We start from the raw sequence: 72,089 nt of genomic DNA, 5'->3' as shown, positions 1-72,089 counted from the left end.
GCAAAGGGGTCAGCAGTGTGGGTTGTGGCTTCCACTGGCCCAGTGGGCTGCATGGATACCATGTCAGTCCTAACAATTGAATATCTGTCTAATCACATATATATCAAAGTAGTCTACTGTGCTGGTGGTGGTGGTGGGATATGTATATCCAGGCCGAGTAATTTGTGTCCAGATCACACTAGTGGATGGCGTTCCATATACAGTACCTTGGTATGAACCCCCAGAGTGAGGTTGTGCATTGGACCTGTCTCAGTGTGCTGACCGATGGGGCATGCTACTATGTTGTATGGAATGTGGCAGGTATTGTTGCACAGGTGGTGGCTGAGCACTGATATCTGGCCATGTACTTGTGTACCACCAAGAGACACACACATGCTACATATGGGAGTAGTAGTATATCACTACAGTTGAGTATCATGTATAGTATGTGTGCCATATATTGCTGACATAGTCTGCTGATATCCTGTTTGTGTTCTCTTCCAGGGACATGGCGCGTCAGCGAAATCCTGCCTACTCTGCAGCAGAAGATGAGGAGATACACCAGAGCCTGGTGCAGGATTATGACATACTGTTTTCCCGCACCAGCCAGAATCAGCAGGAGAGGGCTGCACTGTGGCAAGACCTTGTCCGTAGGGTAAATGACACTGGCACGCATGATAGGACATATGAGCAGGTACGACATCACTGCAGTGATTTAATCAGAAATGTCCGTCAGCGTGTGTCGGATATCCACAGGCAACAGGTCACCACAGGAGGTGGGGTGGCCACACATCCCCCCCTCACCAGACTGGAGGGGCTACTCCTAAGTGTTGTGGCTCCAGCCCCGGAACATCAACAGCAACACACCTGCATCATGATGTTGGATGGATCCACACAGCAACACGACATGGAGCATGCAGGTAATATGCCATATGTACACTTGACTCTTCAGTACACTGTTAGTTTATGCATGTGTAAGGTGTGTCCGTGGTATATAGCTGTCAACATAGTATGTAATTGTGCAGGTGTGATATTGCCAATATCAGCAGCTGACATGTGAAAGGCAACTGGTGTACTACTGCACTGTATCATATGCAGTATCAATGGCACAGTTGTACCCACTGACATTAATCTCCTCATTTCTGCAGGTCCCTCCAGTGTTACAGCAAGGCAGCCCATCCATGCTGGTGAGTGTGTTTTAACAATCCCTATAATAGTCCTGATAGTGCTAGTAATACTAGTGTAACTCAGTAGTGCTCTGTGTGTATACTGCTGGGTGTGCATGTGTGCATGTGTGCCTGTGTCCACGTGTGCATGTGTGCATGTGTGCCTGTGTCCATGTGTGCATGTGTGCATGTGTGCATGTGTGCCTGTGTCCACGTGTGCATGTGTGCATGTGTACACATGTCCATGTGTGCACGTGTCCACATTTGCATGTGTGCATGTGTGCCTGTGCCCACATGTGCATGTGTCCACGTGTGCATGTGTGCATGTGTGCATGTGTGCCTGTGTCCATGTGTGCACGTGTGCATGTGTGCATGTGTGCATGTGTGCATGCGTCCACGTGTGCATGTGTGCATGTGTGCATCACTGGTAACATTGTGTAGACATTGTAAACTGTGTTTCCTGTCTTCCTCCCACAGGTTCTGGTGTTGCTCTGGTGTCCTGCAGCAGGGAACCTGAATCTGGTGCACAGGTACTGATAATGATGATATCTGTGTAATGGCACAGGAAGGTGTGTCAGGGTCTGTCATTGGTCAGCCAATTGACAGTACACAGCTGTCATCCCCATCATTGTGCACAATCATCCTGCCAGTACATCCTATGTCACCATTGTCCCTAGGTGATGGACAGGATACAGTGGGCATTGACCAGGGTAATGTGGTATCTGTGGCACATGCTTCCCCACACAGCAGCCATGGGCAGGGTCCTGTGATTGTACCACACAGACAGTTGCCCATGGATTCTCGTGGGAGCATCCGTGGGCGTACTGCCTCTGGCAGACGTGCCCAAAGAGGTCTGTCAACCTCAGCTATGTTTCAGGCTGTCATGCAGGCACAGTCGCGTATGGAAAGGTACACCAGACAGGATCTGAGGGAGCTGAGAGCATATCGCACAGCCATGACTGACAGTATGCGTGACATCGCGGATGCTATCCGTAATTTCACCGATGTCATAGACAGACATTGTGGGGACATATTACAGCAGTTCCACAACCACATGTCCATGAGCCAGGGCAATGGTGGACGGTTGCGGCATCAATGTGGCCATATGCCAGCAACAGCAGCAGCTGGCAGTTGGCGCAGATGACAACAGGCCCACGGATGCCCCCATAGTGCCAGCAGCAGCCCCAGCAATGCTGGGTCTGTGCTGTCATCGGAACGCCCCAGGAGACCACATGCACGTGGCTCTGGACAGTCCTAACAGGGACCTGTGTCCAGTCAACACACTCCCACTTCTGATGACAGTACCCAGTCTGGCTTAGTACCAGATACGGTCCGTAGCACCCATGCCAGGCACAGGTACCGTGTCCGTGCCCACAGACACTGATCTGTATGACCTGCCATGTGCAATCTGTGGCTGTCCACAAACTCCAGTATATGGCAGCCGTGAGGTGGAACTGTGTGCATGCATACACACATGCGAAATGTTAACACCTAGGGCTACCACATACATGCACACACTGCACCAACAGTGCCCCACCCTGTACTGCTGTCCCTCACCAACACACATACACACACATGTCAATTGGTGGTATCAGTGGCAGACTCAAGCATACCTAATTCACACCCTGTGCATATGATGAAATTGTGCCACCTCCTGCAATCTCCAACATCAGTGCAGGAACAGGTAAACACGTTGCTGATGCACAGGGTGACTACATAGAAGTGTATTACTAGTATCATGTTGGTAACAGTACAGTGTGCTGATATGACTCTGTGTATATCCCAGCATGCCTGATGCAGTAACTGTATGACTGTCCTGAATTGTTATCTACACCCATAGTAAGTACCATAGTGTAACAGCTGCACATTATTTCATACCAGTGGTAAGGATGTCAACAGATAGCCACATACATAGGTAGCACAGGGGAGAAGCTAATGCAAGTAGTGATACGCAATGATGGACATGTACAGTAATGGTGGCAAGTTGCCCACAACGACTATGAAATGTGGATGTTTGCGCATGTTGATATGTGTGCAGTACCAATGTAATACAAATCACAATTAACTAGGACATAATATCAGTTCTACCATGGACATCTGAGCTGTGCATTCCTGGGTATATGTTGATAGTGCCTACATATTTGCACTGTTACCTACTGTAAGTGTTACCCCTTCTTTGTTGTACAATGGACTACTTCCAGCCCTGCTTACTGTAGCTTTGTTTGCATGCATGTTCGCTTGGGGTTCCCTGGAACACTGCTTCCACCTGCAATGCAGAGTTACAGTGCTTCTGTGGACTCCTAGTGACATCTGCATAGAGTACTATACGTATGTCAAGTTTCCACATGACAGAACATCACTGTCTGTCCTGTTCACATGTACGTTGCCTGTGACACATTGCACATGACTTACATGGCATTTACCCATGTGTGCAGTCATATATGCCAGTGCTATGAAATCAGTAGCAGTACTCCCACACATACACACCTTCAGTATGTTGTTCCCCATTGGCCCTATGTGTTGGTAATCACCATGGCAATCACACTACTATGGTAGCATGTGCAAAGGTAACCTGTGAATCACCTCTATGGTCCAGTTGTAGTTTATGTGAGTCATGTGGTAATGTCACAGCTGCCACATGTATGCAGTCAACCCTCTCCCCTGGCCAGGAACGTACAATACATGTGTGGGATGCCACCACATAGCCAATCTGGGGACTGAGCACTCTGAACCCAGTAATACCATACCCTGTCAGGTGGCATGACATACTACAGTGACTACAATACCTGTCTGACATAGACCCACACTGACAGCAATCTGAACACACTGGGGCATACTTGGAGACTCAGAATAGCATCGTGCCTGAGCATCACACACCTTTGCAGCTGGCACACAGGCATACGTTACATTGGAACAGAGCACATGCCAATACATGGCACACACATCCCGTGTGCCACACACTCACAGCCTGTAGGGCTACACAACACATCTGCTACTGATGTGTCAGGTACCTCTCTTGGCCGCTGCAGTGGGGTCCCACTCAACAGGCTGTACATGGTGAAGGTCACAGTGATATGCCTGTGGGGCACTATGGTCCACCACAAAACACATGCATACAGATCAGTCAGAGGCATGGATACATATGACTCAGTCATTGACCATGCCCCTATGGATGACCTGAGACATACCTCCCTGGACTACATGATAGGGAACATAGAAGGGATCTCTCAGCATGTGGCACGGGCCAGTATGAGCATGATCTTGGTTGCCATCATACCCTCACCTGGTATGCTACCACAATATGTAGGAAGGGTGTTCTATGTCTACATTCTGCTCAATCTCCAATGTCATTCATAGGGTATTCAATGGCTGTCAACGTGTGCTTACATGCTAGGGAAGCCACAATGAATTGCGAGGGGCAGCTTGCACGTGACACCCATGGGCCATTGTATATTGGCGAAGACCCTTGATACACACATAGTGCCTTTTGCTGCAGGACATGGATTACATAGCCCCCTCTGTGGGTATCACACAGGATAGGACACTAACAGTGATGCTACACAACACCAGCAGTGTACACCGCAAGATGCATGCACTGGACACTGTCCTCAGCATGGTGAACTGCAATATCTGTGCAGTACCAGATTCCTGATTCACGGCTCACAGGTGCAACCCATCACTGCCAGGTTATACCTCATACCATGCCTTTCATCCCCTACACATGTAACACACATAGACAGGGGGGTGGTATCCCAAGGCACCACAGATACACACACCTCCAGGTTGTTGGCACAGCACAAAGCATCAGGGCCTATCCATGAGCAGCTAACAGTGTGTTGGACTGCCTTCTGGTTCATAGCCTGGCACACACAACCCTCCCATCCACAGAAAAACCCACCTATCCTCCCTAACAACACTGGCAATATGACAGTCTCAAGAAATGTCTTTATATGGCTGGACTGCATCCAGCCAAACATTGTGCGTGAGCATTGCTGTAGCTACAACACACTAGCTGAAAGGTTCCCAGCATGTGGCCACTGAATTGCAGTGGAATAACATGTTACCACTCCCACAACAGGTGGGAACATGCAGCACCTGTTCATCGACTACATGTAGACTATATGGTGCAGACCAGATGTGTATCCCCTGCTGTAGGTATTATACCATATACAACCCACACTGTATAGACACATACCGCGTGCGGCCCCTGCACAGTAAGACACAGTCATATTGTTATGCATTGCGAATACCATTTATCCACTTGAGGCACGTGTCAGATATGGTAACTACTGAAGGTCACAGGTATATATGTGTATGTGTCACACACATACATCATGTGTGCATTGCCATTGCTGGTTTAGGCAATGGCATGCATTGTTATGGACAACAACCCACACATGGTCATATTGTGTGACACAACCACACGTGGCAGTTGTGGGTTTCCAAAACATACCTATCTGTGCTCTGACAGTGGTAATAGACCCAGTAGTGGATCGCACTATTGGCATTACTGGCCAAGTAGCCCTGTTTGGCTGTACTGATAGTGTGGTGACATCCCCTGTGTTTACTGGGGGAATATGCAGCATCTGGTGTATTGTAGTATTTGCCAAAAGGATCTGTTTTCTCACACTTGCAATTACACACACCCCACTTTTCTCACACTTGCAATTACACACACCCCACTACCCCCCCCCACACACACTTGCCATTGGCAGGATTCGTACCCCTACCTATGTCACGACATGTGAGAGAGATGCATTAGCGAAGTGCACTATTCGGATTACTAGGAGGTTCTTCTTCTCCGGCTGTACTTATAGGGTGCTGACATCATCAGTGTTTGGAAAGGGTAATGTGCATCATGTATGGTGATCTCCTGATTGCCAAAAAGCACATGTCTTTCATACAGAATTGCACACACACAAACTCTCCACATCCAAACACACACACTTGCCATTTGCAGGTTTTAAACCCCTATCTAACTATGTTATGACAGTTGAGAGAGACGCATTAGCAAAGTGCATTATTCGGATTACTGGGAGGTGTCTCTTCTCCAGCTGTACTTATAGGGTGCTGACATCATCAGTGTTTGGAAAGGGTAATGTGCATTATGTAGTGTCATCTCCTGATTGCCAAAAAGCACATGTCTTTCATACAGAATTGCACACACACAAACTCCCCTTATCCAAACACACACACTTACCATTTTCAGGTTTCAAACCCCTATCTAACTATGTTATGACACTTGAGAAAGACGCATTAGCAGAGTGCGCTATTCGGATTACTGGAAGATTTCCCTTCTCCTGCTGTACTTATAGGGTGCTGACATCATCAGTGCTTAGCTAAGGGAATGTGCATCCTGTAGAGTGTTTTCCCAGTTGCCAAAAGGGACATTTCCCTCACACAGACTTGCACACACACTAACCCCCATCCACAAACACTGGGAAGTTGCAGGATTCAAACCCCTATCTAACTATGTTATGACACTTGTGGCAGATGGTTTAGCGGAGGTTGCTATTCACATTACTGGGAGGTTTCCCTTCTCCTGCGGTACTTATAGGGTGCTGACATCATCAGTGCTTAGATAGGGGAATGTGCATCCTGTAGAGTGTTTTTCCAATTGCCAAACGGGACATATCCCTCACAGAGACTTTTACACACACTAATACCCTTCCACACACACTGGGCAGTTGCAGGATTCAAACCCCTGCCTAACTATGTTATGACACTCATGACAGACACATTAGCAGAGCACACTATTCGCATTACTGGGAGGTTTCCCTTCTCCTGCTGTACTTATAGGGTGCTGACATCATCAGTGCTTAGAAAGGGGAATGTGCATCCTGTAGAGTGTTTTCCCAGTTGCCAAAAGGGACACTTCCCTCACACAGACTTGCACACACATCAACCCCACTCACCCACACACACACACACACACACACACACACACACACACACACACACACACACACACACACACTGAGCATTTGCATGGTTCAAACTCCTGCCTAACTATATTATAGCACTTGAGGGAGACGCATTAGCAGAGCGCGCTATCCGAATTACTGGGCATCTGTTCTGCACCTACAGTATTTATAGGGTGCTGACATCTTTATTTCTACAGAGGTATGTACATCTAGTGCTACCTGTCAGGTGGGGGATAGCATATATATGCATTTGCAGCCACCTACTTCAGGGTCAGATATGCACATCACACTGTCAGGTTATGTTCTATACCATGCTTCGTGACAACAGGACCTGTAACACACAACACAACCAGTCCAGAACACCACTCCCACATCCAGGACACACACTTTGCTTCCCTGGGAACAGTGCCAGGATATGCAGGTGTTCACATACACCATTCCAGTTGTTAACATCAGGTACAGGCATATTGTGTGTGGGAACTACTCAGGCCTCTACAACTTTACCCTACAGCCACTACAATTTGTGGGTCCATGTGCTATGGCAGAACCACTCACCACAGCCACATGGGGGAATACATATTGCACCTGTCCATCTGCAACATGGGTACTCACTGTTCCACACCAGAGGTAGACCACCATTGTTGATATCTGACCATACCCACCTTTCCCTGGACATCCATATCCCATCCCCTCCCCCAGGCAAGGTTGTCACTGCAAACAAACTGTATTTAGCACAAGCAGACTCTACACTTGTGAAGACTGGGGTGGACGACTTCAAAGGACCCATGCTGGGGGACTATACTGGCCACTCTGCATAATCCTTAACAATTGCATTCAATGAGCATGTGTAAGGTTTGCATTGATCATGCTATCCCACATATACCCATGACTGCTCCACAACAGGACACCTGTCAGGTGTACACCAGCCATATATGAGATGTCCAACAGACAGAGTGAGCTAATACATTGCAGAGCTGTAGCCCACAGAGGGAGGACATCTGTGAACAGTACCGGCACGACACTTCAATCCCACATAATCATCACAACACAGTGTTGACAGTGGAATTGTCCAGACAATGCAGATATGGCTCCCCTCTGTCTGTTATTGACGCCCACTTACTGTTAGAGGTCCTCAGCAACCCTCTTCCAGCACACACCAACAACATGGATGTGGCTTAGCACATTCAAACCCTGGGATCTCCACTGTGCCCCTGCTTGACAGAGGGACAGCTCACTAGCCTCACACATTGCCATATGTGACCTACTTTACAGGGGCAGAGTAGCCTACTGTACTGGGGATGCAGATGCCAAGCACACTCTGGCTAAGCTGTCATTCCCTAGGGAAAACAGCCTGGTATTGACCTCTACACCCATATGTTTTATTGTCAGATGCACAATATTTGTTGCTGTTAGACTGTTTGCAGGTCTTTATTGCCATAGCATTCCCTGTTCCTATGAACAACTTGTGTATCTGTGGCAGATGTTTGAATAGGAGGGCAATCCACTATATCACTTATGTCTCTGTAGTCATTTACTGTGTGCACTGGGCAGATTACTGTGTTGTGGTTGGTTCCTGGAATGACACGTATAAATACCAGATATGTGTGGCCAACTGCTAAACGGAGATATGGCCTAAGTGTGTGAGCATGCCCAGTTCAGCCTTTCCATGGCATGTTGTCTGACATATGCCTCATTTATTAAAGTGTGCGAGCATACCCAGTGTGAGCTTTCCATATGTTGAACTGTGCAGTCCACCACATATTTGGGTGTGTGTGAACTTCAACAATATCTCACATTTATGGTTGTGTGTTGAGTGTCATGTTGTGTACTTACTGGCCAACTGCTTCATGTCTGCCACAACAGGGATTATACTGTGCCTGCAGGGATTGCATGGGATACTTTGCATTCAGTTATCAACATCCTTTCATAATGCCCTAACACTGTAGTACCGTATAGTGTACGGTTCAGTACTTTCACTGTGGTGGACAGCATCCTGGGCTTTAGTCCTATCACTGCTTGACATCTTCATAGTGAGCACAACAGACTGTGTAGGGGCCAGTTGTGCACATATGACCATGTTGCATTATGTTCAGATATAGACTACCTACACCAGGCTTGTCCAACATTGGTAGTGTATTCCACAACATAGGTGGACATTGGCAAACACTACTGATGTTCCTTAGGCCATTTCTGATGCTAGTCACAGAGTGTGTTTGTCCTTCGACGCACATTGTAACTGGAGTTTGCCATGAGATATGTCATGGTTAGTATACTGTGCCTCTGTCTACCTCTGACATAACAGTGATACCCAGGGTTAACCTACCATCTACATTCCACTCATCAGGATTTCTCTTGAAGGGTATCGATAGGTGACTCTCTGGCTAACCTGTACTGGGAGTTTACTCAAGAGTGGGGGTGGCTTCTGTGTTATGGATCATTCAGTACAGCTTGTCCTATGTATGTCAGTGCTGGGGTTCAGGTCTCTCATGTGCATAGCTCACTGCCATTCAGATTGTACAAGGTGCAGCATGTTCATTGATTCCAGCTTGGACATGGCTTCATACATCAGGCACAGCTTGCCTCTGGGTGGGCAGTATGGCAGTGTGTGGAGCTGCAGTTTGTTTAATCAGGCAACACATGGCATCTGTTCATGCTCTTTGCTACTCCTGGTGGGGTACTGTTGTGGACTTTACAGTTGATGGAGGTGTCTGCTGAGGTATATACCACAGGGGCTATTGTAGTCAATTGTGACGCTGATGAAGGATGACTGCAGAGCCACAGTGACCTCTCCTTATCTAGATCTGACAACCTTCATGATTGGGTGGATATATGGTATGTTTCTGCGAACACTACAGCCAAATGTTTGTCCAATGCAGGATATCTATTACATTGTGCCCCCAGGTCTCTCATTTCATGTTAGGTACGTAATGGGTTAACACCTGTGTGGTAATTGGTGGGCACTTACTGTATATCCACGGTGGTTGTCTATACACATTTCTGCAATTAGCTTGCTGACATGGCTGTGGCTCCAGTTGTCTGTTTCTATGTGGCCCTTTTGTGGGTTGCTTGTGTCAACTGGGGGTCAGATATGGTGGGCAGTTTGTACTCCTATGCATACATGTTCAGTCACAGTCCTTCCATGTTGGCCTGTACCTATGGGACATATATACGGAACGGGGGAGGTCCCAGGACCAAGCCTTGTGGGATGCCACTCATATCTGCTTTGTAGTCTGACATGGATGCAGCATGTCTGACCATGTCAGTTCTGTCCTTGGTCTGGTTTGCAACCCCTCTACTGACATAGGGGTTTATATTTAAGCTGGTGAACATATCCATACTGAACTCGTAGGGTATTGTCTGGAAGCATTTGCATGGTCCATCTACGCTGTGTGGACCACATTGCTCTCATCAATGACCTTAATGACTGTTTCAAATGGGTCAAACATGTTTAGGGGCAGGATCTGCACTTACAACAGCCACACTGGGTAGGGTCCGGTGTCAGTAGGTCCACGATAGCTTTATGTCTGCAGTACATACTGATCCTTTCCATAGCTGTGCAGACCAAGCTTGTCAGGATCCTGGGGTGGTAGTTTGCAGTATCCATTCAGGCAACACCTTTGTTGTGAAGGACCACTGTTGTTGTACACTGCTCTTTGGGTACATATCCTGTGGTAAGGCTGACATTGGGCAGTAGTGTGATTTGGCATTCCATTATTCTTGGAGTCCATGTGGCCTCAGCCCAGGACACCACACATACCTTTGCTGCTGTGTGTTTTGCTTTGTAGATGATGGCAGTTACCTCAGCATCTGCAATGTCAGGGGGCCAGCAGTCTGCTGGGATAGATATTTTGCATTATGGGGGGGGGGGTTTGCACTGCACCTGTCAGGTTGTATGTTGGCAATATGTGTGTGTGTTTGGTATGTTGTTTGTAATATCTGTGTGATTCGGAGCATATCTGTGAATTCCCAACATGGCTCCTACCATCAGTTGAGTAAGCCTTGTGATTATCCTTAGTGTCCTGTACAATTTGTATCTTCATAGGTTCATAGGTTCATACTAGGCTATCCACCCTAGGGCATAAGTAAGCCTAGCCAGAGTGTGTGTGTCTTTCACCGCCCCTTGCTATGTGACTATTATGGCCATTTATGATTTTCTTTACTGTGCCTCTGTCTGGACGTGATACAGTGAAGACCCCCAGTGTACATCTACGATCATCCATCCATTTGGCAATATTCCTGTTGAGGGGTGTCAGTGAGGGGCTCTGCCTAACATGGATTGGGATCCTGTTCCAGGGTGTGGGGAGCCTCTGGGTTATGTATCTGTCCCTCCAGCACATCCTATTTCATTATGTGTTGAGGCTGACATCTGTCACTCTCACAGCTCCAATAGCTTTGATTTCCTGGGGTGGAGCATGTCCATTACTCCTGTGTTGGACATGGCCTTGTACAACAGACATACAATGCCCCTGTGTAGGCAGTCTGTGACTGCATTCAGCTGGGGTGTCTACAGCCAGGCAGCATATGACATACATTTGACACCCTTTATCCTCTTGGTGAGGTACCTTTGAGGCCTTCCTAACCGCTGCAGGTGTCAGGTATGGTACATCCCATATGAGTCATTGTACTAGATTATGGGTCTGATAAGGGAACAGTACAGGGGCACAGTGACCTCTGTTGATGTAGATGTGAATCCTTTCATGATATGGTGTCCAATATAGACAGTCTTCCTAGCCACATTGGCATTGTGAGTGTCACATGACAGGTTACTGTCGACTTGTGTCCCTAGGTCCCTGATTACTCCTTGCACACATAAAGGTTTACCACCTATGTGATAATTTGTGAGTACTTTGTTTGGTATTTGGTGGGACATTCATACTGTCCAGTGTCTTCAGGATGTCTGGGTGGAGTTCCTGTGTGTGAGAGCATGGACTGTCGCATGCTACAGACTGGGGCCATAACGCATGATATGTGGTGTAACCTGGTAGTGCTGGTGTGCTGTCAGTAGGCTTGCAGCAGGCTTCTGTCACTGCACAGACATCGATGTTCTCCATACTGGGAAGTGCCTCAGGAGCATGCATATTGCAGTTAACACATCTTCATTGGTCAGCATTACCCTTATATTTCTTACCACTTATGTTTTCTAGGGTGGTGGGTTAGTCTTTTTGGCCTTGCCTACGTACTGCTCTATGGAGGTGGCAAAGGCCTTATCCAGTATCTAGACGCCCAGGGGTAACAGGTGCAAGCCATCCCTGGAACAGCAGTCATGGCTTGTCATGCATGACATCTCAAGCAGACAGACATTAGACCCTCTTGGACTGACAGCTGTAATTGTGCCACCTGTTAAAGCTGATCATTCTGTGTTTGTACTGTGGCATCATTCTTGGTGAGGGTTGGATGCTGCAAACGGCCATTGTCATACCGGCCTGGAGTACATACTCAGAGAGCTCATCCATGTCTCTTTTCATGTAATCCAGGGAGGTACATCTCAGGTCATTCACACCAGCATGGACAATGAGTGCATCATATTTCTGCTTGCTTTGGGGTGACCTGCGTACTTGTGTTATGTGGCATATTGTGGCAGCCTGCAGGCAGCTTACTGTACCCTTTCCCTTGTTCAGTCTGGTGAGTGGGACAGCAGTGTGTCTGCCTATACAGACACCTATTACAACTGTATCAGGCATGTTGTTTCTCCTTCTGGCCTGTGACTGTTTGGCACACCAGCTTTGTGTACTATGTGTTGCATGTGCTATGTTTGGAGGTTGTGGTTGCTTGGGGTCTGCTTTGGAGGCCTCTGTTGGTGTGGTGTGTTTGTAATTAGGGCCTCCGGGAATGTTTTTCTGTGTTTATGTGTTTGGTTTACAGTTGTGATAGGTCTATGTGGGACTGGGTTTGTGGTGTATGTGGTTACCTTCTCTTCCTGACTAGTTTTGACAGTACTGAGTTGGGGGAGCTCAGCCTCCGGTTTGGATAAATGGTTGCATCTCTCACATATATTTGTATTTATTGGGGGGAGTTGAGGGTTGTCTGTGTACTTGGGGCAGGTGACACATTGCCTCTGGATTCACAGACTCTACTTGTTATGGCTGGCCTTAGTGTATTGTATGTGTGGACATATTTTATTGCCATACTACTGATAAGTGATTACTTCCCTTTTTATGCTTGCTCTATCATGTAGTAGCTTCCTCATTCTCTTGCATGGTTTGGTAATGGCTGGAGTCCAGCATGCCAGATGCCTGCGTGTATGGCATTGTGTCTTGTTGTTATTTGTGATTGCATAATCCAAGCACTCCTGGCTGTGTTCATGGAATGCCTGTATAACATGTTCTACTGTGTGTCCCATATTCTGCACCTGCACAGGGTCTTTCGTGGATTCCACATCGGTTTGAAGGGATGCAACTTATGCTTTACACATGTTTTTCACTGTGGTTTTCTGAACAGGGACTGTGATCAGGATGTGTATATCCGGTGTGATTACTCTATGATCTGGTCTTACCAGTGAAGGATAAACTTTTCATCTTGCCATCCAGTACGCATGTTGCTGATTATCACATCCAGTATGCTTACCCCTCTTGTGGGAGTGGTACGTTGTTCCTGGGCATTTTGGTTTATGGAGTCTGGGAACTTTTCTCCTACTGTGTTGGTGCTAGTATAATGCTCCCAGTGTATGTCTGGGTATTTTTAGTCAACCAATATAATGTGGTTTGGGGGGCTTGATATATTCATGTATTCCAACATAGGCCAGGTGCAGTTCCTGGTGTTAGGACAGTAGTCTGCAGCAGGCTATATACTGGGAGGCGGTTTTAGCCATTGGTATTTGACCATGGCTAATCCATGCTGCTTCTTGTTGTGCTACTAACATGGGGGTGTGGTTATCCTTAACAATTAATGCTAGTCACCCTCCTTTTGTAGCTTGTTCCATGTTTTGAGGCTGTACAGCACAGTATGAGGTGTAACCTGGTAGTGTTAGGGTGCTGATGTGAGCCTTGACCCAGTTTTCTATTACAGGACTGATATCAACATTCTCCATACTGTGTGAGTTTACACTGCACGCATCTTGCTGTTTAGACTTCTGGCATTGGGTAGCATTGCATCTAGGTTCCTATCCCTTGTGGTACTTATGAAGGTGGGTTTGTGTTTTGAGACTTACCTATTCAGGGCATGCTGTGGGTACTGACAGCCTTTGCCAGTATCCATTGGGCCTGGACTGATAGGTGCACGCCACCCCTAGCAGGTGGTGCATCATGTCATGCTCAGCATGTCTTCCCAGGCTGAAACACATTGGCTCCCCTTTGACTAACTGCATTACTTCAGCCAGTTATTGCAACTGATCATCCCATCATCATTTTGTGGCTTCATGCTTGGTGAGGGTGGATGTTAGTCAGGGTCCTCAAGTGTGCATATAGTATATGGTGTTACATTACTTAACACATGGCATTCATGCCTCAGGTGGTGCTAGCAGGTCTGCCTCTGTTGGATGCACATATTACACTCCCTGTACATGTTTGTGAGCAGGTCATGTCATTTTAGGCATCCCTGTTATTATTTGAGTGAGTCAGAGAGGGGTATCATTCCCAGGGTTCCTACTGAGCCAGTGTATGTGCTATGCGTTGCCTCTCTGCCAAGGCCAGGGCATACTGGGCATGCCTCGTTCTGCCTACTGGGGCAGGCTCAGGTTGTTCCTCCTCTGAGTCACGCTCTGCCTGTGATGGCCTTGGCAATGGTGGGGGGCTGTTTGGCCCAGCCCTATGCTGGTCCTGCTGCAGCTGTTTTTGCAAGATCATATTATGTAGCATAGCACATACCATGACAACTTGGGTACATGTAGTTGGTGAGTACTGCAAGGCTCCACCAGATGTGTCCAGACACCGGAACCGTGACTTGAGCAGCCCAAACACACGCTTTATTACATTATGTGTTTGTGCGTGTGCCTCATTATGGCGTTCCTGTTCAGGTGTGTGTGCATTTCTGATGGGTGTCATCAGCCACGGCTCCAGTGCATAACCTGCATCCCCCACTAGGTGTCCGTGTGGGATGTCCCCAATGGCAAATGTCTGGTACAGCTGTGTCAAATGCCAGAAGTGGGAATCATGGTAGCTCCCAGTGCAGCCAGCACACACACATTCATTATTATGCCCTGGGCATCACACACGACCTGGCAGTTGATGGAGGGGAAGCCCTTGCAGTTAATGTAGGCCCTACCCCGCTCACCGGCTGGTCCTTTGATGCATATGTGCGTGCAGTCTATTGCACCCACTACCTCAGGGTATTCCGCTATTTGCTGGAAGAGACGCATATTGTTGAGGAAATATACATGATCACCGACATGTGCTGACATGGCATCCAGGAGCTGGTGCAGTACCCTGGAGGCTGATGCCTGTGATATCCCCATCATATCACCAGTTGGTCTCTGGAAGGTACCTGTTGCTAGTATTCTTAGGCCAACACATACCTTGGTTTCCACTGGGATGCGTTCCCCTCTGTTGGTTCTGTGTGTGAGGCATGGCCTGCACAGCTCGACTATTTGCTGCAGGAGCTCTCTGTCCACTCTATAGCACTCTACTATCTCCAGCTCATGTAACCCGTGGTAGGTGACCCTGGGCCTGTACACTCTTCTCCATCTCCTCACTGTGGGTTGTGTGGCACCATCTGCATTGTCACCACCCTCAGCAAGTCACCTATGTCTCATTATGACAGCTATGGCAGCCCCTAACATTTCTGCTCTGAGTTCAGCTTTTTCAGTTTTCACTTCTAATAGCTTACTCCTGTCTTGCAGTGTCTCTTGAGAGAAACATCCTGCACTGCTGTTTGCAGAGTTTTAAGTGCTGGGCTGGGCTACTATTCTGCCTGTGTAATTGCCTGCTTCTAATTGTTTTCACCTGCTAGCTCCAGCAGTATTCCCTGCTAGCTTCCTACTAATTCTGTTGCTTCCTTTTTCCTTTCTGTTTCCTCAGGGGGGAGCAGCGTGCATACCAGCAGAAACATGCTCACAGTGGCTTACACGCGCGCACACATGCTTACACAGTCCAGGATCTGCCTATTCGGGTTACAATGCACGCACACCAGCGCAAACAGTGTTACAAATCTACCAACATGCTCCCACATGCTCAGTCTGCCTTACACACCTGCTCACTGCCCTACTCGCGCTTCATGGCGCGCACACATGCGCATGCACACCCAGCAAGAAAATTTGGTGTAAGTAACAGTGTACACCTTCAATTTCTTGACTTTCCCATGCTTATCTTGTGGCACTCCTCTTTCCATGATCTGTGTCTGTCATCTGTCATGTTACACTGACCTCCAATGAACTGCATTTCTTTCTACCATTCCCCCCTGTGATGTCACCTATCTCCTACTCTATTCCTCCCCCTTATGTATCTCATACACTACTCAGACTGTGCTCATTTGCTATGTGACTGTGGGATTCAGTATCCTAACCCTCATTTACATCAGATTGCCTACTAATGCTTAGTTACATGTCTTAGACTCAGCTTCCCCCCTTAGCAACCACTACACGGTGGCCATGTTGTTTTTGGTCTGCTGGTCCCTGCATTGTCATTCCATGTATTGCATAAAACCCACATTTTTGGGTTTATAACCTTCATTTTTATGTTTTATACAGCGCAGCCTGTTTGCGCGGGGCTGTGCTGCGTTTAAACATCAGCGATCGCCGAAAAAAAAATTATATTTTTTTTATATCTGCATCGGGGTACCTTGCCAATGGCCACATATTTGGCCATTGGCATGCTGCCTGACACATATGCACCCTTTATTTGGAGCTGACATGGCTCCATTGTGATTTTTGCAGAAACTTACTCAGTTGTCAACTGAGTACATTTCTGCAGCTAAAACGCCTCTTACACGGGCTGCTTTCTGTTTCATGGATCGCTACTCTACCTCATTTGCATGCCTTTTGGCTGCAAGTGAGGTATTTAGCATATCCACGCCCAGTCCATGTAAGAGACGTTTTAGCTGGTCTCTTACACAGAGTTTTGGGCTGTTCCTGGATCGCGAGGCTTGCATGGAGTGTTACACGTCTCTTACACTCCGTGCAAGCCTTCATGAATCCTGCCCAGTATCTTTGAAGGAAAATTTTATATATTTCCATGATAATGCCATCTATACCTGGAGCTTTAAATTTTTTATCCTTTTTTAGTGTATCTGTAATTTCTTTGTAGGATATGGGTGTTTGCAGATCTAGTTTTAATTTTTCTGCTATTTTTTTTATATTAGAACATTTTTCATCTAGATTTAATTGATCAATATGTATAATTTCTTTTCGGAAATGTTCCATATAGTGATTACTATAGGCATCAAGAATGTCACCTGTATCCAAGACATTTTTTCCTTTCTTTTCATGGAAGATACTTTTAATGTTATTAGCTTTTGATTGCATTTTGATTATTGTGGATAAATTATGTAGATATTTTGGAGATGTAGCCAATGTATTAATTTGTAGTTTTTTCTAAAGCTAAACTAGTGTTATGTGTTAGAATTTCATTGTATTTATTGTTTAATACTTCTACTTTCTTTTTCATCTCCAAATTATTTTGATTTTTTTCACCTTTTACTGACAAAAGTTTGGATTGTACATCTAATAATTCAGAATCCTATGCTCTGATTTTTTTATACCAGGTTAGAGATTTACCATATATGCAAGCTTTTAATGAGTCCTATATCATTATTTTATCTCTGTGGTATAATATCTAAGTAAGCCTGTAATTCAGATAATTACCATGGTATGAACTCTTTAATTTTAGTTATATATGCTGGAATTCTGGAGTTAAAGATTAATGGTTTGTACCCATTTTATAGTTTTAGTATCAATGAATTGTGGTCTGAAAAGGGGCAGGGAGTGATTGAGAAATTAATGATTTTAGAGTGTAAGTCATGGGCAGCAAATATTTTATCTATTCTAGTTTGGGTACCAAATATGTGATCTTGATGGGAAAACAACAAATATTTATCTTCTTTAAATTTGAAAGTATCTACAAGACAAAATGATTCTACCCAATTGTTTAAAGCTTTTGATCAGTGGTCTTTTATTTGTAGTTTCAGAAATATCAAATATAAAGTTAAAATCTCCTCCTAATATTACATTGCCTTTATAATTACTGGAAATGAAATCCAAGTGTTTTTAACAGTTCCTGTTCCAATGCCTGGGAACCAGTATAGATTGGCTAGGGTCCATATTCTATTATTATATTTAACTATTACTAATGCCATAAAGCCTTCTTTATCTTCATACTTATAAATGATTTCTGGGTTAATCGCATTTGTTTTCCATACAATTGTTACCCCCTTTGCCTTTGTCTTATAAGTGGATTCTGCCAATATCATATATCCCTTAGGATTCCATTTCTAATTGTCATTTGTTATGAAATTAGTTTCTTGAAGGAAGACCATTTGTGCTTTGTTAAATTTTAAATATTTCAGATTTGATCGCTTGCTAGGATTGTTTAAGCCATTGGCATTTAAAGATAATAAAGTTAAATCCATCTTTAGGTTATTTAGACTATGTATTTTTTGTTTTATTGTGACTATTAAACATTTTCCTCTGATAACTATAAAGTATATGTTTCAGCTTTTAAAGGTAATTATCAGTTTTATACTTTGAGTGTTTACCACTAAAGTAATGTTTTAGTCAGGCATACTAAAAATGTTTTTTATGAAATAAATTTAAATGAATAAATGTTAACAAAACTAAGATCCACATTAGCCATGGAATGAAAATCATTCCTAATCTGATGGATAAACCTAAGTCCATCAGATTATCACACATACCTTAACAATCCAGAACATCTGAGCTCCATAAATAGAATTATCATATGGAGAATATTTGTAATAGGAATAAGCAATATTTCTATTATTTTGAACAGATATAGTACTATTGTAGATTAGACAGAATTCTAATAAAATATAAATGTCTGCTTATTGTATAAGCAGTTAATATTTACATGAAAGATAGAGGACAAGCAATTCAATCATAGTAAAGTAGGATGTATCATTTCAAAAACCTCAGTAAAAGATTATAGCACACAGTTATTTAACATATTCACCCTTATTGATGAAGTCTTTCAAAACGTATTACTTAATATAAACAGATGGTAACAACAGTTATACCTAATGTTTATAATACAATGTATTTTACTGGATATATCAGAAGTTATATTTCATTGTTTGCCAGTATTTAAACACTTTGCTTGTTGCTAACTTAAAGCATCAAGTCTGTTTTATGTAAACACTGATGAAAGTTAGTGCATTTTAATTATCAGTGCATCCCTCTTCCCATTTCCTACACATAAGGATTTTCATATTTGTCAATTCATATAATAAAATCAGTGGCGGCTGGTGACTTCAAATCAAAGGGGGGCTGCAGGAGACAGCTGAATGGGAGGGGTCAATGGGAAGGGGTGTGGCCAACTAGAAAGGGGAGGAACTATGCTCAAAACCACAAGAACTAACCAAATATACTGCCCTGGGCACCAAACCGTCATTATGAGAGTTCAATCAAGACAAAATGAAATGTGGAAGAATAAAAATATTTCAATACATTGGCTGCATGACAGCTTACATAATATCTAGATGGTAACAAAAAGGTTGTGAGGCATGGAAAAATTACTTTTTAAATACATTAATGGAATGCCAGTCAAAATCAAGTATAAGAAAAACAAGCAGCACTCAATTCAAACCACTTCTTGCACTGCAGTTCTAATTATAAATTATATTCTGCTTTATTAAAGTACCAAGTAACATGCTAAAAGTAGAAATCTCTGATGCCCCCACTTGTAACAATGTTTCTTACCCAAAAAAGACCTACTGCCTGACAACTATCTACTTGTTTCATGCGGAAAACATGATTAAAGTAAAAAATGAAAAGCAAACAAGAAATAAGCTCAAGATACATTGCTTAAAAGGATTACTGTACAGGTTATGGACCACATGATTGGCATTCTGTTTAGTTTATGGGTAAAGCCTGCAGAGATGACTGGAAGTCTCCAAGTGTAATGAGCTTCTTAAAATAATGTAATCCTGTCCTTTATTACAAATACTGTCATATGCATTTCAATACCCAAGGCTTATACATTATCTAGTTAAGTATTCTCTACATGGCAACAACAGAAAGGCTTTCAATGTTGGCAATTCTTTAACAGTATGCTTATTAAAGCTTACTTGCATCTTACGATCTCAGCCAAGCTTACCTGATGGTCATTAAAGTATTGCTACTTAAACGCAGAGCAACAGGCACTTTGAGTAATAAGCATAAATCAATACTACATAAAATATGACAGAAACCAGACCATTCTGCGAAAATCAAGGACAGATGAAAAGCCACTCTAGTACTTGTGTCTACCTTGGATGGGGGGGATACTCTGCACATTTACACTGCATAACTACTCCTTGCCTTGCTTCGACACATCCAGAGTCCCTACATGGGAGAGTGGGGTGCAACAAATATGTCACAATTTGAAATGTCTCTGGCTGACTGTGATGGCCCTGACACATTTGTCATACCTCTCAATCTCAGAGCAAGAAATCTGGACAAAGCCATACATAGAAGTGGGACAAAGTCACAAAAATAAGGACATTTTTTTTAAATAGAGCTCTTATAAACTTAGAAAGATAATAGAATAGGTCTTGCATTAGTATGAATTTTCTGGATGGTATGAAATCTGAAACTCAAATGTCTGTCATTATTTTCTAACTTCAAGTCTTTAATGATCTGTCACTAATTTGCCACAAAAAAACCACAATTCTATCAAAAATGGACCAAAAATATGATGTAAAAATATAAAATAGCCACACAATACAGCTGGGAACCTATCAGAGAAGGGACCCTTTAATATTAGTACTGCTAACTTGAGCAGCTGACAAAATAAAAGAATCTACATGCATTTCTGAAATAAAAGTAATCTATAACTCTGATTATTACAGTTATTTCTTAATTGTAAACCATCCATGTTTACTTCCAAAATTGCTATTTTGTGGAGGGATTATTAGGGGGGAAGAGCAACATTCTGAGCCTAAATCGGGGACAGTTGAGAGGTTTGGCTATGCCTAATTCAATAAAGCAATTTATTTGCATGCACCTCTCAACCTGTTAATGCAATAAATCTGGACAAGGTCAAATATATTGGGGGAACATATAAACAGTACTAAAAATTGCTCTTGTATAAACTGAGACAGTTGATAGAAAAACAGGTCTTATTCAGCACGCGTTTTCTGAAGGTTATGAAGTCTGAAACTCACTGTGTCATTATTTAGTGACTTAATTCCTAAATGATTTGCCAGAAAACCACAAATTTTATGAGGAACAAACCAAAAATAAGAAGCAAAAATCTATTCATTCTTTGAAAATCTGGACAGTTGGGAGGTATAGTTCAGCTGGGGCTGTCTTTAAGTTTGCCGCCCTTCCCCCTCACAAAATCATGGTCGAATGGAGCCTCCACCCTCAGCCATTCCAATGATCCATTACTTGACTATTTCACTCCATTTACCACAAACACTAATGTGCATACTGATTTATTTCTATGATGATTTGGACTTCATTTGAAAGTTTTATTTTGCATTTTACAGCACAAATACTACGACATATGGTAAACAAACTTAGCATTAAAACTTCTCTGCCCTTGAAACTCACATTCATTGAAACAGCATTGAAACCCACATTCAAAGAAAATACATTTTGCCAGTGGCAGATAAAGATTAATTCTGGGTTGTTTTCAAATCATAGGCTCCTTGCATATGAAACATACATGTGCTCTTTGATACACCTTCCTATTGCTTTGAACATTTTCCAGTAAACAATGAAACAAAACGCATGCACCAATAATGACAAAACTTCCCAGTTCAGAACATTTCCATCATAAAAGTCTACTCAAACTTTTGCAGTCCACCATTATCAGTAAATATGCACAATTCTACAGTCCACCATTATCAGTAAATATGCACAATTCTACAGTCCACCATTATCAGTAAATATGCACAATCTCTGAAGTAAAAAAAGTCATTAAATCATTCCACATTAAATAAATCTATAACTAATGAAGAGGTTGCTGCTAGCAAACACCTTTATATTTCATGGTTTCATCGAAAAATAAAGCGTCTGATGCCCTTGAGGAATAAATTGCCTATATTACATTAAAAATGATAAGCTAGTAATATTGCAATAGGAAATGGATGGCAAACTGATAACAGGCTTGTAGTTAGTATCTTAACTTTCAGTGCAGCAGCATTCACCCCTTGAGGGAGTAGAACCAACAACCTTCTGCATCAAAAGCAAGTACACAACCTGTTGTGCTATTAACAATGTAAGTTGACTTAGCATAAGCAGCACTAAACTTCTCTTCCCCCTGCAGCTCTCAGCTCCTTGTAAAATCTACTCAATACTCAACTGCATCTCAACTTTGCAGCACAAGAAATCTGGAAAAAGCCAAATTTATTGAGGGGATCAAAAGGCCAAAAAACAGGGACACATTAAACATTGCTTGTATAATCTTGGAAAGTTGCTAGAATAAAATGCTGTGTTACCACCATACATTTTACTGCCAAGGTCCCTGTCTCACTCCAAATCGGCTGCTTTGTGAAAGAGAGGAAGACTGAAACTTAAATGGCTATCATTTAATGAATTCAGTTCTCACCATAGCCGTCAACCTCTTAGCACAAAACACCTGGACAAACCCAGTAATGAAGGAATACAGCCCTCAAACATATTCAGTGAATTCAGTTCTTGCCATAGCTGTCAACCTTAGCACAAAAACTGGACAAAGCCAATAATGGGGTAATGCAGTCCCAAAAATAAGGACAAATTTCAAATATTCATCTTAGGAAATTGCTAGAATAAAAGATTGTGTAAAAGATGTGTTACTATGCATTTTCTGAAGAATATGAAGTCTGAAATTCAATGTCAGTTTTACTTCTGATTAACAAAAACAATTTTCAGCAGAGGCCCAGGGAGAAATACTGCAGACACATGTCTATGTAAAATGGCAGGACATCAGAGCAAATCCACACAAACACAGGGATGAGATGCAGACTCCACACAGAGGGAACCCCAGCCAAGAATCAAACCAGAAAATCTATCGCTGCAAGGCAATAATGCTACCACTGCACCATCAAATATACAAGGAATTAAACATTCAGAAACCTGAAGTCTGAAATTCAAATGCCTGTCAATTTTATTTAACATTTGTTAATCAGGACAATCTGACTTGGAACAAAAAACAATTTTCAGCAGAGGCCCAGGAAGAAATAATGCAGACATGTCTTTGTAACATGGGAGGACACAAAAGCAAACTCACACAAACACAGGGAGAAGATGCAGACCCCACACAGAAGGAACCCCAGCCAAGAATCAAACCTGAAAACCTGCAGCTGTCAGGCAACAATGTTACCACTGCACCATCAAATATCAAGCATTGCAATATTTAGAAACCACATATATTATGAGGAACGGATCAGATCACATATGAGGCAAAAGTCCGCAATTTTTTTACAAATGGAGGTGGGTAGGGAATTCAGGTCCTTAACACCTGCATACAAGGTACAGGGTTCAAGCCTGAGTATCTCTACCCACCACCATTTGCTCTCTCTAGCCACCAGTACCATATGTATGACAAGAAGCTGCAGTATCAATATAAGTAAAACCAGAGGCAACAGATATTTAGAAGAATGGATTGTAATTTCAGTGCTTCAGGAGCACAGACTAGAATACAGCAGTGCATATCTTAAAAACATATGCATTACATGATATGAAAGCAGAGTTCTACAGATCTTCTATAATCTCTGAGTCTGTTTTCAAAATTACATCCGACAAAGATGACTTGTGAAAGACTTGATATAAAATGAAAGATTATAGGGATTTTGTCAAATGATAAGTCCTAAAGGAAGTTATAAATATATTTTTAATCATTAAAAAGCTATTATAATAACTGACGAGTAATAAGTGAATAATCTATAACACTTCTGGAAACTGATCTATATCTCCATTTCAGACATTTTTTGGAAACACCTTCCCCCTTTCCAGGTCTTAATGACTATAACGCAACATAAAATTAGCATTACTTCCATGATTAAGTCTTTAAACTTATATAGAATGTTCTTTAAACTGACCCTTGGAAACCTATTACTGTAAGCCATAAAACCTCCTAACACTATACAGTTTGGATTAGGCACACAACCAAACATGTGGAAAAGCAAAACCTTGGACATTTGCTATTGATAGGCTTCCTGCTAGAATTCCTAAAGATCGATGAATAAAATATCAACATACAGTTTAGACAGCAGAATAACTAAATTCTTGACAAGGCAAAAAAATTGATCTTTGCTACTGACTGTGTTCTCTAGCAGTTCCTAAATATTCCTGTTCACATCATCTTCCATCCAATAAACATACTTATCAAAGGTCTAGCAGGGAAAATCAGGTGCCAACATGTAGAAAGTAAGCCCTAATTGTCCTACTATACAGAGGAGTCTGATCTGTTACACAGATGAATTACAGGCCATTCTGCTCCCTCCTATCTCAAAAGTACCTCAGAAATGCACACTGAAACAACTCTTAGAATATCTTGTCAGCTGTCAGCTAATATCAAATGCACAACATAGACTTAAGCCACATCATACTACTATAACTGCAGTCCTTGACCTAGGCAATTTTCTGGCTCATCAAGGTGAAACATCTTACAATGAATGCGACCACTTCGTTTATGGACTGTTTGTCTTATCACACCCAGGCTGATGGAAGGAGACTGTATCCTGTAAGTACTGAAGTACTTAAGGACTCCATGCTAGGGAATATTCTTGTCATAATTTTTTGTAAATGAAATGGATGCCCTTTTTGAGAGCACACACGAGTAGAATATGCAGATGACTACAAAACATTTGTACCAGATTACTCACTGGAATCAGATAATATTACACTTCAACCTCTTTTCATACCCAAAAGAACTAGCTCTGTGTCATGGGTGTGGATGTCAATGCACTGTAACTAATGTTATTTCTCCTGAGGACACACGGTCTGATCCTGTCTTGAGATAAACACAAGCAATATGTGGTTCAAACTATGACCCATATCTTGTAAAACTAATATCATTAAATTTCACTTAAGTATTATCGACAAGCCACCTTTTGCTAAACTCCTTAACTGATACAAGTTAAAGTTTGATGAACAACAGTGAAACATAAAACTGGGCAAACTTCTTAGACTTTGGGGTGTTCCTCACAGACAAAGCAAGAAATGTCAAGTTAATCTTTTCTCTGTACTCTGTATGTCTTCTAATTGGAATCTCTTCTTCTTTTCAACAGAAAATGGAAAAGGCATACTCCAGAATCTCTAGGTTTTCTGCAGGCCATAGTACAGTCTCACACAGTCTCTCTCTCTCTCTCTCTCTTTCTCTCTCTCACACACACACACACACACACACACACACACACACACACACACACACACACACACACACACACACCTAGCCCATCCTACTGTAACTTTCCAGGCAGAGACACACTTACCTGTAGTAGATCTTGTAGCAAAACCACCATAAACTCCAAATCCGTGCAACCACCATACAATCCAAAGCTACAAAACCCATGCAAATCCACACCAGACCCTGCCCTTTGCAAGATTCTACCCTGACACCCCCGTCATGAGATCTTCTCCCGACGAGACTGCAGCAAACTCCAGATTGCTGATGTTGCAGTCCGGCCCCGATGCATTTTCCCAGCGAGTTCCAGGACAGTCTATGCAGTTTAAAACTGCATAGACTTCTGGGAGCTCAGTTCTTCATGTTTCCCAGTCAGGACTGCTGCTGAGACAATCTGCGCATGCTCCAGACTGTCTCAGCAGCAGTCCGGACTAGTGCGCATTTGGGAAAGTCCGCGATTTTTTTGTATTTTTTTATCTTTTCATTTTCTTTTTATTTCTTTACTTTTTTTTATTTCTTTCTTTTACAAGTTGAGGGGGCTGCAGTCCGGCAGTCCAATCCAAGTATTATGTATGGTCAAGATGGGTTACAAAACCACAATTCAAGTTAAAGCAATTATATGACTTGTTATGCACATTTACTTATATGAGAAAATCATCATGCTTCCCCTTGACGTTCAATATAGTGTATGTCATTTATGATAAGTTAAAACAGTAGTGTTATTATACACAAGCCCATGTTATTAAACTGAGTATCTATTGTCAATTTAATACTATTTGTTCAAAATATGATTGTTACATTCTGTGGCATTTTAAGTTCAGGCTTCTATTGTTTCTCTTGAACAACTTTGTCAGTTTGATGTCATGTATAAAGCATTAATTACCTTGGTATCCGCTTAAGTATTATATATGGTCAAGATGGGTTACAAAAACTACAATTCAAGTTAAAGCAATTACATGACTTGTTATGCATATTTACTTATATAAGAAAATCATCATGCTTCCCCTTGATGTTCAACGTAGTGTATGTCATTTATGACAAGTTAAGACAGTAGTGTTATTATACACAAGCCCATGTTATTAAATCCTGTATTTAATATCTAAATTCATCAAACTGCTTCATCTTATATGACGATTATATATTTTGTATCTAGATTTACTAAAATCATACATTACATAACTATTGTGTGTGTGTGTTTTGGCTGTTATTTGAGAGACCACAAGCTGTAATGTTTATTCTTATTATTAGCTCCTTCCAAGCATGTTTATACAGTCCATAGACTTTAAATTATGAGACCTTTCTAGTTTCTTATTTGTTATAAGTATATTTCCATCTTTACATACACACATATCAGTACTTCAAGCATGGGCAACAATGCCCATCCAGTCTTACCAGAATACCATTCATTAGTTAATGTGGTATTTTTCCAGGCTGTTCTTAAAATATCCAAACCAATATTTGTCCTATTCCATTTTACCAGCCTGTTCCATGCAGTGTTCCTCTGCCAGTGAACCACTCAACACACCTTCCATTCCCACAGATATTTCCACAAAGGAAATCTTATGACTCTCTAGCACTTCCCAGCAGCCCAAACACCCCTAGAATTAGCTATCCCCATATGCCCAAAACGTCTGAGCAAGCTCACCTCCCACACCACTGCAAAGGGTACTGTACAAGACCAAGTGCTCTTAGTCTTTCACAATAACTCAGACTTCCACTCTTATGTAAGTCCTTAATGTGTTCGGACTAAAATAAATTTTAAATATAAAATTGCACTTATTATTTTTATTTATTTATTTATTTTATCAAGAATCAACATAATGAGATAAACAAAGTGCTGAGAGACCATCAATATGTGTACATGTGGTTTAAAATAGCAATTTTACTATATATATATATTTTTTTTTTTTAAAAAAAACAAAAACTTCATTGCTGAGAATAATCTTGGAGGCTCCTCAGAGCCTTTTAAGCATTATCGTCACTCTGTCTCAGATACCATAGCAATCTGGGAGCATCTGTTTCTGTTAGTGTGTCTGTGTACTGCATACCAGCCATCCATCTTAAAAGATAGTTCCTGTAAGGTAGATGTCATCAATTGCAGTTCTTTTTTCAAAGCAGGATCTAGATGAGATGAGAAATGCCTATGCCATTTAGTTTTTTTTTTATTTGTTTTTTTTTACATTATTCAAGGTTTTACTTAATCGATCAATAAAGTTTGACCTTTATTTATTTGATTAAGTAAACTTTCGATAACATGATATAGACGCATGTACCATATCAGTTGATACGTTGAGAGATATAGTTGAAAGATGCTATTATTTTGGGACAGCTATCTTGGAATCAGTTTTTTTTCTTCTTTCTAGCATCAGTCCAAGGATTTGTTTATTTTATTCTTTTAAGAGTAGGGGCCATCCATTCCATTTCTTCTTAGATAGACACTATGTTGTTATTTTTAATGACTATAGTAGCTCCTTCTAAGTCATTAAAGGTTCTCATCTCATTGGCAAAAGGTATTTTTATATTGTCTAGAAAGGCAAACTGTGCTTTAATGTTGTTTTGTTTTAACAGTTTTATTATTGACTTTTTTCCTTTGTTCTAGTATTCTGGAAGAATAATCATTGTCAAACCTTATCAGGCTTTGGTTGTATTTTAATTGTGATTTTCTCCAAGCAGATTTTAATATTAGTTCCTTATCCAGAAATGAAAGACATTTTATAACTATGGATCTAGGTGGAGTATTTGTTGAGTTAGAAGCAGGTTTCCTCAGTGTTCTATGCACCCTTTTAATTCCAAATGAAAGTCCCTCTTTCAAGTCTAAAAATTCAGGAATCTGGGTTGTTAAGAATAAATAATGTCTTCTCCTTCAGTGTTTTCAGGCAGACCAAAGATCCTTATGTTGTTTTTCCTTTTCCTGTTTTCTAAGTCATCTATTTTGTTAAGCAGCCATGTATTCTGTTTAAGCAGAAATTCTTTTTGGAATTCTTCCTCTTTGAGTCTCCCTTCAATGTCATTTAGAGAAGTCTCTATATTTGTTAAATTTGTATGTTGTTGCTGTAATAGTTTCTTAAGACTATCAGTCTATTTTTGAGAATTTAATTTGAGGTTTTCTAAGTCATTTTTAAAACCATCCATCTTCAAAGATAGTTCCTGTAAGGTAGATGTCATCAATTGCAGTTCTTTTTTCAAAGCAGAATCTGGATGAGAATTCCTTGAGTTGTTCATATTCAGTGACACAATATATCTCCAAGTTACTTGACAGGAAAATGTTTGTATATCTGCACCAAAAATTGATATTTATGTAGTTTAGTAGTTTATTTATAGATTTCTGATGTTTTAAACTTGGAAATAATAAAATGTTCCTATATTATTATACTAGTTTATGGAGCTCTCAAAATTCACTGCTCTCAGTTGGCCATCTAGACTCCACCCTCACTGGTTTAAGTTTCTGACAGAATAAATGCTTTACTACTAACAGTCTCAGAATAATCAAAGAATGCATAGACTGCACACAAACATGTAATTTATTTTTATTTATTTAACATTTGTTTACTGGGGAAGTCCAACTTGGCCAGATGCCGATTTTCAGTGGAGGCCCGGGGAGAAAAGCTCCACATTAAAAAAAAACATGACATCGCATAGTAAAACATTATAAAGAGTGTTGCAGGTCAGAAAAGAATTATCACATCACATAGTAAAACATTACAAAAAATGTTGCAGAAGAAATTATACATAACATAAATTAAGCATTCTATACAAGGGAATGACAATTTGCTAATGTTTGTAAATAACATTTATGAAACTTACAATGAATTAGTGCAAAGTTATATGTGCATCAGGGGTATAAGAGGGGGGAGATAAGAATGAGTGAGGGAATAGATGGGGAGGTAACAAGTAAGGTAATGCAAGCTTACAATTAAATGAGTCAAAACTTATATGAATATAAGAGATATAAGTAGAAACTGGAATGAGTGTGCGAAAAGATGGTTAGGTGACAAGAAAGTTCAGCCAGACGAGGAACAAAAGCATAACCAGTTGTCATTTAGATGGGTCTTTAGTAGGTGTTTGAACTGTGCTGGGTTGGTTGTGTTTAGTAAGTTCTGAGGGATAGAGGTCCATGTTTTGGAGATGTTATTAGAGTATAGCGAATCTCTGAAGCTGTTATTGGATTTTGTAATTTTTAATAGCTTTTTGGATGATATCTATATATGAAGGCATAGGAAAATGTATTACATATAGTTTTAAAGGCATGCATTTACAGTCCAGATTTGTTGATCATGATACAGGCCATCTTGTTAAGTTATCTTTTTCAAGTGACATGTTTCACATAATAGTGGGGATTTTCTTAATATAATGTTGACTGCTTTAAAATGTACAAGGTAAAGACAGAGTTACTTATTTGTACTTGTTTAATCTTAATTAGGTGGGTGGGCTGTTCAATGGACCTTTTTGACCCATGACCCAAGCCAAGTGTGCAAAAAAATTCACAGTCTATCTTCAACAAAGCAAGGCATTAAATTGGAAGATTAAATACAGTATTAGAATGGGAATAGGAAAGTTTCATTCAAATCTTTATAAAGCAACTTTACAAATAATGGTTAAACAGAATTTGATTACAAAATAAACTTTATTATAGGAAATTCAGAAAATGAATGAGAACAAATACAAATAGCTGCACATGTGATAAGTATGATCCATAATCTTCTCTAAAACAATAGCATTCCTATGAGGATTCCATTCCAAGCATTAAGTCAATTTTCTTATAAAATTATTCACATGTGGCTGTTAAGTGGTAATTCAGTTATCTTATAAAGGTGTGTTAATTTTCATAGTTTGAGGGAGTATTCATATGTGACTGGAAAATGTTGAATAAATACTTTTTTAGCAGTGGAAAAAAAAACAAAAGGAATATGTTGCTAGGGTTGTGTAATCCTGAACTTATAGGTTCATAGGTTCATAGGTAGGTACTAGGCCCTGGGGCCTATACAAGCCAAGCCAAAAAGGTACCCTGGCTTTTGCCAACCAAGAAAATTATTTTCCTGTGCCACTGTCGAGCACAGCCACAGAAGTGATCCCCAGGGTGAATTTCCTATTTCCCATTCAATCATCAAGATTTTTCTTGAAGAGTGCTAATGAGGAGCTTTGTTTGATATAGATAGGTAGTTTATTCTAGAGTATGGGAAGTCTCTGGGACAGGAATCTATCCTTCTGGCATGTTCTGTTTATTGTGGTGACAAGGTTTAGGTCCCTAGAGCGTGTAGCTCGGAGGGATTGGGATTTCTTTAAGTGGAGCATGTCCAACAGCTCTGGGTTTGACATAGCTTTGTATGTCAGGCAGAGATCACCTCTGAGTAGACGATATGTGATGGAGTAAAGCTAAGAGTTTTTTGAGACGGTCTGCGTAGGGCATCTGTTTGAGACTGGTAATCCTCTTTGTGAGGTATTCCTGCAGCCTTTCCAGTTGTTGTAGATGTCTTGTGAGGTGCATACCAAAAGGGGTGTTGTACTCTATAATGGGAATAAAGAGTGATGAGTACAGAGGAACAATGACCTCTTTGTTTCCTGGATGAGAAACCTTTTGTGATGAGGTGTGCAACCAGGAAGGATTTCCTGACTACTGCGGTGATGTGATTATCAAAGGAGAGACTACTGTCCACCTGTGTCCCAAGGTCTCATCACACTTTTGGTATTAAGTATACTACCACCTATGTTGCAGTTCATGGGTACAGAGTTTTTACCAAAGGGGATGACAATGCACTTTTTGGCATTGAGCTTGAGGCCATGGTTTTGACACCAGGCATCTGTCTCAGTGAGGCCCTTTTGTAGGATGTCCACATTGTTAGGAGTTTTGATTATGGCTCCTAGTTTGCAGTTATCTGCGAACGTCATTAGCCAAAGACCTTCTGTGTTAGCCTGTACTTCAGAGAAGTAGATACCAAACAGGAGAAGACCCAGGACTGAACCCTGTGGTAGTCCACTTGTCACTGGTCTGAAGTCGGATTTGGAGTCTGCTACTTTCACAGTGTGGGTTCTGTCAGTGAGCCAGTTGGCAACTGTCTTGTGACATAGGGATTTATACCTAGTTTACTGAGTTTATCTATAATTCCAGAGTGGGGGATGGTGTAGTAAGCCTTGGCAAGATCTAGACAGGCTGTGTGAGCCACCTTACCCTCGTTTACGGCTTTGGTGACTGCTTCAAAGAAGTCTATCAGGTTTAGGAGTCATGATCTGCCTTTTACAAACTTGAACTGGGTGGGATCCAGAGTTTGGAGATTACCAATGTCTATGTTTATAAGTTCCATGATGATACGTTCCATGATCTTGCCGACCAGGCTCATCAGGCTAATGGGGCAGTAGTTCCTGGGGTCCGTGGTGGCTCCCCCCTTGTGGAGTGGGATAACCATTGCTGTGCCCCATTCAGCAGGCACAAAGCCTGATGTGAGGCTATGACTGAACATTGTACTTAGGTGGGGTGCCAGTTCATTCTGTAGTTCATGTAGAACGTAGCCTGGGATGTTGTCTGGTCCCATGGATGCTTTGTTCTTGGCTTTGGATAGTGTAGTTTTTACCTGTGCAGCCGTGATTACAGGAACTTTGCATTCGTCCGGTATAGAGATGGGCTCTTTAGGGGGTGAGAGGGGGGTAAGGTTAGCACTGAACCTATCTGCCAGGATGTTGGCAATATCAGTTGGGTCTGTATATTTAGTGCCATTGTGCTGTAACTCAGAGCAGATCTGAGTGTTTCCATTGAGATTCTTGGCATAGCTATAGAATGCTTTGTGGTTGTCTTTAGAATCAGTGGCAATTTTGTTTTCGTAACTAGCTTTGGAGGATTTTATCAGGGATCGCAGCTTTTTACTGAGGCTGACCAGGGAGCTTCTCCACTCATGGGATTTTACTCTCTTTTGCAACAGTTTCTTCGTTCTGTTGTACAGTTTGTTTATGGCAGAGGACCACCAGATTGGCTTCCTTTTTTTGGAGGATAGCATCTTGGTTCTGTTTGGGATAGCACGATTCATGCACTCATGTAAGTGCTTATAGAGTGCATTTGTGTTGGATTCAGTAGTCGTAACTGTATTGTCCATCTGCATGGGTGCCATGAAGTTCACTACTTCTGTCTTAAGAAGCATGAAGTTGGCTTTGGAAAATTTTTTTACCATGGTTTCCTTAATGGGGGGTGGGGGCAGGATGTGGATATCTAGGGTAATTAGCTTATGCTCAGATCGGACCAATGAGGCATTGACTTCAGGTGTGGAACACCGGTCACTCATGTTGGTAATGACTCGATCTGGGATATTGTTGCCCCTGGTGGAGGTGTGGATAAGTTGATCCAGGGCATTGGAGATTATGAATTCCAGAAAGCGTTGAGCAAAGGAGTTGGTACATAAGTAGTTTTCCCAGTTAATGGTGAGGTAGTTGAAATCGACCATTATTAGGGTGTTTGGTTGAACCCTAATATTTTCCAGTACATCAAGAAAATAGGAGTGGGAATCTTGGGGCATGGTGGGGGATCTGTAGCAAGCTACAATTTGGATTGCAGTTTTGCCCAGAGTTAGTTGCACTTGGATAACCTCGGCTGCATTATGCTGAACAACTAGCTTAGAGGTGTGGATATCCGTAATGAATATGGACACACCTCCGCCTGTGGTATTCTGGTCCAGGTTACATGGCCGAAAAGTGTGGTATGAGTTATAGCCTGGTAGTTCAGGGGTGCTCAATGGAGCCTTGAACCAGGTCTCAGTCACTTGTGACCTAAATAATTAGTTTCATGTTTTCTTAATTAATCCTTGGTTGGAGAGGTGGAGCTACTTAGGTCCAACAATTTGATGGTCAAAGGCAAGAGCAGTAACACTACTCATGTTGTACCCAGCAGTTTGCAGTGCATTCTGTGTTATGTATTACAGTTTCAATTAAGCCAAGCAGTTAACTAGCAGAAACTGGTTTTGGAAAACTAACTTTTATATACCTGACTTTTAAATTCTGCTCCTTCATCAAGTAGCCTAAGTAAGATGTATTTATTATTATTTATTTTGCATTTGTTTACCATGAAAGTCCAACTGGACACATGTCCTTTTTCAGTAGAGGTCCTGGGAGAAAAGCTCTAGTTACAACAGTAAAGTACACAATAAGGAACAAAAACTGTATACAAAAATGTATAATACAAATCAAGAAATGCTTAGTAGGAATATTCTAAACGATTACATAGATGTACCCTGTACAAATCATCAAGGCTAAGCACCAATAATGTATATAATAATATCAATCTAATGTTATAGAAACAGCATGTCATTAGTGGCATTTTATACATTTGTAATAAGATAAAGCTTTGTGCAGTCATTGATTTCTTTATTGTGCTTCTGTCATTTCTAAAGGATACCAAAGGGTCAAGCCATTTAGGACTGGGAAAGAGTCATTGTAGCCTCTGTTTCTGGAGTGATTAGAGTCATCAAGGTTGTCAACATTTTCCATTGTATCTACTACAAAATTGTTGCATTAGGAACAAAGGAAAAGTTACCTCTGTGCCCTTGCCTTGTACCTTCTTTTTTTTCAAAACAGGTTTATTGTTTTAACATATAAGAGAAATATCATAACAATTTTATACAAGTAATTAAAAATAGGTATTATTATAATATTCAACAAAACAACTAAAGTATTTACAAAGACATCCACTACAATCAGATCAATTAATTAAACTAAAATACCATGCTATTGAAATTAAAATTTTTTTAACAAATTTTGTAAATTATCCCATACAATAAAATAAGATGTTTTTCTATTTGTTCTAGTCCTAATTGTGTTTATTTCCATATGGCACACTATATTCATAACATTTTTAAATTCATTGAATGAAGGAGGTGTATCTGAAATCCAATTTCTAGTTATTATTTTCCTAGCCACTGCTAGAATAGACCATAACAAAGGAAGCTTAACCTTTTAACACTTTGAGGTACAGGTGTGTTGAATAATATAAGAGATTTAGAAATAATGAAATTATCTGTAAAAGAGCCTGCAAAAATTCATTAATTGACTTCCAGTATTCTTTCAATTTTATACAGTCATAAAACATATGAGCCCAGTCAGCATTAATTTCTACATTACATCTCTTACATAGATTATCTTTATTATTTATTTTATTCATCATCAAAGGTGTATAAAAAGATCTATGGAAAAATTTCCATGTATAAAGTCTCCAGACAATGGAAGACGTAGTTCTATAAGCAGATTCCAATATATATTGTTTATCTTGTTGATTTGGTGGGTCCCCATTAATAGAAGTGAAATAATTCCAGTATGAATCTACACTGTAAAAAGTTTCTTGTCTGATAACTTTATGTATGTATGAAAGTTTACCTTTATCAGAAACTTTATGTTGTAAATTTAATATCAAGTAATCAATCAGTGTTGGAATAGATTCTTTAACAGTTATAGACATTAAATCTATTTTATTAATGAGATGTTGTCTAAAGGTCTGAACCTCTAACCAGCAAGTTTCTCTTAGATCAAATTCTTGTTTTAAGAAATCTAGATTTTTAACTTTATTATCAGATATCAACTGATACCAGTACTTTAGATCATTATCTATAGCTAAATGAGTTCCTTCAGAAGTAGATGACAAAAGCATACCCTGAGTATACATTATAGGAAATACAATAAAATTCCATTCCCTATACTTAGGGTGCATGAATATAAAGTTACGATAACTAATAATAATATTTAATGGGTAACAAACCATATGTTTAGGTGTAATAGGTGAAGTACAAAATTCCTTTAGTAACCATAACATGGAGTTATTTACAATCATATTTTTATGTGTTAAGGAGATTTTCATGAAGTGTATACTAATTAGCTCCCAATAATCTTTCCATTTTGTGACATATGACTGATCTATTAATAAAGTAATAACTTTTACAATAGAAGAGATAGTATATAAATTAAAGTCTGGAAAAGAAATACCCCTTGAGATCAGCTATTAGTATGTTTCTTTAATGCAATCCTAGGTCTATTAGGTGCCCATAAGAAATTTAACATTAGTGTGTTTAGTTTCTTGATAATTATTTTTGTAGGTGGAAGTATTATTGATTGTATTAAGTATAAAATCTTGGCCAATATTATCATTTTAATAATTGTAAGTCTCTCCTCAATAGTAAAAACATATTATTCCAGGTATTAAAAGATTTTGTATATTAAGAAAACAGGTATTATAATTATTATATATAATAGATTTAATATATTTAGATAGTATTATACCTAAATAAGTTATCTGACCTGAATTGGGTACATATTTAGTAAAATCACTAATGAGAATATTTTTTCGTGTATATATAGGTAGTATTTTAGTTTTTCTTCATTGAATATTAAACCAGAAATACTTTTAAAATTCATCATGTTATCAAATAGAGACTGTATAGAATAATTAGATCCTGCTGATGTAATTAGAACATCATCTGCAAAAGTTGAATTTTGGATGTTGTATTTTCATCTATTTCAAAACCCTCTATGTCAGTACTGTTTCTGATCAAATTAGCCCAAGGCTCCATTACTAAAGTGAATAATAGTGGAGAAAGTGGACATCCTTGTTTTGTACCTTTAAGAATGGGTATTTTTTGTGAAACATATGTTCCTACCTTAATATAAGCCAACGTTCCTTTGTATAAATGTTCAATTAGATTTACAAATGCATCCGAGAAGTTTGTGCACTTCATTAAGGTAAACAGATAGTCCCAACTTACTGAATCAAATGCTGAACTTATATCGAGACTAATAAGTGTTAAATCTTTCTTTTTCCTATTTGCAAAATCTATTAATGTTAAATTTCTTCTTATATTATCAAAAGTATTTCTATTTACAATGAAGCCTGTCTGATCTATATCTATAATGCCGGAATGATTGTCTTCAATCTATCAGCAAAGATATTCATAAACATTTTATAATCAACATTAAGTAATGAGATGGGCCGATATGAAGAACATCTAGTTGGATCTTTATTAGGTTTTAAAATTGGCGAAATAAATGTATATTGCCAAGATGGGGGGTTATTAACTCAGTTTGGGCCAAAATAAAACCTTATGTATTAATGAATATGTATTTTTAGAAAGGATTTTATATATCTCTGGTATAATACCATCATTACCCGGTGCTTTGTTTGATTTAAGCTTATTTATTCGTGTAATAACTTCTGTATATGAAATACTCTTGTCCAATAGTTTAATCTGTTGTTTATTAAGCTTTTTATTCATATTTGTGGTTATAAACTCCTTTATTTTATCTTTAGGTTCCATGTTAATATTATTATGGTTAATTTTGTGAAAGTGATTTCTGAATTCATCTAGTATTTCTGGTATACTAGAAACATTCTTCTTTTTCCTTAGAGAAAAGATTTCTTTGATATGGTTTTGTTTATTCAACCTTTTTGTTTTATTTTTAAGTCTATGTAAGTATTTGGGGCTTATTGAATAAGACAAAACTTGTATTCTCTAAAGTTATTTTAACTTTATGAGTTAAAATTTCTTTGTATTTCTCATTTAGTTTGTTTATTTCTTCAATAACTTTCTTGTCCATAATATTTTCTTTATTATTATGTTTATAAGAGTCTAATTTACTTTGAATATCTAACAATTCCTTATCCCAAGGTTTCCTTTTATTATTATATCATCTGATACTTTGTCCATATAGATATGATTTTAAGGCATCCCAAACATAAACAATGGAGACTTCAGGAGTGTTATTTATGTCTAAAAAATGTTTTACTTCTGAAAGTATATATTCTTTATAGTCTTTTAGTTGAGTTAAGTATGCTGGTATCCTTTTGATCTGAACATTATGAGTATTTTATCATGAATTCAAAAACAATTGAATTATGATCAGATATAGGACATGAAATGATTTTGGAATTAATTAAATCTGTTACCATCTGGTTAGAAATGAAGACCCTATCTATTTTTGAATAAGTTTTGTATCTGTTAGAAAAAAAGGTGTATGGTAATGATTTTGAATCTATCTGATTATTAATATCATTCAAATGATAAGAATTAGCAAAATCCTTTAAATGTTTTGCATTAGATGTAATTCTTCTCTTTCCTATAGTGATAGTATCACTTTCATATAGTATACAATTAAAGTCACCAGCTAAAATAATATCTCCTATAGAGAATGATATGATCTTATCAAGATGATGTTTCACTGTATTAATACCAATTCCAGGTATCCAATATACATTAATTAAAGTGTAAGTCTTCCCATTAATTTGTATTGTAACCATACAAAACATTCCTTTGTCATCCTGATAAGACTTAATGGTTTTAGGAATGGGCATACTTTTATTCCATAAAATAGCCACTCCTCTTTTTTTCTGAGTGTGCTCTGAACTAACCAATACTGTATATTTGTTTGCGGCTAGTTTATCAATATCTTTTTTCAAGAGATGGGTTTCTTGTAAGAAGACTAAGTTGGCCTTATGTAAATTAATGTATCTTATTAGGCTTGCCCTTTTACATGGATTATTCAATCCATTAATGTTTAAAGAAATTCCTTTTAAAGATGTCATTTGGCATTTTTAAAACTTAAGAATCTTATGATCAAAATAACAAATAACAAGATAAGTAATGTTACATCTCCTCCTTTAGGTGTACCTTTAAATATAGCTGTATTTATTGAATCTCTTATGGGATTTCGTATAGGATTCAATTTTGTTTGTAGTGACAATGAATGTACAAAATATATTGTGGATGCCAAAACTATATACAAATAACAATGAACAAGTGAAAATAATGTAAGGATTAAACCTTGCATCCAGCCTGGAGTTATAAACTCCAACTTAGAGTAGTATTTACCACTCATGTTAACCCCTACCCTAAGCAGCAGTACGTCAGCTACCACCTTATCAATTTAATACTAGTTATATTTAACTGAAGTTAACAGTTTTCAATTCAATTATCTAGCAAGACAAGACTACACATTTGGTAAAACAGCATCATATAAACTAAAATAAACCTTTTTTTTTTTTTTTTTTTAAAACTGTTCATACTACTATATACATCCATGTAATATAAAACACTTGTATTCAAATAGCATTCAAATAATCTTGATGTTAGAAATCAAGAGGAGAGAAAAATAAGTTCTAACATTCATTTAAATCAAAAACTTTGGCTAATATGATTCAGACATTACATATATTAGGATGCATCTATTTTCTGTCATGTAAATACAGTTAACAGCTTCCAAAAAACCTTGAATTGCTTGTATATGAGCATTTACTCAAACTCATTATTGCCAATAGTATAAAATATTGTATTCATAGAAATTGTTATAAATCATACTTCATAGTTAAGCAGATTCTCAGAAACATTTATATACATATCTACATACACACACATACACACACACACACACACACACATATATATATATATATATATATATATATATATATATATATATATACATACATACACACATACACACACATATACACATATACATATATATATATATATACACATGCATACACACACACACATACACACACACACACACACACACACACACATACACATACACACACACACACACACACACACACACACACACACACACACACACACACACACACACACACACACACACACACACACACACACACACACACACACACACACACACACACACACACACACACACACACACACATACACACACACACACACACATATATATATATATATATATATATATATATATATATATCTGATCTCACTGAGTTGTATCTTTACTGAGCACCATCTTACATTGCTGTCCCTTCAATAAATATGTCTGCTTTATACAAAATAATGCACAGCAAACACATTTTAGTAACCAGATTTTACAAACATGCTATACTACTGCTTTAAAATATATCACATGACAATTTCTTCCAGTATAGAGTTATAAAATTATTTATGCTTGTCAATCAGATGAATTAAATGAGTTATAGTAATGTATATGTTTGGGACATAGGTTTTAACACATATTATTAATCTGCTATTCCTGTATCTGTGATGTGTCAGTGTGATATCTAGGTCAAAGGTGAGACCAGCTGCTTTCAGTTTCTCTGTGAGAATTCTGAGAGTTGAAGCTTTTGAAGTAGCTCATGGACACTGTGCATGAGACAGCCCACATCCCAGATTGTCTCTCTTAACATTTTGGCGGAAACTTATTAAAAACTAGTGACAAACATTCATTTAGCAGTTTAAATGCATCTAAACATGACAAAACCTTCACAATGCATTCTACAGGTTATTACAGACTCTATGTAAGTGAAATCAAGCCCAAAATTATTAATAAGTAACAAAACTCAACATTTTTGTCCCAACTCAACTCCTATGCGAATCTTATTATTTACTGTGTCTATATGATCAAAAGTATTTCTATATATTAATAAAGAAAAGAAAAAGAGAGTAGAAAGTAAAAGGGTGTAAGGCAGAAATAAAAAAATGTAAGAGAAAGCTATAAGAAGTATATACAATAGAATATTACTGTTTATATTAATAGAGTTAAAAATAAAACATATTATTTACTATTATTTAGTTCTAATTATTATTAGTTAAAGCATGACAGATTATTTACAAACAAGCATAAGCAGTGTAATCAAGAAAGATAAAGGAAAAAAAAATGTATCAAATTACTGACCTTATTTTTCCTCTTCAGAAAGAGAAACAAGTTAAATCACAGCTTGCCATTAAATCTCCAGATATTTTGACTAGTTATGAAACAAAACATTTCTTTGCATAAAGAGAATAACTTTGATTAAATCTTTTTCAAAATATTTGTTGCTTCTTGGAAATGCAGGAACTATATTTAAAAAGATTAATAATAAAATAAAATGATGAGAGAGAAAAAAAAACATAGTACAAATCGTTTGTTTTTTAGTCTCTTCTTCTTCTCTGAAGTCTTCCACGAAGTTTCAGTTGCCAGTCTCCTTAACGAAGGACTAGCCCATTCCATTTTTTCTATTTTTTCCAAAATCTTATTTTTTTTGATAAACAGTAAAGCAGAGTCTAAGTCATCAAAAATTTTAGGACCATCAGGAAGGAAGATTTTAAGCTTGGCAGGAAACAGAAGGTATGTTTTAAACTGTGCTTTTTTAAGCTCCCTTATTAGTGGCAGAAAAACTTTTCTTTTAGCTAATACCATGGAAGAATAGTCATTGTCAAAACGCACAGTTGTTTCATTAATCTTAACAGGAGCTTTAGCCCAAGCAGATTTAAGAACCATCTCTTTATCAAAAGATGATAGAAATCTAACTATAACTGATCTAGGATAGTTTTTGTTAGAGTTAGTATTAGCTATAGATCTATGTGCTCTTTCGATACCAAAAGAGAATGCTTCTGGTAAATCTAAAGTTTTAGGGAGCCATGTTGTTAAAAAGAAGTAATATTGTTACCTTCAATATTTTCTGGCAGTCCAAAAATCCTAATGTTATTGCGCCTAGATCTATTTTCCAGGTCATCCAGCTTTGTTTGTAAATGTGTATTTTGTTTCAGCAGAAACTCAATGTTGATTTCCTCTTCTTGTATTCTATTTTCCATGTCATTCACAGCTTCTTCTATGCCTGTCATCTGGATCTTCTGTTGTTGCAGGTCCATATGTAACAAGTCTATTTGTTTTGTAGTTTTTTCTATGAAAGTGTCTATTTTACTATCCATTTTATCCATCTTAGCAGTAAGTTGCTGGACTATAATTATCAGAGACTGAAGTTCTTTCTTGATGCTGGAGTCTTGAGAATTTGTCTTACTGGAACTCATTTCAGACTGATAAACTGACAGGAAAATTTCCAAAGTAATTTCTGACAGGAATATTATTAAGATTTCCTTTCTTTTTTAGATATAGTTCAAGAACTATATAAAACAAACATATTTAGAAAGAAAATTACTTCAAAAATTAATTTTTTAAGTAATTAATTCCTGTCAATGTAATGAAATTGGTGGAGCTGAAGAAATCTGCTGCTATCCTGTGTTCATCCTTGGCCACGCCCCTCGCCTTGTATCTTCTGATCTCTAGTTGCATAAACAGCAAATACCTTTATCCAAACTGCTCTAGTAATAGAGAATAAAATAAAGGAAAGCGTGTGCTAAAACTGCAGGCACACACTGATTTTGAGAGTAGGAACCAGTACAACAGAGACCATTTCAGCTGATGTTAACATTTTCAAATGTTTTATTTTGTCAAACTGTTATGTTACATGGGGGAATCTCCTCCTTCCATGGAGCAGTGGCCTCCAAGTTGATTACATAACATATGGAGGGCTATACTTGAAGCACTTTGGAGAGAACTAGAAGCCATTGCCCTCACAGAAAAAAAAGGTACTTGCGTAATACCGCAACCAGATTTGCGAGGTGGCATACTGTGTAATGCTTTCTGGGAAAGTATGTGTGTTTATGGAAGAAGGGCACTGTGAAGTGTGACACACTATTGGAGCCCATTGTTTGCCGTATACGAAGAGGAATAATCTGAAATTTCCTCTTTGCAAAAAGCACCCTTGTCTGAATTAAACACATGACTGCTGCTTCACAATGGCCGTCAATGGAACTGCAAGCAGAGTGAACAGGTTCTCAACAACAGAAGTGCTGCCTTTGAAACGCGGTTAAAAGTGTTACTTAGTACTCCCTGACAGGCAGCTTTCATTGTCATGATGACTGGCGAGTAAAACTGAATGCATTTATTCCTCATAACCTTCCCTTTTTGTAACATCTGACTAAGGACTGCAGGCATTTGGATGCAGTGTTGCAGACTGAATGATCACTTTACTGATAACAGTCGGCAAATAAAAGGTATGATTTCTTGCCGTCACCGCGACTGCTGTGTGTTCATTTGTCTGCATACTTCATTGGATGTATGAACTCTGGCTCCCAATGTAAGTAGTAAGCATTTACCAAGGTGTTGCACCCAAAAAATAACGGTCATTCATCCCTGCTGTCACAACAAGCCTTACTTGTCATGAACGCTGTATTCATTATGTGACATCGGTAAAGCATTCTATCCAAAAACCTCATTTTGCCCCATTTTTCGTCTTCCAAACACATTAGCAACATACCGGAAGACTTGTTAACAGACACTGTTGAACTGAAACATAACCAATTATGCCACCTTGCAAATCTGGTTGCAATAATATGTAAGTACCAAAAAAAAACTTGTTTTAAATCTTTTTTTTTCTGGTTGTGTGGAAGTAATTGAGGTCTGGTAACAAATCATATTACCCAAGGACATCTCCAGAAAGGGGTGTTAGATAAATATATTAGGGGAAATTAAGATGATAGGGAGGATGAAAGGGTTAAAATGGGAATGAGGGACGAATGGGAAGAAATGAAGTAGGGATAGGGAGGAGCTTAAGTGGGTTTATGCAAGTTTAACGGGTAGGGAAGCATATTTTGGTGTGAACTTGTTAAGGCAAGTGTACATCTGCGATGACCTGTAGGTATTCCTTGGGGTTCCTATCAGCATCTTGAATGCTGACAATATCGAATCTGATATTGTCGCATCGAGAATGCCAAAAGTGCAGAACATCGAACGGGTAAACGGAAATCTTCGTAAGGGGAACTTTCTGTTTTCCTCAATGTAGTGCGGTCTCGGAGTTGGTATATTTAAGTAGTGGGGGGTGTGGGGGTGCAGGGAGGCTTACCCCCTGCCTACACCATTTACTGTTTTTTTTGTTTTTTGTTTTTTTATCAGCATTCGAAAATTGGATAGTTCGATCATGTCAGTTCGATATTTAGTGATTCGAACTATTCAATTTTCGAATTGCTGATATAGACGCATTCCTTGTGGAACAGGTAGGCCTCGGGATACTGGTGAGTTTTGGTTGTAGGAGATAGGTGGTCTGTATAGGAAAATATAATTTTAGTTTTTTTTTTTTTTTTAGACTGTGTGGTTTCTGGATTCTGTGGCAAGTCAGGGGGACCGTGTTCACTCCATGATGTCAGGCATTTGAGTTGGACTTCGTGTTTTTTAGGAAATGCATGGTGGTGAAATCTTTCCTTTTTGGCTTTTAAGTGTGTCAGTGTGTCTTATGTTTGTCTTTTAGGAAATGCATGGTGGTGAAATCTTTCCTTTTTGGCTTTTAGATGTGTGAAAGTGTCTTATGTTTGTCTTTAGATAATGCATGGTGGCTAAATCTTTCCTTTTTAGCTTTTAGGTGTATCAGAGTGTCTTAGGTTTGTCCCTAAAGTGAGGTTCTGCCACTCTCCCTACTTATTTGAGAAATAGGGAGTAGCCTTGTCAGATGTTTGGCCAAGTGGTTGACAGCTACATTTGCCAGCTTGTGATCATTGGGGATTTGGGGCCAGGATTTGTTTAGGGCTGCGATGCATGTTAGCTTTGTGAGCAGGGCTTCATGAATTGTGAGCTGTTGCCTCTGCATAGTTGTTGTGGTCCTTTAGATCTGTTTCTGTCTGCCTGTCGTGTTAGTGATGGTTACGATGAGGTACTTGCTGTATGTGCTTCCTGTTGAGTAGGAGGAATAGGGAGGTTTGCTTTCAGCAGTCCCGCTGCATGCATGATTACGGTTGAGGGATCATCTTTGCCATTCCAGGTTTCGGATTATTTTTCGCTGGCTTTGGGGGTGCGTACGAGTGATGGCCTGGGTGGTACATGTTCAGAGTGTGCCTAACTGTCGTGGGCTACAAATGTGCTTAAAAAATGTGGAAAACCTAAAAAAACCTAGCCTCTGTGGTGCAGTCTTCCCTTTACAACAGTTCTGAATATTATATTGCTTTTGACAAACTTAAACCAATACTGTTCATCAACGCCATGTCCTTTCTTGTTGCGAAGAGATGCCTTTCTTCACAGTGCACACCACCAAATGAATATGAACCTCTTCTTTCCCTTGATTAGACTCCGTTTTCCATTCTTCTTCTAATTCTACTATATATAGACATTCATTCCCTTTAACCTCTTTCATTACTATTGATTCTTAACATAACTGAACAGTTGCTACAACCGTTGTAGTCTGTCCATCACCAAATGAGACATGGTAATCATCCTACTGGAAAAAAAAAACACCTAAGATAATTAGAAATAATAACTCATATCTTAGCTTACAAAGTTGGTGCTTTTACATTGCAAAGATCTATGTACCCTGATGTATGTTCCTTCCTCCAGGAAATTATCCACATACACAGATCATCACACAGTTACTTCTGACAAGGCAGCCAAAGAGATGACATTAACTGCTTTTTCATTCTAGGTCATAAACTGAAACAAAAATCCCTCTCAGTTAGCATATGCAGTATCAGCCACCAGTAATGGCATCCTGTATGCCTTAACAGTGCCCACTGATCTTTTGGGATGCTCAGTCCATTTCGTGGTCATGGTCTCCACAAACTACAAACTATTAATGCCTTCTTTTAGGGGTTGGCATAATGGTTAAAGTGTTTACCTTTACAGATGCAAAAGGGCAGGGTTGTTCTGTCAAATAAGGAATGAAGCTAAGCTTAGAATGATCTGCAAAAATGGTTAGTCTACAAAGAACCTACTGATGGTACTGTAATTTTGCAGAAGTGTTCTCAAGACATTATCACGGTTTTTTGTTCCCAACAGAACATAGATATCAATGAAACTGTTGAGTGGGGAGGAGGGTGAAGTGTACGAGTACCGTGTTGGAAGCAGTTACTGCTTGGGGCTCCATTTCTCAGGAAATTGTGGGTTTCCTGGTAACTCATTGAGGTTCAAGATAAGGAAATAATGACAGACTTGGGAGTTAAAAGTCCATTGGTGTGGTTGGGGTTGCTTTGAGGTTTTCAGGAATCCTTACAGATTGGCTGCAGGAAACAATGATAGACATTTGAGTTTTAGCCATTATGCTTTCGAAAGGTTCATGCAAGACTTGCTGTAGCTAGTGCACTATTGTCTAACCTTTGTCTAATGGTTATTGGTGGACTCTGACAGGTTTCTGCTTAGGCGGTCGAGAGTTATGCCTTTGTTTAGATTTTAAAGTAAGTGGTATGTATACTGGATCTCGCATTGGCTGCAGTTTATGGAGCAACATTTTCACAGATTTAGCAACAGTCATGGATGTTTGTTGCTGTACATGAGCAGTTACAGCTGAACTGCTTTGCTGTTGACTGAGGAAGTTTGTGTTTGGGGGAAGGGCATTCTGCTCAGCCATTCCATATAGCATACTTACTGTATGAGGGTTCCAGTGATTGCCTCACAACTATTGAGAGTTTCAGAATGTTTAAACTTTGAATCAAGTTGATCTGTTTCACATAGGGTTTATGGTTTTGATTCTGGGCAGGCAACGAGATTGAACTCACTGTGTTACATTTGGGGCATTTTGATAGGGTGGTCCTCCTGTTTCAGGACATAGCCCTACATTTTCCAGACTTCTGCAGAGTGTTCAGATTTTGCTGCATGTTTGGGATCTGCTCCTCATAAGGATTGGTGTCTTTCTGGCATATTGTTATTCTGCTTCTCATAAGGATTGGGGTCTTCCTGGCAGACTGCTGCCAGGGTGAGATGTAGGTTTGGATCCACTTTTCATCAGGATTGGTGTTTCGCTGGCAGATTTCAGGTATGGTCAGAGGTTGAAGTCACTCAATAACAGCGGACTTTTGGATGTGGAGTTGAGCCTTGGCCCACTTTCAGTTATACCTTCGACATGAGTCTTTTGTTATCAAGAAAATAGATTTAGTTCAGAATCACATGTGTAGTATGCAACTAGGTAAACGTTTTGCTGCAGATATATAGTTATAAGGGAATGTTTTCACTTGGCTGCTATTTCTGGGGTTTTGTTGTCTATATTTTGTTCTAATGCTTTTGATTCTTTGGCAGACAAGGCAAAAGAGAAGGATGGCCCAGAGGCAGTAGAGCCCAAGGTGTCCCAGAGTGCAGGAGAGGTCAGCCTCCATGGAACAACAGTAGCTGGTGGCAGATGGAAATGGTATGGATGGAGACTGCATATGAGTAATCAGGATGGGGACAATGTTGCAGGTTTTGCAGTGTTGCCATTTGGTATGAGTTTTAAGACCACAAGAGCTGTTATACCTAAAATATTGCACCACATGTTAACAAGTGAATGTTACATTAAGTTAGTCATCATAACTGATGGTGAGAGAATTTTCTCTGTATGATGTGTTTTCTGTTAGGTAGTGATAGTGTTTGCCTCACTGACTTAAGGTTGAGGGTAATGCCCATGTTTGATGGGAGGACATGGGAGGGGGTCGCAGTGTTGATTGGTGTGAAAGGGAAGTTGTGAGTACCATATTGTGATACTGCCCCTGCAAGCGAACCTACAATGACTATGAATGGGATTTGCATGTGTTTGTATCTGGTGAGTATGAGTGGCTGAACAAAGGTGGTGCACCTCATTGGAATGTTATCAACTATAATATGGAGCAGTCAGGTAAAAGTCGACACACTTTTAATGGGTTCCTAACAATTTTAATGGGGAAACTCAAAAAAAAAAAAAAAGAACTAGGCTAATGGCTTTAAGGCCTTCGCAAGATAGCTAAGGTTTATTTCAAGTGCAGCACCTGATGCCCTAGTCCAAAGGAGACATGGGTGGAACCTCTGAGGTGAATTTACCGTTAACCAGATAGTTGTTCAAATAGTATTCAAAGAGGACAAGTGAGGTTTGATATGAAGTGGAGGATGTTCCAAACGTGTGGGATTTTCTGGGACACTAATCTGTTTCTCAAATGGGTATTACTAATGCCACATAACAATATGGGCCTTACAGTTTGTATCATGTGTACCATTTGAGTGGCACTTTGGACTGATAGGAAGTAGTTTGTATATGTATGACTTTTAAGAGTGGGTAGGGTTTGAGGGAGCATGGCAGGTATGTGGGTAGTTTGGGGGATGCATGGGGAACTGGGGGTTTGGTTGGCGATACAGTAGTGGGAAGGTCTGACACTGCTCTGTTTGGGATTCTTTGTAGAGGTTGGCAAGGTTTTAATTTCTCACTATGTGCAAAGGTAACACATGAAAGCATAAACTTTGAGGAGGAGGCAGAAGACAAGCAACAGATTAAGAATGTTCAGCCTTTTGGGTAACTGAAGTTACAGGACAGTCACTTTACTTGGGTTGATTTGGATAAGTGTTAATAAGCTGGTACATTGCCTTTTCAGTAGGGTGCACCATTGGAACATTCTGGTGGGATAGGCTTTTGGCAGATAGATAGGTTTCTCATGGGGATTTGCATTTGTTTGCAGATATTAGAGGATTTGTAGTGTGTTGAATATTTGGAGTTTCAATTTAATCCGGAGTAGGAGATTTGGCAGGCGTTTTGGAGATTAGGGTTCATTTGCACCTGTTTAATATGGCAGTGATGAGTTGTGTTCATGCTGCTATATGAGCTGTCAGGTGCATTAAGGTTAATGGTTTGTCGTGGGTGTTTGGGGCACCCTCCTTTTATATGGGATGCTTATGGTGGGATCATTTTGTGTTGCAGGAGTTGTGTTGCAGGAGTTTGGGATACTTTCTGTAAGGAAGACATATGGTAAAGCTTTTACCAGATTGGAAAATTATGTTGCGGCAGCCTGTGGGAAGTAATTGAGTGGGAAGATTAGTTGTTTGTCTGGTTTGGGATCAGGATAAGGCAACTCAGATGGTTAGAGGATGTAGTTGGGGGTACTGTAGATGCACAGGTGACAAGGCTAAGTGAACTGACTAAATCTTAGTTGGTGGGTTGTGGGGTCTGAAAGGGTGACTTAGGCTGATATGGTAAAGACTGAGAGAGTTTGGCTATTGTCAAGATAGGTGTTGTAGAGGTTGGTGTTAGGAAATGGAGGTTCAGGGGGCTACGGCTTGTGTGGCTTTTATGCTGTGGATGAAGTGTAGTCATTTTGAAGGTGGTTGGTTGGTCAACAAATGCTAGAATGATCATTATGGTTTTTACTTATACTAGGTAGTTGTTGTGATGGGTGGATTGCTTTTAAATTGATTTGGGGAAAAAAAAATCTCATTTTGGTCATTATTATATACATGGGTTGGGAAATAGGGCAGCAGCTGGGCATGATGGTAGGTAATTGCCCCCTTTTTATGGGTTGTGAGGTTGTTTGAAATTCTGGTAGAAGAGGGGGGAACAGCCCAGTCAGGCTGGTGGGTGGAGAAGAGGGACAGGCTTGCCCTCTTCTGTTCAACCTCTGGTGGTGGATGTTCATTTCAATGAGTTTGGAAAGGAAGGTGAGCAGTCGGAAGCTGCTTGATACATAAAATAAGTGAGCAGTGGTAAGGATGGTGCTTATTGGTTGGATATTTAATACAATAAGTGGTAAATGAAGTGAGTGGTGGGATGCTGCTTCATAAGTAAAGTAAGGGAGTGAAGGTATGGACGCTGCTTACTGGGTCAGGATGAGCAAGGTCAAGCTGTCCTGATTAATTTATGCTGTGATTAAAATCAGCTATACGCTGTTTTAGTTGTAATTTAATAAATATTGGTTAACAAAGTGGTTTATGGAAGTTTAATAAAGGTTGTCAAATGTCATTTGGTGTGATGTGGTTATTGAAGGGGACAGGGCCAATTTCTAATTGTTTGTTTTTGTCTAAAAAGCCATGCAAGTTAGTGTCCCTCATTCTCTCACCCTAGGCCAGGCATAACTTCGGTGTACTCTGGTACCCCTCAACTGTCTGGATTTTTGTAGAATGTCCAGAATGTTGCCTCATATGTTAGGTTTGTTCCTCAACTAAAAATCACTGAGGATTGAAGTCACTAAATGACAGATATTTCAGTTTCAGACTTTGTATCCTTCAGAAAATGCAAACTAACACAAAATGTTATTCTATCAAATATCTATGTTTATAAGAGCAATATTTAAAATCTGTCCATATTGTTGGTTTTTGCCCCTTCCCCTGTCACATTATTGTAGGCTTTGTCCAGAATTCTCGCTAAGAGGTTGAGAGGTACAACTATATGTTTTATTCTGCAGTAGCTTTTACCTTTGTGCCAGAGTACATGTATGCTTATGCTTCCCTTCTTTTTCACAGTGTTTGCAGTCATTTGATGTAAAACTGGCTTTAGGATGTGTGGTGCCAACACTACAGAAGTGAAAAGTTAACTTAGGCTATTTAAAAAAACAGTGTTAGTATCCTTTACAGTGTATTCTGCAGGGTGGATGAGTGTCATGCAGGTCAGAAATGAGACATAAAAGCAGCTGTAACACATGCTTAAAAAGTCCTTAATTTGTTTATTAAATATTAAACAAGGCTTTGCTTAATAATCTGTGTCTCGGTTCGATATGGTGAAGTTCGTATCTAATCCAGTTCTTCAATCTAACGACTAACAAACATTGCTCCTACAGAGTGCTTTTATTAGAAAAGTCTAAAAACTGACAATTGTATTCTGAAAAAAAGAAAGAAAGAACGAAAGAAAACAGAGAATAGGGTTAATGAGCAGATCACTGAGATTCCTGTTTTTTTCTGTAGCAGTGAGAAATGGATGGATATAAAAAAAAGCAGATTGCCAGCTGTGGCATGTCCTTGGCTGTGGATACTTTAGGGACAGTGTAATCAGAGAACCCACAAAAGATTTATGAGTAAAGATAGCATAGGACAGGGAAACTAAACAGCTGAAATGAGATAGTGGCAGGTCAGCTACACTTTAGCATAATGCCTTGTAAAGAAAGTTGTTAAGAGTTGGTTCTGGATAGTTTCTGAAAACAAAGAACAGCTTGGCTCTGGACAATTTCCAACACAGAAAGTAGCATTACTTAAAATCAGAAACCATGCACAATGCAGATTTTGAAATGTATATAGAATCCACAGATCCTCTAGCTAAAACAGCACTGCTTAAATGTTATGTTCACTGTTGTAAATACAACTGGAATTTTAAACCAGAGTGGAAAATCAAGTTTAATTTGCATTGCTTCATAGTGATCTTACAATCATAATTATCTTGGTCACTGTATATTCAGAGAAGAAATTGCATGGTGAGAATCTGACTTAAGTTACCAGATTAAAGACAAATAAAATATAAAACAGTAGACCACATTGTCCGTAACAAGACAAAATAATACAGCAGCATGCACTCATGATGACTGTGTAAATAAACTAAACCCATAAAAGAAACAGCAGAAGAGAGAAAGAGAGAAAATAATGATATAGTATTGCATACATCCAAAGTTATAAAAGTACAGCAGAGAGTCGGTTATCCAAACTAACTGGGACCTAGGGAAGTTTGGATAATCAAACTGTTCGGATAATCAAACATATAATTGACCCAGTATAAATCCACACATACTAGCTAATCTTGTTTTTTCTACACATGACGAAATACACTTTTCAACCATTCAGTGATTCCAGTGGACAGTAAAGAACTACACATGAGCAGGCTACAAGCTCAAAAAACATGCACAAGCAAATATATATAACATTTACATATACAGACTTTATGATTTTTCCAACCTGAAAACTTTGGAAGGCTGCATTCGGATGACTGATGTTTCAGATAATCGATGTTCGGATAATCGACGTTCAGACTCTTTACTGTACAATCATTGTGTAGCAAAGACACCTGAAATATAAACATAGATCCTAAATAATTCATAACAACACATAAGAAGTATAATAGAGTGGATATACATCAGTAAAAATGATAACCAAGAATGCATTTGTTAAAACAGAATGAATGTGGAATATCAGGTGTCCTTTAATTCATTTTTTACATTAATCATGCTGAAGAAACTACACATACATGAACTTTCAATTACTGCACAAACTGTCTGATTGCTCTTTGATAATGGTCTACATCTTTCCCGGTACCCATTTTTTTCCCTCTGATTCCACTTTGAATAGAATTTAGCTTACTCTCTGATTTGCTTGATTTTATAAATATAGCAATCTGCTAACATTTGTACTGTTAGATACAATGCTTATGGTCCCTTTATACCTTATATATTTTTTGTTTGCCTTTTGGTCTTGGTTGCATCTGAAAAAGGTTCACATAGAGCAAGTCAACATCCTGCATATCAAAGAAATGAGTAAATGCATAATACTGAGTAATGTTTCATGTAGGACCACAGATGACATGTGGAGTGTACAAGAACACAATTGTGACAAACACCAAGATATTATGGAGCTCACAGTTCTGGAAAACACCTCCAGAATTGTACACAAGAATACAAATCACTAAACAGTATCAGCAAATCAGCTGATAGTGCAGGTGACTCCCTCGGATCCTCTATGCCTTGCAAGGCATGCAGGAGCTCTAAAAGGAAATATGTGTGCCGTGCGATTCAGGAATGCCCCTGCACTAGTCCTGCACGGGCTAAGCCCCTGTATGCAAATTACCCCATTTGCAGGAGAAATCCATGCAAATGAGGTGATTTTGCAATCCAGGAAGCTTGCAACTGGCCATGCAGAACTAGTGGAATCTGCAGAAATGTACTCGATTAGTAACCAAGTACATTTCTGTAAACTCCAAAACGGAGCTGTGACAGCTCCAAATAAAAGCTGCATATCAGTTAGTAAGCATGCCAATGGACAAGTATAAGGCCACTGGCATTGCAAACAGGCAAAAAAATAAAAAAATCAACTTTTATTTTTTTAGCTGATCTCAGCTGTTTAAGCGTAGGGCAGCTGCGCGCAAATGGGATTGGGGGAAAATAATAAAATAGACCTAAAATAAGCATTCTAACTAAAATCACTATTCTACCATGCAAGTCAATGGCAGGCAGAAGACAACATGGCCAGTGAGTAGTGGTTGCTAAGGGGGGAGGCTCAGTGTGAGACATGTAACTATGCATTAGCAGGCAATCCTATGCAAATGAGGGGAATGACAGTGAATCCCAGTTTTACCAGCATACTAGTCAGGTCCCAACAGTGTAAGAGTAGGAATAGCTTGGTGCAAGCCTAGGAGTTAGGTGACATCATAGGGGGTGTGTGTCAGGCATACTTTAAGCGGACTGGAGTCCTGTGGCTTGGGTTTGCTCCTAGCTTAGCACAGCTAAGCTAGGGGGTTCGTCTTACTCTGCCTAGCACTCTTTACATTGCCTAAGCGGGTGTGCATGCCACACACCAGGTTTTAAAGGAAGAAACATAAAGTTAAACCAGGAAACAGCAGCACTGTGCACATTTGAGCACTCTGTTTGCGCGGTGCACCCCCGGGCTTAAACAAGAAGGCAATGGGAAGGGAAAACAGTAGTAGGAAGGTAATCAAGGAGAACTAGCATAGCTGGCGGGTGAAATGTATCAGAAACAGCCAATTACACAGGCAGCAGACCAGCCCATCCCAGAACACTACTATAAACTATGCAAATGCCTTCCCCTCTGATTTTTCCCATGCTCAGCACCACCGGTGTAAACAAGCAGCAAACTTTTAACAAACACAACAGCAAAATTATACGGGCTGCAATAGCTATCATACAACAACTTGTGGAAGAGGTTGAGGGTGGTGAGGATGTGAATGCTGTCAACCAACCCACAATGAGGAGATGAGGAAGAGTGTACAGACCCAGTGTAACCCACCAGGGGCTACATGAGCTGGAGATAGTGGAGCACTGCAGGGTGGACAGGGACCTCCTACAGCAGATTGTTGAGCTGTGCCAGCCATGCCTCACACACAGAACTAACAGAGGGGAACCCATCCCAGTGGATACCAAGGTATGTGTAGGCCTAAAAATACTAGCTACAGGTACTTCCAAAAGCTAATTGGGGATATGATGGGAATCTCAAAGGCATCAGCATCCAGGGTACTCCACCAGTTCCTGGATGCCATGTCAGCACATGTTGGTGAGCACATATATTTCCCCAACACCCATGAGACGTTGGCCAGCAATATGCAACTGTTCCACCAAATAGCAGAATACCCTGAGGTAGTGGGTGCTATAGACTGCATGCACATATGCATCAAAGCATCACCCGGTGAGCGAGGTAGGGTCTACATCAACCGTAAGGGTTTCCCCTCCATCAACTGCCTGGTCGTGTACGATGCCCAGGGCATAACAATGAATGTGTGTGCTGGCTGCCCTGGAAGCTATCACGATTCCCACATCTGGCATCTGATGAAGCTGTACCAGAGATTTGCCAGTGGGGAAATCCCTCAGTCACCTAGTGAGGGATGCTGGATATGCACTGGAGCTGTGGCTGATGACACCCATCAGAAATGCACACACACACTCCCGAAGAATAACTCCATAATGAGGCACATGCATAGACAAGAATTAAAGTAGAGCATGTGTTTTGGATTCCCAAGTCAGGGTTCCGGTGCCTGGACACATCCAGTGGAGCCTTGCAGTACTCACCAGCTTCATGTACCCAAATTGTCCTCGTATGTGCCATGCTACACAATATGATCCTGCGAAAACAGCTGCAGCAGGAACAGCACGGGGCAGGGCAACACAGCCCCCCACTATTGCCAAGGCCAGCAAAAGCACAGAGTGACTCAGAGGAGGAACAACCTGAGCCTACCCCAGTAGGCAGAAGGAGGCATGCCCAGTATGCCCTGGCCTTGGCAAGGATACAATGCATAGCACATACACTGACACAGGAGTGACCCAAGGAATAACACCTCTCTCTGACTCTCACATACAGAAAACGGGATGCCAAACATTACACTGCCTGTGCTTAACCATGTGTAGGGAGTGTACTATGTGCATCTGACATAGGCAGCCCTGCAGCACCACCCTCAATACTGGGACACCCACAAGGTAAGTGACTCACACATGCCAGTCAGGGGGGTTCAAATACCCAACAAAAGTCACAGACAGCAGGACAGGTGTAGACAAACACAAACAAATAGGCTGTGCTATGGCCTCTGAATGAGGCCTATGAGTAACCCCCCAGGCCTACACTGACAGACAACAGCAGGTCAGGCAGTGGGATGTCAGTTCTGAAGGGTAGGAAGTCAGAAACTAATATGTAGATAAAGTCTAAGATCTGTAGTACACTGGTATGCCTCTAGTCAGCATGATAGGTAAGACTACAGAATGAAATGGAGTACCTGACATACCAGTACAGTCATAGCAAATGTGTACAAGTGTCAGGTGCCCCCCCCCCCAGCAAATGTAGTAATGCAATAACAGTCAGGTGTGCCCCTTCAATCCTATGTAAAAATGTAGAAATAGTCAGGTGTGCCCCCTCCATCCTACGTAGTAATGTAATAACAGTCAAGTGTGCCCCCCCAATCCTGTGTAGAAATAGTCAGGTGTGTCCCCCCCATCTTATGCAGAAATGTAGTAACAGTCAATGCCAAATGACTGACGGATACCCAGCAGATACAGCATGCTACCTGTAGGTGTGCTACACAAAGGTCAGCACTGCAGTACAAACTACCAGGACTCGATCCACATATTCAATACAGATGGGCATACTGGGCATGCTCACACACTTAAACACATGAAGGTCATGTCTGCAAACACCAGTGGACTAGACATATCTGGCAGTCACAGATGTTAGTGCAGATGCTCCTTAGTATGCACCACTCATGCTTTGCTCACACAGTGGAAAGGAATACAGACATATATGTAAGGACAACACACTATAATACGCCAAAGGTAGATGTACATAGATGTGTGTAGGAGAGTGACTGTGACAAGGAGCCATCCAGGCCTGTCCCACCCAGCATACAGCCAAAGGGCCACAACCACATGAGCTTCAGACGTCACTCACTGCAGATACTAGCCAAGGGTATCTGTCAGCATTACAGACTATATGGTGCACGTGCTGTGCAACATGTTTGTACAAGGAAGTAGTCATCTAGCAGCTGTATACATGTACCTGTGAAATATGACCCTGTGTGTGCCCGCATGTGGAGTGTCAACCTCTAGATGCATGGGTTATGGCCCATGCACACACACAGCCCACCCCATAGGCCTACTATGACAAGCCTGCTGAGGTCATCCACTGTGAAATACAACTTTGGAAGGGTTGTAGCCCAGTAATCTCCATGGCATGTCCCATAACTGTGTACTGCTGTAGTGTGATAAACTAGTTAGGAAGGAGATCCAATCCCAGACATGGCAAGTATGTGTGTGTGTGTGTGTGTGTGTGTGTGTGTGTGTGTGTGTGTGTGTGTGTGTGTGTGTGTGTATGTGTATGTGTGTCTGTCTGTCTGTGTAGAGAGCAATGCTTTTTAGGGTAGTCAAACTCCCTACATTTGAAATGCTGTACTTTGCTAAGGCTGCTGATGTCATCCACCTAGAAATACAACTCTTGGAAAGCTGTAGCCCAGTAGTCTCCGTAGCCCATGCCATAACTGCATACTGCTGTAGTATGAAAAATCAGTTAGGTAGGAGTTCTAATCCCAGACTTGGCAAGTGTGTGAGTGTGTGTCTGTCTGACTCTGTCTGTGTAGAGAACAATGCTTTTTAGGGTAGTCACACTCCCTACAATTCAAATACTCTACTTTGGAAAGGCTGCTGATGTCATCCACCTAGAAATATACCTCTGGGAATGTTGTAACCCAGTAATCTCCATAGCGTGTTCTACAACTGTGTACTGCTGTAGTATGATAAATCAGTTAGTTAGGAGTTCTAATCCCAGATGTGTGCGTGTGTTTGTGTATGTGTGTCTGTCTGCGTAGAGAGCAATGCTTTTTAGGGTAGTCACACTCCATACAACTCAAATGCTCTACATTGGTAAGACTGCTGATGTCATCCACCTAGAAAAACACCTGTGGGAAGGATGTAGCCCAGTAATCTCTGTAGTGCATGCCATAATTGCATACTGCTGTAGTGTGATATAGACCAATGTTGGGGGTTCTATACCCACACATATTGGTTGTGGATGTTTTGTGTGTGTTTCAATGTCTGTATAGGGAGCAATGCATTTTAGCCTAGCCACACTCACTACAATTCCAGTGCCTTACTTTTGCAATTGTGCTGATGTCATTCATTGTGAAATACACCTTTGGGGAAGGGGTCCCCCAGTAATCCCCGTAGTGTGCCCTTTAACAGCGTCATGCTGTAGTGTGATATAGACCTCTGTTGGGGGTTCTATACCCACACATGTTGGTTATGGATGTTTTGTGTGTGTTTCAATGTCTGTGTAGGGAACAATGCATTTTAGCCTAGCCACACTCACTACAATTCCAATGCCCTACTTTGGCAATCTTGCTGATGTCATCCAATGTGAAATACACCTTTGGGGAAGGAGCACTCCAGTAATCTCCATGGCATGTCATATAACTGTGTAGTGCTGTAGTGTAATAAACTAATCAGGTAGGAGTTCTAATCCCAGACATGACAGGTGTGTGTGCGTGTGTGTGTGTGTGTGTGTGTGTGTGTGTGTGTGTGTGCGTGTGTGTGTGTGTGTGTGTGTGTGTATGTGTGTGTTTGTAACACGTATCCTGTGTGGAGGTGGTTGTGAGTGTGTAACATCTGGGCCCAATGTGGAACGGGTTTTCCAAATTTCTTATATGGTGGCCCTAGTATATATCACAATGTCCACCATACAGGGATAACAGATGTGAAATAGCTGAGAGGCTGGGGTGCAAATCCATACCCATACATGTGACATCAAGGCCAGGCAAACATAGTAAGCAGTCCTAGTATTACCCTGAGAATACACCCAACCCATGTGTCATACACACCATGCCTGAAAACATGCCCTGTATGGACAGATGCCACTGACACCAGAGAATGTCATTATTATGCTATCAATGTAGATGCAGGGTAAACCTGCTGTCCATTACCACTTCCTTCCACATGAGGCCAGGACTGGCACATCTGATTATAATCTGTGTACACAACATGGACCAGACATCCCAGGTACAGTTCCACATGTCACTGTACATGCATGTGGGAGGTGTGGACATCACTGACACCGTCCATGTCATGGATGAATGTACACATACATGGCAAGCAAGGCACAGCACTGGCCACATGCAATAGTCAGCCAGGTGACTGGATGGTGATTACAATACCCACCTGTGTGGGCAACTCCAGAAACTACACCCAATAGCCACAATGCAGACCATTGTTATGTGGCCTGCTACCAAGGTATACCCATCACCTAGCAATGTATAGCCTTCTGGCACAGTTGACCACTACACACCTGTGAATCAATGCACATATGCATGTCAGTACTGGCACTGCATGTGTGTGTGTGTGTGTGTGTGTGTGTGTGTGTGTGTGTGTGTGTGTGTGTGTGTGTGTGCGTGTGTGTGTGTGTGTGTTGTATGATGTGTATGATCACACTCATACTCACTATAACCCCCTTGGCATACTGAAGCATGTTCCCTGATGTCAGACACCACCCCATACCCTTTGCCCATATAACTTCCATATGACCCCTGTGGTGCATGTGATACCTGCACAGTAATGTGTTGTGGCAATCTCACTAGTGATGAGTTGTATTCATGGCCCTGCCAAGTGTGCCAATGTGTGTGCATCCCTGTGAGAATTTGGCTGTGTTGACACTGACACCTGTTCATGTGGGCAGGCACAGGTACTACAACTACCACATAGCTACCATATCCCTGCTGCAGATGTCACTCACCATCACATATACGTTCTGGAGCTCCCCATTATGTAACTTATGTAGCACATCCAATAACTGCATGGACATGTGATAGCACTGTATAGTCGTCAGGGGTTTGATACCCTGTACTGGTAGGTATGTGACACAGACATGTGTAAGTTTTACTCTCCCACCCCTCCCTGGCTTTTCAGTGCCTCTGTCTGCCCCTCTTACTCCCTGTCTAGTGGATGTGGAGACCTATACCTGCTTTGCTTAGGCGGCAGCATGTCTATTTGAAGTGATGCTCAGGATCAGATGATGGTCTCTGCACAAATTGCAGCCCTCCCCTAGCTGACTGCATGTGGAACAGCTGTGGTAACATTCCCATAGCCAATTGCATGGAAACACACACCAATATCTAGGAACATCATGTTGCTGTTGGGCCTTTAATTCACTGTGAGCAGGAACTTGATCTGTTGTTTGGCAAACAGCATTTCAGATGGATTGGGGTATACCTTTTAACAACATACACTGTGGAAGCAGGCCGACACACAGGAGGAGGATGTGCCTGACATGACTACAGACCGTAAGTGCTGCTATACTGCATTTGGAGTAGTGTTGGTTTAACAGGGTGTATGTGGACATGGCTATCCTACATGTTTACATACCTGCCATGTCAGTGCTATATTAATGAGGGAACACCCATCTGTAGGGCCATCTGCAGACTGGCTAGTGTGTGGTGCCTTTTATTTCAGATGTTACCCACTGAGCACCTATCTGTGAACTGCAGAAGGTAGTGTGAGGATTGCAGTCTGTAGATGGTGACAACCATGAGAGTTGCTGACTTCATATCCCTCATAGGACATATGGTGCAACACACCCTGTTACAACACTAACTGTATAAGGTTATCACAGCAACATGTCACTATTGCCCTGTGTATGTGCCTCCAGCCACAACCCTGACAACTTTTGAACATATGTCATGCAGTAAGGGGTGCATATGTGCTGTACACCATAATTAGTGACATCATATCTGGTTACAAGCCAGTGAGATATCAGACTGCTACACATGTAATGTATAGTAGCAGTTATATTTGATGACATAACCTGGAAATTCTGGGGTTGTGTGTACAGTACTGAGGTCTGTGTACTTATGGTGATTGTCGGCAGTGTGTGTACTGTTAATATGTACCTTGGCCTGTGTACAGACAGTGGTAGATGTCATTGTTCTTGGTCCTGTTCTATCTGTTGTTACATGCTGCTCCACTGTCTGTTACTCTATTGGCTTACATGTTTGTAGGGCCATACACGCACATGTCCCATACCACAGACAGGCAGTGGAACACACTGTGTAGCTGCCCAGTATATGTAGGGTTAGTGTGTGGGTGGCACATATGAGGTTGGTGTTGAATAGATAGTCCATATACTGCCACAAACCACTATTCAGTGCAAAACCAAGAAATAAAAAACCCAGTGGCAAGGAAGTACTAAGAGCTGAACAGAATATTTAATGGATTTAGTGCTTTCATCTGTCCTTTCACAATGGCTTCTTCAGAATAACTCATCAAAGTAAAAAGCACAATATAAAGCCTCACCTACAAGTAATTACACATCTAATTAACCAATTAATCAATGAACTCCTGACTACTAACATTTAAAGTGACAAGTGCATTTTCCTATCTCAGCAATGAAGTGTAATACTGAAGTGCATACAAAATTGCATTTATAAAATGTATTGCCATACTAAAAACATCCTAACAAATAATTTTGTTTTTCAAACAAGACCATACATAAAATACACTTAAATATACTTATGTTCCATATGATAATTATAAAATAATGGATGTAGGAGTACTGTTTGAAACTTTGATATAGGTGGAATTCAAATGTTAGTTTCAAATAACTGGCCAGGGATGCAACCTCATTTAGCCCAGGGGGATTTGTGGCTTTCACCCTCAATTGCCATATTAATTCTTTATATTCTAGGAATATATCACTAGGTCCCCCTCTTTCATTTATTTTTACATGTTCCAAAACAAAAAATTTAAAATTATGCAGGGGGAGTTTACTAAGATATTTCACTAATGCGTTATTATTATTGCCTTTACTTATGTCATATGCATGTTGTATATCCGTGTTCTGAAGGTGTTTTTGGTTTTCCCAATATAACACCTTTCACACATTTGGCACAGTGCAATGTATACCACGTTCTTTGTAACACAATTACTTTTATGCCCAGAGCAAACAATCCAATATTGTGGTACAGCTACACTATCGCCTTCTAGTATGTATTTACACTGGGAACAGTGACCGCACTTTTTGGTATAACCACTATTTTGGGATCCCGCCTCCTCCCTCTTCTGTTCCAACATATTTACTAGTATTCTTCTTATACACTACAATTGGCTTTTTTCCTATCTTATCCCCAACCTGTTCATCTTTTTTTAACAGTAACCAATTTTTATACTACAACAATGAACAATGAAGACAATACCTTCAATAGAGCAATGATTTTGACGTTTACCCCCAAGTTTCCACAAATTAAAGACACTCTGTATAAAAATTGGTTTCTGTTAAAAAATGATGAACAGGTGGGGGATAAGATAGGATAAAAGCCAAGTGTAGTATATAAGAATGCTAGTATTAAGAATATGTTGGAACAGAAGAGGGAGGGGACAGGATCCCAAAATAGCAGTTACTCCAAAAAAGTGTGGTCAGTGTTCCCAGTGTAAATACATACTAGAAGGCAACAGTGTAGTTATACCACAATATGGGATTGTTTGTTCTGGGTACAAAAGTAATTGTGGTACAAAGAACATGGTATACATCACACTGTGCCAAGTGTGTGAAAGGTATTATAGTGGAAAAACCAAAAACACCTTCAGAACACGGATATACCAACATGCATAAAATCTGAATTCCACCTATAACAAAGTTTCAAACAGCACTCCTACATCCATTATTTTATAATTATCATATGGAACATAGGTATATTTAAGTGTATTTTATGCATGGTCTTGTTTGAAAAACAAAATTATTTATTAGGATGTTTTTAGTATGGCAATACATTTTATAAATGCAATTTTGTATGCACTTCAGTATTACACTTCATTGCTTAGATAGGAAAATGCACTTGTCACTTTAAATGTTAGTAGTCAGGGGTTCATTGATTAATTGGTTAATTAGATGTGTAATTGGGTTTTTTAGTTCATAGTCCATATACTGTAATAATACGCTAGCATGCCATATGTAGCTGTGGCTGTGTTCACATTGGTTGTGGTGAAGCACTTACACACAGGTGTATGTTACTCTGTGCCGTGACATGCCTGTACAGCCTGCTATGCCATACAGACTGTACTGTTTGTCAGTGTGCTTGTCATGGTGTCAGTTGTGCCTTGTAATGCAACAGTTACATCCCAGTGTGTCAACAGAGGTCTTTACCCCCCTAGGGATTGTGTACAGAGTGTAGATAGAGACTGCTGAACTATACACCTGCATTACTTACCATTGATTGTTTGTTATCATGTTGGCCAGTCTGTCTTTAATATTGTACTACTTGATGGCCTTGGCCTGGACAGCAACATTTGTTAACATTTCCAGACTACTGTATTAGTATACCTGTTTCACAGTTGCATTACTCAGTTGATATAGATGTCCGTGTATAAACAGTTATATGACATGGCATATATAACTGTAATAGTACACAATTAAAGGTTTCCCATTTATGCACACCTGTGTGTGGTGTTATAGCATTTGATATCTCTGTGGGTGTATGGGGAGGCAATGAATGTTATTTGTATGGGTGGCTCATACAGTCTCCAGTTGGCAAGGTGGTAACTGTAGGAATAGTGGCTGTTCCATACTGTGTGCACGTACTACATATGTAACTTCATGTACATATCTCTGCGTGTGTATGTGTAGTTACATATATATCTATATATATGTATACATATATCTGTATATCTGTATCTGCATATATGTGTCTTTGTATATGTATCCTAGGGATGCCCATGTCATGTCTGGTCCTGGTTATGGGATATGCAATACTTTGTAGTGTACTGCAGGGGGGATGTCTTTGGCTGTGGGGGGTATATCTATTCGTACAAGATGTATATTGTTTGGGCCCTCCCAACCCCATTAACATTGCACGTTGACATATATGTTTTTATTTCCCCATTGTTATCTACAGATGTATGTCCATATATACCTATATCTTCACACACACATATATATATATATATATATATATATATATATATATATATATATATATATATATACATAAATGTATCTGTTTAGATATTAATATATTTACACACACACATACATCTAAATGTTGGAGTACATTCTCTGTACTATTTAATGACTTGGCTGGATGATATGTTTTTGAAAACATAAGGGTTATGTATATCCAGCTTGGCTTAGTGGTAAATCACTTTGTCTATGTTGTGCAGGTACCTGGGTTTGAGCCTTGCAGAGGCTGTTTATTTTGTTGCTGGGCAAAACAAGGGCTGTTGGATACAGAGTAATTAAGGCACTTTAAAGCAGTTGTAAGCGGGTTTGAGTGAAGGTAAGCACTGCTAACTTCCGGTTACAGTTTCTCATACTCTGTTAGCTTCTGTATTGCTTTATGAGTGTAGGCATTGCTTACACCCACGCAAACAGGCTTAAACAGGCCTACTGCTGCTTAAAAGTGCTTACTCCCACTTACTCCTGTGCTAATTTCTTTAAAAGAAAAAGGGTTGATAGGAAAGTGGTGAAGAAAGCGGCACAAAGAGGGACAGACAGTAGGGAAAATAGCCAGGGATGTGCAGGAAGGGTGTAGGAAAGGTCCACAGCTGCCCATTTCTTCTACAGCAACAGCTGTGCATATACACTGAATCTGAAGGTAGATTTGGACACTCAACTCCCTGGGACAGGGGTGAGGACAACAATAATAAGTTGTGGTGCCAATTAGACTGGATTATATGTGTCCAGTGGACATGTGTGCAAAATGGACAGCTATGTATCGGGCAAGATTTTTTTTGTGGGAATAGATTGCCCTTTTTTGTTTTTTTTTCAGGTGGCAGTGGGATGCTGGGGAGGGGTGGTAGGTATATCTGTGAAGGTAGGTTGGGTAGGTTAACAGACAAGACAAACAAGATGCATACAGGGGTGGTATATGACATGTGGGGGGGTAAACACCTTGATGAGGAGGGATGTTGGGATAAAGGAAGCTCACAAGCCCCCTAGTGGTAACAGTGGGACTGAGGTCCCCACACATGGACAGTCACCACTGCACCTTCACAGCCCCAAAAGTGGCTGTGCTGGGGGCTGAGTCGCAGAGCCAGGCTTACTCTCTAATCATGACACGCGGCCTTCAAGCTGGCATAGAAGATCACCTACCTGCTGGTCAATCGCTCTATGTACCATGGCCCCGACCTGGCGATGGGTGACAGGTGCCTGTCCACAACCATTCCCAGGGGGTGAACCCCATCCCCTGATGTGGTTCCACCTGAAGGTGGTGCAGGAACAATGGACATGGAGGTCTGGGGTTGGGCCCCAGACATACTGGTTTCCGGTGCCACTGCCATCTGAGATGGGACAGGTGGGTCCACTTGGATGGGCCTTCCCAAGCGTGCTATAGTGTTTAGATTTCATCATCATATATGGGTTAGTAATAGTCAACACATTCCAGAGTTAGGTATAACAGCATGCATAGATATTCCCATTAACCCAGACACCAGATACGGAACAGTTGCATAGCAAACAGAACACATGCATATATGGGACCACAGTGGTAATACGAACAGCATGCAGGTATGTTGATGGCACCATGCCACCAATGTTGGGATAATTCAATATAGCACATGCATGGGAACCATTAAAATCTTTATCAAACAATTGGACATTAGTAGAGTCATTACACACCAGTTGGGGTGGGTATGTTTATTACTGTTGGAGATATGGGGGGGGGGGAGAAGTCAATTAACAACTAGTACATTCCTGTAGTCCACATTACTTTCCTAGTTAGTTCTGTTATCTGTACCTTAAAGTCTTACTACACTACCCTATAACCTTAGTTTGGACAGTGATATGGCTGTCGTCATCGTTACAAATGAACCGGTTTTACCTGCAATATACACCTCTTACCTGGTATACCTGTGGAGGGAATGGTTGTTAACACTAACTGTTTCTACACATACTCCCAGATTCTGGGTTGCTGTTTTGCACATAGCTATACAACGCTTTCTGCACAGACTCTGTCCATGTGTTGACCACATGCTGGTGTGCCGGTGCATATATAGAATATTGCCCTCTTCCACATTTAGTGACCTGACACACACATATACATGCTTTCCTACACAGTTATATTATGTAGCACAGTGTGGGTGACAGTGACCAGTGATACTTTATTATTCAAAGAAACTGTAACACTCACAATTCCCTACAATACCAGAATGAACAGTACCAGTACAGGTTACAATGGTCTGTATTTCTCAGCACAGTGTTCATATCCAATGTAACTGTGGGAGCAATGTTTGTTAGCACTACCTGGCTGTTGCCACATAAAGTTCTGGATTACACATTAGTATTATGCACATACATCTCACTCTGTTATTGTATACACCCTGGTCACAGCTTGACAGCATGGGAGTGTAGATAGGATATACTCAAAATATTACTCTCCTAACAGTTTCAGGGGTTACTACAGTGACAGGTGTGTTCTCATGAAGTTTGACAATCACTTGTATTCCCTGTTTGCTGGCTAAACATCTGGGATCATCCCACATACTTGCCAGGTGGATAAGGGGACAGGCAGCAGATATGGGCACATATACCGGACATTCTGGCCTCATCTGTACAGTTGTGGAGTATGAATCTGTATGCAGCCTAATTCCACTCCCAAGATTCGTACCATGGCTGTGTCTGCTACAACTTAAACACTGTCCATCACAGTTGTGTCTGCTATATAGTTATTGCTGTATATCTTCTATCTGCATTCTGTCTTATTAATCCCCTGTGCTTTTGCATTCTGACTTTGAATTACAACACTCATATATAGATTTCCTAGACAGTTATATATTGTAGGACAGTGTGGGCGACAGTGATGTGTATTACCTCAATATTCAGAACAACTGCATATCATTCTTGTATTTCTGGGCACAGTGTTGGTATCTGACCAGTGGGAGGATTGTTTATTAGCACTACCTGAATGTTCCCACACACAGTACCAGATTCCACATTACTATTATGCACATACATCTCACTCTGTTACTGTAACACTCTGACCACAGCTTGACAAGTTGGGGTGTAAATGGGACATACACGTCTTCTTAGTCAAATAAGGTATTGGGGAGTTGCTAGTGTACCAACTTTGTTCTCATAGCTGTGTGTCAATCAGTTATATTTCCTGTTTGCTGCCTATACATCTGGGATCATCCCACTGATTTCCCATGGGGATAGGTTGATAGGCAACAGATATGGGCCACTTTAATAGACATTCTGGACATATCTGCACAGTTGTGTGGTATGATTCTGTATGCAGACTACTACCACTGGCAAGATACGAACCGTGGCTGTGTGTGCTAAAAAAACAACAGTTCACATCTCAGTTGCATGTGCTCTTTGTTTTTTTTTTGTCTGCATTTTCCATGTTTACTGTCTATGTGTCTCTCTGACTGCGGTGGTGGTGCTGCGGTAGTGTTGTCACCTCACAGTAAGACATTGCCCCGTTCGATTCTCAGTTAGAGCGTCTTCTGTGTGGCGACATGCGTGAATGGGCGTTCCTTCGTTGAAGGTTGTGCGTAAGGCCCAGCAAGTCGGTACGTAAAAACTTGCTGCCAATAATTAGCGGACCGGAGTTCCGCTGTGGCGACCCCTAACCGGGAAAAGCCGAAAGACACAACACTGTCTATGAGTCTCTCAGTTGTACTAAATGGCCTCTGGGGATTACACCTGTCATATACAGGCATTCCTACACATTCAATTTATGGTGCACGGTGTGGGTAACAGTGCTTAATACTACAGTACTATTACATGATTGCATATCTACATTACCGTATGATACCAGGAAATACACATGCAGTCCAGCAGTTAGACCTGTTTTGTCAGGCTATTACACTTTTATTGATTTACAAACAATATGAGACTCTTCCTGACATATTCTCTAGTGTATCCAGTACTTGCCTTGAACAATACAGGTTTTATACATGCAATTAATTTACAAGTACTTTTATTTTTATTTCCCATGACAGTAAATGCATGAGTATTATTGACCTGCCTCGCATCACAACCTCACCAGGTGACTGATGTGGGCCTCCTGGTTCCTGTCCCACTCACTTGCAGCTGTGGAGGACATAAGAGGAATATTTAGCCATACCTATCCATGATATACCTGAGGTGGCTATTATTACACACATACTGGGGTGATACTTACACATGACTGGAACATCCCCTGCCACTCTAGCCTCTTGGTACCACTCCTCCAAGAGGTCCACCTTATGCTACTTCAGGTTGGCATAGTGGTGCCTGACCTGCTCACCAGTTCGGGGTATGCCAGTGGCACTGGTGAGGTCATGGGTGAGATGGTCCCAGGCCTCCGCCTTATATCTTGAGCCCTGGTACTGGCCCTGCAGCAGTCTCTGATCATGGTCTTTAACCTGGTGTCCTGCCATCACCTTGGACTCCTGGATGCACCTGTGCTGTGCCCAAAAGCACACACCTTCTCCACTTATTGCCATAGTGCCTGCAAGGGGAAGCTACAACCAGTTATGAGATATATTACCACCTCTTGGGTTTAAGTAGGGCCAGTTTTCCTGCACTTTTCCATGATTGGCCGGTTTTGAAAAGGCTAACCTATGGGCAAACCTGTTTACCTAAGGTTGGCATTGTTTAAAGGTGTATACCACCCGGCACAATGAGTTAGCTGGTTTACACATTGCTTAGACCTCCTAAGCTGTCCTGTGCAATGCTTAGCATTGCTTGCATTATACTTTGCATTATATTTCCTTTTTGGCATTGATTTCTTATTCATTGCATCTTATATATCTGCTTGGTATCCATGATTAATGTATACGTACACTCTATGGGGTCCTTGTGTTTTATTGGGGACTTCAACACTCTATTACAATTACACCTCACTTCTGGGCTTACTGCTGTACTCCAGTTCACATATTTATGTTATGTAGTGGGTTATGGTACATATGACTGTATACTGATGCCTTTCACAGGTTCAGTTTGGTTATACTATGGTGAGGACTTGTTTGCTGATACCTCATTCTTCTGTACTTCTATGATGACTTTGTGGTTACCTACTGTGATTATGGTATATAGGGTCCTGGGTTTGAGACCTGCATGGCTGTTTATTTTTTTGATGGACAGAACAAGGGCCATTGCAAACAGAGTGATTAAGGCACTTTTGAGCATTTGTAAGCAGGTGGGTGCGGGTTTGCGTGACTGTAAGCACTGTTAATCTGCCATTATATCTGCTTACAGAGAGGTAGCTTTAGAACTGCTTAAGCAGTGTAGGCATTGCTTACCACCGAGCAAATGGGGTTACACTCGCTTACTAGTGCTTAAATATGCTTAATACTGCTTATTGGTGCTTAAACCTGCTTACTAGTGCCTTATTCATTATGACACTGACACCTCATATGTGCATTTACTGTAGTAGTCTAGTTCATAAAAATATGTTATTTAGTGGGTTATGCAACATAAATATTACTCATAACGTGCTTTGCCATGGAAAATAGAATCTGCATCAGTGGGACTCGAACTGGAAATGCCTGCTTATAAGGTAAATGCTCTGCCCACTACACTACTGCTATGCTGCTTCATTTTGATATATCTTCCTTGTTATCCTCTTCAGCCATTTAAGCTGCATTAACCATAGCTAAGCGGTGGGCACACCCACACACCTACAGTTAGCTTTAATGGGATTTGTAAAAAAAATAAAGCAGTTTGTTCATTTTATTTATGTGTGCTTTTGTTGCTGTTGTACACATGGGGACTGCTGGTGGGGATATGAGGACACTGATGAGTGATCTCGCTCATTTCTGACCCCCTTTCTGCTATTCTTCATTGCGGGGGTGTGTATATTCTGACAGCTCTGCTCTCAGACATACCCCCTGCACTCTTACATGCTCCATGTAAGATTAGGAGCTCAGGCAGCGCTTCTCATTATTATGCATGGCGCGCTGCCATCCTGCTCCTAAACGGCCACCTCCATGCTGGAATAAGCTAGTCCTGCATGGAGGAATAGTGAATCCGGGGGTCTCTAAATTCAAATAGTTTACCTAAACTAACTACATCACACTACCATTGAAATATATTCAGAATGCAGACTCATTTAAAACATAACTAAAATTTCACCTATCAGATCACATCTGTTTCTATAGACCTTGAGGATAAATGCCACTATCATCTTCAGCTTGCCATATTATCAAAGTATTTCTCTTCATTTAGAACTCTATGCATGACAATAAGTCTTGACCAATACCTGAATAATTTCGCTAGCATCTCACCTTCATATACATAGTTTTTTGATACTACTCACCTACTATCACTATATTGCTAATATAAACACTATGATATACACCATGTATGTATGTTTGTGTGTATATGTATATATATATATATATATATATATATATATATACACACACACACACACACACACACACACACACACACACACACACACACACTCACACACACACACACACACACACACACACACACACACACACACACACACACGCATATATATATATATATATATATATATATATATATATATATATATATGTATATATATTTGTCTCTGAATCTGTTTTATATCCCACCTAACTACAATATTAACATTTTCTGTTCTATTTAGTTCCCTCTCTCACCTCCATTTTCTTTGAATTTCTTAGCAATAATCACATGATCTATTATCTGTTTGACAAACCAACTAGTGCATCTCTTCAAATTCTCAGGGTTTAACATATACTAATGCACAAGTATCTTATACTATAATAGGATCCTTTATGGTTCTGATACCACGGTGCGAATGCACAAGCTGGTCCTACAACAAACTATAATATAACAATCCCCAAGGAATTAGGGTAGCCCCTTCTAAACAATTACCGCGTGGCCCCCCGACATCAGGCGGTGATACGGAAGTTCTGATACCACGGTGCGAATGCACAAGCTGGTCCTACAACAAACTATAATATAACAATCCCCAAGGAATTAGGGTAATAAAATACCCTTGTTTCAATTTATTTTGTACTTGAAAGTATATTGCAGGCAAGCATCAAACCAGGATTGTGTTCCTTAATCTGGCAGCCCCTCTATACAGCCCTAGTAACTTACATATTCCTAGCTCTATCATAGTGTTTAAATAAGCCCAAATTTGATTACAGTTGAGCAATTCCTTTACCTAAATTGGTAACTCAGTTTAAAAACCTAGTCTCTATACTTACATGCAGCAGGCTTTAAGACCCTGCAAACTCCTGACTGGGGTCTGACGTCAGTGAGATTTTAAAGTTTCTACAGGGTTTTTCCGCCATTTTTATAAGCTTATCCTTACTTTTACTGTTGTCCTCCCCTGTCCCTTGCCTGCTCTAGCCTTCAGGTATGTTTTAAAACAGTACTATTGTGCTCATGTTTTTAAGGTGTTTTATCGCTAATCACTTGGTTTCAACTGACTGTGCTGTTCTCGACGCTCAGCTCTACCGCATCTAGTGTTCAATGGATGCTTTACTTTGATAGCTTATGTTATATTAGCGATTGGGTTCTAGCCTAACTTCTTTGGTCAACGTGCAAGTGTCTTAGCATATACATAGTGTTTTTCACCATAAGGTACCTAATATACACGTGCCTAATTTGTCTACAGCCATTTCGGCGACTAGGTATAACGACAGTGCTATCTTGTAAAACAACATGATAAATGAGAATGTTTCTTAGCCGAGTCACTGTATTACAAGCATTAGCTGTTTATTTTAGCACTAGCGTACCAATGGTTCCTGCATAGTGTTTTGAAGGTATCCTATCAACTTGACTGCTGATTTTGCGATATTGAAGTGCTAACTACTGCAACTATAGTGACCTTGTGCTCTGCTCAGTATTCTATTGCCGTTGCATGTACTGTATCTGTTGGTGACTAAGCTTTTCTCTGCAATAACTGTAAACAAATTGTCTAATATACAATGGTTGTATGTGTGAGGCTCTAAAAGCCTTGGGTAATACTATTTCTCTTCCTTACAAACTCACCCTCTGTTTTTTCTTACTCTCACCACAGGTAGCCCCCTCTAAACAATTACCGCGTGGCCCCCCGACATCAGGCGGTGATACGGAAGTTCTGATACCACGGTGCGAATGCACAAGCTGGTCCTACAACAAACTATAATATAACAATCCCCAAGGAATTAGGGTAATAAAATACCCTTGTTTCAATTTATTTTGTACTTGAAAGTATATTGCAGGCAAGCATCAAACCAGGATTGTGTTCCTTAATCTGGCAGCCCCTCTATACAGCCCTAGTAACTTACATATTCCTAGCTCTATCATAGTGTTTAAATAAGCCCAAATTTGATTACAGTTGAGCAATTCCTTTACCTAAATTGGTAACTCAGATTAAAAACCTAGTCTCTATACTTACATGCAGCAGGCTTTAAGACCCTGCAAACTCCTGACTGGGGTAGCCCCGCTCCGCTTCGCCCTCGCTTCGCTCGGGCTCGCTCCGCTCCCCACCCTGCCCCCTTATCCCACCCGCCCCCACTATCCCTACTTTTATCTAGCAACAAACCCATCCCACTCAATCCCGAACCAATCACAGCCTCCCTCTAACTTAATCCATCTCCTCCCACAATCACGTCTATCTACCAATATCTCAGTAGGCCTACCCAACCCTTCCCACTCTTTTAGCTACTTCATCTTTTAGTAGTATGGGTAAACTAATAAGCTCTATCATCTCAACAACATTTCTACTTTTATTCATCCTTTATTTCTCAACTAGATATGAAAACCAAGCCCTCCAGGGCTTTCACGTCCCCTATGGGTTTACCTCCTATTATTCAAACCTTCCCACTAACCTGCTTTCTCCTTCGAACTTCACCACTACAACATTCTGCTATAAAGGTGTATATCTTACACTACGTCACCCTAAAGTTACCTCTACAAAATACAGTTTAAAGTTAATTAGTAAGCTACTAAGACTGATAGACCATCTGAAAAAATGCATTGTTAATGATGGTGATATTCACCCCAACCCAGGCCCAACCACAAACGCAGACTATATTACCCCTAACCTATCCCCAAGAATCACTAGCTCTCTTCTTATCTTCCATCTAAATGTTAGAAGTATTAAAAATAAAGTTCATAATCTACATGCTATTATAGCCACACATTTCCCAGACATCATGTGTCTAACGGAAACTTGGCTCAAACCTTCTACAAAGGATGAAGAGATTCTCCCACCTGGATATAATTTGCTTAGGATAGATCAAACAAAAAAAAGGGAGGGGGAATAGCTGTTATGTTTAAAAACTTATTGAACATCATCTTGAATTCCTTACAACCCCCTATCATCTCCAATATGGAACTAATTTCCCTAAAAATATGCCTAAACAACCAAAAATGCATTAACCTTATTGTAGTCTATATCCCACCAGGGAATAACCAAGATACTCTGGAATCTACCCTATCTTGGCTAACCATGCACTACCCTCAGGAAACCATTATACTGGGTGACTTTAACATTGACTGGTCCAAGTTCACTGACCAGAAGAATCCCTTGCCCATTAACTTACATGGCTTCTCCCAAAACATCATATCACCAACAAGACTTGGAAATGCTAATCAAAAAGATAGCACCATTGATTGGATTCTTACCAATAAAGATACACCAAACTATACCAGTGGGACCCTTCCAAATGACCTCAGTGACCACCTTGTCACTTTCATCATGAAACATAAAATGACCTGTACAAATCCTCCCATATATAGACATGTTAGAAATAAGAAGAAATTTCTCCCAAGTCTATTTTTGGAGGAACTCAAATCCTGTAACTGGTCGATGTTAAAAACACTTCCCCTTGATGAGAGTGTGTCACTCTTCAATGACACATTTCTAAATATACTAGATTCACATGCCCCTAATCGACTCATCAGATCAAAGGTCCGGATCACACCTTGGCTTACCAAGGAAACTAAATTAAAAATCAAGCTTAGAAATCAAGCATGGGACAAGTGGAGAACCACTAAAGCACCAC

This window comes from Protopterus annectens, chromosome 7.part0 (assembly GCF_019279795.1).
Source record: "Protopterus annectens isolate FY-2018-M chromosome 7.part0, PAN1.0, whole genome shotgun sequence".
Lineage (NCBI taxonomy): Eukaryota > Metazoa > Chordata > Ceratodontiformes > Protopteridae > Protopterus > Protopterus annectens.
Note: the sequence above shows the minus strand (reverse complement) of the source record.